The sequence below is a fragment of the Coptis chinensis genome, chromosome 2 (assembly GCF_015680905.1).
Source record: "Coptis chinensis isolate HL-2020 chromosome 2, ASM1568090v1, whole genome shotgun sequence".
NCBI lineage: Eukaryota > Viridiplantae > Streptophyta > Magnoliopsida > Ranunculales > Ranunculaceae > Coptis > Coptis chinensis.
In genome coordinates this window covers 21,780,863-21,842,995 of record NC_141457.1, presented here as the reverse complement: position 1 = coordinate 21,842,995, position 62,133 = coordinate 21,780,863, and the positions used below count along the sequence as shown (strand labels likewise).

General features: G+C 37.6%; 2 protein-coding genes and 1 pseudogene across 3 annotated transcripts; all 3 read right to left on the bottom strand.

Moving 5' to 3' along the window:
• Positions 1–16,282: 16,282 nt before the first annotated feature.
• On the bottom strand, positions 16,283–33,666 carry LOC147515354 (kinesin-like protein KIN-10A; annotated as a pseudogene).
• Positions 33,667–56,277: 22,611 nt separating this feature from the next.
• On the bottom strand, positions 56,278–61,854 carry LOC147515352 (GPN-loop GTPase QQT1-like). 2 transcript variants are annotated; one of them, XM_086587043.1, is made up of 11 exons: positions 61,638–61,854; positions 61,513–61,557; positions 61,307–61,386; positions 60,995–61,069; positions 60,757–60,860; positions 60,461–60,617; positions 60,265–60,352; positions 58,997–59,069; positions 58,794–58,924; positions 58,316–58,399; positions 56,278–58,215 (listed from the first exon to the last, which is right to left on the bottom strand). In XM_086587043.1, the coding sequence occupies exons 1-10, from the start codon at positions 61,727–61,729 to the stop codon at positions 58,339–58,341; spliced, it is 906 nt and encodes a 301-aa protein (XP_086443169.1). In that variant the 5' UTR covers positions 61,730–61,854; the 3' UTR covers positions 56,278–58,215; positions 58,316–58,338. The 2 variants fall into 2 exon arrangements, with proteins under 2 accessions (XP_086443169.1, XP_086443165.1); XM_086587039.1 differs by having other exon boundaries at positions 56,278–58,222; positions 61,638–61,852.
• LOC147515353 (uncharacterized) lies at positions 56,476–57,105 on the bottom strand. The gene has a single exon (XM_086592879.1). The coding sequence runs from the start codon at positions 57,103–57,105 to the stop codon at positions 56,476–56,478; it is 630 nt and encodes a 209-aa protein (XP_086449005.1).
• Positions 61,855–62,133: the final 279 nt, after the last annotated feature.

The window sequence follows — 62,133 nt, the reverse complement described above, 5'->3', positions numbered from 1 at the left end:
ATCAGCACGATAGTCTTTAGCTTTGGATTAAAGGTATGTTATTAAGAGATATTAGTGTACTGTGTATCACTGTCTCAAGTTTCATGTGTATCGGTATATGTCGGTTCCATCTATTTCATAACAGGTTCAATATTGTTGGTTAATTAAATGTTTTTGCTTTACCCTATAAGCTGATCGATGACTTATCTGTGGAAGGTGGAATGGGTCTTATATATGCATCTAAAAGATCCCATTGATCATTTGTAGATCTGATTAATTGTATGATTTTAGTGAATTTGTCTCATACTTTTTGGATGGTTAATGAGATCGTAATTACTAATTAAAGTAGGTGAGTTTTTAGGAAATTCTTGTTGTTGGTGCCGTGGTGCGTTATGATTTGCTTCCTGACATTGAGTGTTCTCGGCCTATTCTCAGTCCATGTGGTGCTTTAGTACTTTTATATCGTTGCTAATACACTATGCATGATAAAAGTTACTTGTGTTAATGTTGAAGCTATTACATCTGAAATAAATCATCTGCAGTTGAATTTATTTAGTTTTTATCATTTTTAAATATGATAATCTATGTAACTGGCATCTCCATAAGTAATCCGTTTCTTCCATATTGTTATGCATGATTGCCTTATGCTCTTTGATTGCTTGCCTCCCACTTATAAGTATCCCTTGTGTTATTAAGTGAGGCACAGTAGATATTGGTTAAAATAATTGGTGGTGGAAGTGGTGTTATAGAGGCAAAACTTATATTAATGATACCAAGTTCATACATCATTGTGCCCACACCTTAATATTTAAGTTTCCATCATTCCTTTAAAAGGTTATGGTCTGTTTGTACTAGTGGAGAAGATGACGACGACATCATCTCTTTTGTTAGCCGGGCCTAATAACTTTTTAAGGTCAAAGCCCATATATTTTATTGATTCAGGGCCTTAAGTTAATAAAACCCAACTCATGACATTAGTTTCGAAATTCGGAATATTGAGACACTCTCAACGAAAACGGCTATAATTTTCTGCTCAAACGTCGGATTTGCGAACCGTTTTTTGCATTAGAAAGCTGACTCGGAGATGTTTCCAACGGTATGTGTCGTGAAGCCTAATTCGTCCTGAGCTAATTCAGTTTTACAGTTCTTTATGGACTAATTTCTCGTTGGATAGAGAACGTGGTAATCCGATTTTTCAATCGGATAGGTATCGATTCCTTACCAAATCTATGCAATTCTTTGTTTTATATTGTGAGATGGATTAAAACATAGAATTACATGCTAAGATTTTTAATTTAAGGAAATTTCTTTTCTTTTCATTTTGTTTTTTTTATGTATACTATTGAACAATGATACAGACCCTAAAGTTTTTCACGATATATTAGGAACCCGGTTCCAAGATCTATTTTTTAAGAACTTGAAGTTCTAAGAATTAAATTGTTAGGAACCCGAAGTTCTAAAAAATCTTTTTTTTTAGGAACTTGAAGTTCTAAGATCTATTATTTTTAGGAACCCGACGCGTTCCAAGATTTAATTTTTAGGAACCGTAAGTTCTAAGGTCGAATTTTTAGGAACCTCGTTTTCAAAATCTATTTTTTTAAGAACCCGAAGTTCCAAAGATTCAATTTTAGGAACCCTGAAGTTCTAAAATCGTCGTCAGTTGACTATATCGACTTGGTCAGTCCAACCCATAAGGATTGGTCCAGTTTTGGCCCATTACACGGTGGTCATTTATGTAGGCCCAATTCGCTTTTATAGCTATTTTGTTTTCAAGAACTTGAAGTTCTAACATAAATAAGGCCTTGAAGTTCAAGATATGAGAATCCAAATAACAATGGGCAAGTTTGATGAGCAACCTTTCATATTGGAATGATTTATTTAGTTAATTATATTTTTATTACCGGTTCATGAAACGTTCTGCTAATATTGTGTTCTCTTCATGGAATGTCTAGGCCTTGATTGTCATTAATATTTTGAATTTTCTTATTATGAATCTCAAGTTTTATTTTTCTTAATATACTTGTGCTAGTATCAATCTTTACAAATTTATTTTGCTTTATATTAAAATGTATGGATATATAAATGGAGAAAAGTATTATGGATATATGTCCGGTAGACTATACCCATAAATGAGAAAGACATTGTGTATCATATCTAACGTTGGGAGCAAGAAGCTCACTTAGACAATCTGTATTACATACTTGTCAATTTAATGAGACATTAATGAGACAGTCTTCCCGTCGTTAGGGGGAGAAAAGCAATGGTTGCTCTAAGGAACGACGTGAAGCAACTTGGATCACGTCCTCTGTCTCATTAAGGATCCAAACAATGAATGTGACTATATGAGATAAGGAGAATGATACACTTGCAAGCGGTTGCAAAGAAAATGCCTAAGCATTTAATGATATGGTAAAAGTAACCATGAATGTGCCAGCCATAATTGATGTTCCATTTGGACGGGGTCCAAACATGGCGGCAAATGAATCTCCTTCGGACGCTAAAAGCGTGGTAGACCTATAGGATCCAAAGAGAGTGCTCCCAGGAGAGGAGAACTGAGGAACCATCTTGTCCAAACAATAGCCAGGTAATGGCTGGAGCTCCATAAACAAATAATGAAAATGTGCAAATATCCAAAATTCACTGAAATGCCTATATATGGTTGCCCCTGAAGAGGCACAGGTACCTGAAAATAAAGAGATCGATCTCAATATTCCATGCATGTTCAGGTGAATTGTGGGATATGAAAGCACTTGTCATAGATGACATATTTAGCTATGGTATAGCTATTGGAACATCAAAGGACAATGATGAAAAATAAATGAGCCACGTGTTTTGTCGACAAAGGAAAGATTGGCCAATCTGGAATTTGCTATTCAAGCATAATTAAACTCTTTCAATAAACGTGGTGTATTTGGACCTATAGTACAAACCCCAAAAGGTGTTAACCCTGTAGGTTACAAATGGGTGTTTGTTCGAAAACGAAACGAGAAAAATGAAATTTCTCGATATAATACACGTCTTGTGGCACAAGGTTTTCTGCAGAAACCTGGGATTGATTATGAAGAATCATACTCATGAATGTAGTGACTGACTACTTGTATGGGGACATAGACAAATATATTTACATGGAAATCCCTGAAGGATTTGGTTTGCCTGAAGCAAAATCAAGGAGTACGTACTCAATTAAACTAAGACATTTATTGTATGGTTTGAAACAATCCGGAAGATTGTGGTACAATCGTCTTAGTGAATATTTGTCTAAGGAAGGGTATGCAAACAATGAAATTTGCCCATGTGTCTTCATAAAGAAATCCTTAAATGGATTTGCAATACTAGCCACTTATGTGAATGACATAAATTTGATTGGAACTCCTAAGAGCTCGAGAGATAACCTGCAATACCTAAAAGAAGGAATTTGAGATGAAAGACCTTGGGAAACAAGACTTTGTCTCGGCTTGCAGATTGAGAGAAGTTCTAGTGGTGTATTAGTCCACTAGACTAATTACACCGAGAATGTTTTGAAATATTTTCATATGGACAAGGCACATCCATTAAGTACCCCAATGGTCGTCCGGTCACTGAATATAGAGAAAGACCCATATTGCCCCAAAGAAGAAAATGAAGAAGTTTTGGGTACTGAAGTACCATACTTGAGTGCAATTGGTGCATTAATGTATCTAGCACAATGCACTAGACCGGACATTTCTTTTTCTGTATATTTGTTAGCCAGGTACAGCTCAGCGCCTACTAAAAGACACTGGAATGATGTCAAACACATATTGAGATATTTTTATGGAATAACTGGTATGAAACTATTTTATTCTTATGGTTCCACTAATGACTATGATCTAGTTGGCTATGCAGTCTTTGGTTATCTATCTGACCCTCAGAAGGGTCACTCCCAAACAGGTATGTATTTCTTAGTGGTAATGTTGTTATTTGTTGGCATTCCACTAAACAAACTTTAGTGGCAACTTCCTCTGACCACTCTGAAATTTTAGCTCTTCATGAAGCTAGTCGTGAATGTGTATGGCTAAGGTTATTAATTGGGCATATTCGTAGTTCTTGTTAATTACCTTCTATAACAGGTGTTCCCAACATTATTTATGAGCATAATGCAGCTTGTATAGCCCAGATTTAAGAAGGATTTATAAAAGGAAACAGGACAAAACACATTGCGCCAAAATTCTTTTACACTCATCACCTTGGAAGAAGAAGATTTAAGGTTGAGCAAGTTTGTTCCAAAGGACAACCTTGTTTGTTCTCTTCACTAAATCACTACCAAAGCATACAATTTCAAAAGCTTGTATATGGGATCGGCATGCTAGAGTTCACCACTCACGCCATATAAAGACTTGTCTTTATCAGGGGGAGTAATATAACAGGGGGAGCATCCTGAAGAATGTGTCCCAGGACATATGCACTGTACTCTTTTTCCTTATCTAGGTTTTATCCCACTGGGTTTTCCTAGTAAAGGTTTTAACGAGGCAATAAGCAAGCAAGTCACAATGATTCCGAAAGTAATGTTGTACTCTTTTTCCTTAGCTTTGGTTTTTTCCCACTGGGTTTTCCTTAGCAAGGTTTTAATGAGGCAACTGTCATTGGATAATTATAGAGCATCCAGAAGAATGCTACAAAAGATGCATCCACCATAATTTCCACAAGAATGGTGGACATCCAAGGGGGAGTGTTATGAAATCCATGGGCTTATGTGGATGCCCACCATTGATATGTGTTATCCTAATCTTGGTATTTATCATGATAACCTTCTATCTTGATGTTTATCCTGATCATCCTCTATCTTACTGTTTATCATGTTAATCCCTTATCTTAGTAAGGAGGTACCTAGTTGTATATAAAGGTAACCACCTCCTCCCATTTAATTTAATCTGAAAAGAAATAAGAATTCTCTCTCTCTCTCTCTTTTATTGATTCAATCTACATGTTAAGTTAGTGTGGTGTTCTCTCCAAAGACTTTATTATTTTTTGCCTTTTTAATAGTTTTCTAGTTTTAACCCCAAAACTTAACCAATTAGTTTTCTCCCCAAAAATTTAGGCCAATTAGTTTTACCTCCATAATTTAGCCCAATTAGTTTTACCCCCTAGTTCTTTTATCTAGAGATTTACTCCCAAGACCACAACACATCCAAATAAACTGAGTTTTACCGTGATATTTTTGGTCAAGATAAATAAAAAGACTCTAATGCCCTTTTCAAAATATAATTACATAAATATTTTGTGATTTTGACAAATACAAAATTGGAATTCAAATCATCTATGACACATATTATGATATTGTGAACTCTATCCGCCCGCCATATACCATCACTAAATCAACTATGTCCCAACAACCCTTGAAAGAACGACTATATCCCGACAACCTTGAAAGAACACTGAAGAAATAAGCACTGTCTTTAGGAATACTTAATAGAGCTATTTTAACTTCCTCCATGGTAGGTTCTACCAAAAGAATGTCATTGTCTTCACTAGAGACACAATTCGGGATACAGTAGTCAAGCAAACCATTTTCTTCATCAACACCACCACTGTCCATCAACAAATTGTCATAGAAAGCAATAACCGCTTCGTGAATAACACTAACATCAGAAGTAAGTGATCCATCTTCTAGCTGGAAATTATTAATAATGGAGACACTTCTTCTCGCTTTAACAGACGCGTGGAAGAAGTTTGTAATAGATGACTTTTGAAGCCAAAAGATTTCCTCCTGCAATAAAACCTTACTATGTTCTCGCTTTAACAATGCTTTTAAGTGATGATTAATGACTTTTAATCAAGATTTTTGGTATTAAACATTCGTTTTCATTTTTGGTTCGTTCGCAGCAGAAGAAAGAAGAGACAATGAGCATTCGAAGCATAATGAAGGCAGTGATTCCACGTGTAAAACTTCTTCGATCTCTCAGACAAACCTATCGACGAATGGCAATTCAAGCGTTCTCTCCACCAGTAGCCTACCTTGGGCTTCCTTTGACTGCATCAAGACTGGGAAGTAGAGATTGTCTGCCTCTTATAGAGAAGATCACTAGTCGCATTTCCAACTGGAAAAATAAGGACTTGGATAGAGAGGATAGAGTTCTATTAGTCCAATCTGTCTTGTCCTCTTTTCAAACGTATTGGGCCAAAACTTTTGTGTTGCCAAAAGCAGTACTGGATAAGGTGGGCAAGATTTGTAACAGTTTTATCTGGTCAGGACCAAAGATGGAAAGGAAGATGCACCACTCGAGTCATGCAACCCTCAGGATGACGAAAGAGCAAGGAGGTCTTGGGCTGATTGATCCAAAGTTTTGGAACAAAGCAGCATATTGTGGTTTAGTGTTCAAACTGGCTCAGAGAACAGACAACCTGTGGGTAAAGTGGTCTTGGGAACAAAATATTAAGCAGAACCATTTCTGGACTATGAAAGTACCAAAGGACTGCTCCTGGGTTTGGCGAGGGATTTTGAAGCATCAGGAACTCTCATGGAAGTTTGTGAGGTATAGCATTGCAACTGGAAATGAAACGAGCTTTTGGCATGATCCTTGGTGCTCGGGACCTCTTTTCTTAAATTCTCAAGCCAGAAGTCTGCTAGCCCAATTTGTACCTCAGGAAGCAAAAGTGGCTGAAGTGATAACGAATAGGTGTTGGTCGAGAACCATTTATGAATTACCAGAATCTGGAGTGAAGAAGTGGATCCTGGATACTGAGATAAATTCTTATCTTGCAGAAGATAGAGTTATTTGGACTCCGACAAGTTCAGGAGAATTCACTATTTCTTCGGCCTATGCTGCTATTAGAAATGTGCGTAGTAAGGTAAAGTGGTTCAAACTTGTGTGGGGAAAGCTCTCCGTACCCAAGCACTCCTTTACTATGTGACAGTTATTCTTTGGAGCACTGCCTACACAAAACCAGCTTATGGCAAAAAAGGTGATCAGCCAATCTCGATGTTGTCTCTGTGATTCCTTTGAGGAAAGTTCGGCACATCTGTTTTTTGACTGCTCCTATTCGAAGATAATGTGGCAAGGTGTAAAAAAAGCTATGGGATTATCAGAACAGGTTCGTGCATCCCATGTTGAATGGTATATGCTTATGTGCATGTGCAGACCAAATACTATGGCGTCTGAAGTAATGAGGGCTCTTATATGTGCGGTTGTTCAAGCCATCTGGAGTGAACGAAATTTGAGGATTAAAAAGAAGCGATTCACACCTGCTGATGTGGTAAGTCTCCGAGCCCTCAATAGAATGAAACTCTATCTGGGTAAGATGCTAGAATCAGTACAGGAGGATGTGGGGTTGCGACTGCTGCTGGAAAAGTTGGGAATAGGAGCAAGGTTCAAGCAAAGGGTGGAACAATGGGTTCGGTGGCAGGCAGCACCACCTGACACCTTTACGCTAAATGCGGATGGATCTATGAAAGATGAGAGCACTGGTTTCGGTAGCGTTTTGAGAGATAGTAACAGTGAGGTGATTCTCGCGTATAGTGGATCTTCTCCTAGAAGATCGGTACTGCATCAGGAGCTGCTAGGGGTAAGAAAAGGGTTGGAAGGTGGCATAGCAGTGTGCATACGAAAACTACAAGTTCAATCAGATTCTATGAGAGTGGTCCGGATTATGAATAACAGTGAAGATCCACCATGGCACTGCCGGAACTTATTCTCCCAAATTAAAAGTTTGGCTACGCAGTTTGAAGAGATTGAGTTTAAGCATGTGTACCGAGAAGGTAACCAAGTGGCAGATTACCTTTCAAAAGTCAGTAGCTCCTTATGTAATGAGTCTATGTTCTATATCCCTCCTATGGATCAAAAACTCGATGAGTTGATTAAAGGGGATAAGGATGGAAAAATGTATTTGCGTCTTTTGGCTTAATAAAGGTTGGGGTATCCTTAATCCCTAGTTACTTCACAAAAAAAAAAAAAAAAAATATATATATATATAATAATAATAATTCTCGTTTCTTATTATCATCCTCTCTGTATATGACTGGATAGAGTATTTGTATCTGTACATCGACATGCTATTGGGCATTGTCTGAAAAATTGAGTTTGATCGTGAATCTCACACTTTAGACAGCGTTAACATGCTCTTTGACTGATCGTTTTAGTGCACAACAACTTCTACTACGCAACACTTACTGAACAGGTGCACCAGCGGCACCTTCGTAGTTTTTTTTTTTTTTGGTAATTCAAAGTCTGGTACCAACACATTCACAGAAAATTTATCAAGCAACACATACGTGCTAGTAGTAATTCACATGTTCTGTCAGTTGTGTACATTTAACATAATTGTTCGATCAAGATTCATGTTCATAGATTACCAAGTTTTAGATTGCTTTCTCAATCTGGGCATGAAATGAGTAGCTTAAATTTGCACAGCTGTACTATTTGCACATGGTTAAAGTTATATGGTATTTTTGTATTTTGCTCCTAGTAATGATAATAGGGATAGTAAGGTTTGCTCCGCGATTAATTGTTTATTTCACTTTGGTCCAAAATTACCATTAAAGTGTGTGAGTGTGAGTTGACCGAATGGCCCAAGTCTATTCCATCTATATTTTTCTAAAATGGCCATAATACCTTGTACAATGTACATGTGACCTACTTTGAGAACCAAACTGCAAATATTGTTATTAAGAGTACAGTAGAACCAATTACTAAAAACTCTATGTGGCATCATCTCATTTATTCAATTCAATGGTGGAGTTTGGACAATTAATATCAATGACTAATACCACTCCACCACCACCCTCCATAGGCAATAACCGCCATTGATATAATCAACTACCAATCAAATATCTATTTCTCACATTTTCACTTTAAGATCATATTTTCAAGTTTGTCGGCAATCTTTGAACATTCAAGTTGTTGGTGATCTTTGAAACTCAATTTTTTTTAGATTTCTGGTTAAGATAAAGTCATTTCTTAGGGAGTTTAAGTTGAAATTTCAAATACTCAATTCTTATTTCTTTAAAATTCAAAGTTAATTTTTGTAGTCCTCTAGTGTTTAAGTTCAATAGGACAATGATTTTGATATTTATTTGTATAGGGTAGAGAGAGATGACGGTGATTGTTGAATAATGATGAATGAGGTGATAATTGAGTGGTGGACGAGAAAGTGGTGGTGGTAAGATAGAAATAAGATACAATAATAATGTAATAAGATTGAAACACAGTTGGTTGAGATACACATGGTGTGAAATGAGTCGTTGATTAAAAGCTGATGATTAAATGATGGCCGATGATTTTAAGGGTAAATGTGGCCAGTATTAAAAAAATAAAAATAAATAGTTGGGCTGACATCAAAGTGCAATAAACGAGCAATTGTGAACCAAACCCTAATGTCACTATTATCACTAGGCGGACCAAAATGTAAAGCACACGTTAACTGATGGCCGATGATTGTAAGGGTAAATGTGGTATTATGAAATTTAAGACAGGCACACAACAATTTTGGACCAAACCCTAATATTACTATTATCATCACTAGGACCAAAATGCAAAACACCCAAGTTATATTAACTACTCCCCCCCCCCCCCCCCTCCTATATTTCTCTTTGTCCCGCTTTTATTGTGTTTCGTGAAGAAATGTCTCGCTTCTATTTTAAGAGGCACGTCACTTTGAGTAATGTTTCACTTGTTTTGCAAAAGAAAAAACACAAAAATAGTCCAGTAGATCGAAACACTCCTCTTTCTTCCTCGCAAACGTTTTTTTGGTGGTAGAGAGCTCCGCAAAGAAGAATATAATCAACAACATCTAGTGTAAGAAACTTGGGGCAAGAATACGAATTTGTCACTCAAACACCGAATGAAAACACACTTGAACCTATTGTTTTTCCACCATTTATCAATCCACAACAACATCCACTACTGATTTGAAGCCCACAAACACATGTATCAAAGATAGTGCTTGAAAACCAAGTAAGTTTTAATTTAATTTAATTTTATTATTAGTTTTTTTAAAGATTTACATGATTATAAATCTTTTGTTTAATTGTCTATAAGCAAACTTTGGTGTTTGAATTCCTAATCATTGTTATACAACCCATTGGAAATGGAAAAAATTATTATCCTGAGGCGAAGTATCTCATGTGTGTTGAATTATAACAATTGGATAAGAATCCTAAAGGTTATATATTTCTACAAAGAACCGGGTGATCACAAACTTTGGACATTGTCCCCTTGTTTGAAGTTGGAACTTCATTGATGCAATACTAAAAAGTTTACGTTAGTAGTAACTTATGGCTAACTGTTTCCGGTTCATTTGAAACCACATCTAAATTTAGCGTACGCATTTTTTTCTTTTAATTTTCCATTGCTTATTTTATAAGTGAAATTGCATCTGTTTACATCCTTCTAAGCCCAACTAGTTTTACTTGGTGAATCTGTTCTTCGGGTAGCTAGAAACCAGTCAAGTAAAATCCCCCTAAAAGCAATAAATATGAAGGGTCATTTTTTGTTTTTTGTGGTTGCAAATTTAAGTTTTTAAAATGAGTTCTTTTCGAACTTGTACTTATTCCAAGAACCAAATACAATGCGATATCATTTAGTTTGACCCTCATATACTATTTTAATTAATGAACCTTTTTTTTTTTTTAATGTAAAGATTAATCATAGGATGTAACTCCTTGGTTGATTCATTGTTCTTGGGAATCAGTATTAAAAGAATTTGGAAAGCTCTTCTGAGTATAAAGGAGCCGGGGTTTATACAAATTTGTTGTGCCATATTGGTAACTCCGTTTGGTGGTATCATAGACGTGCCATATTTGAAAAATAATGACAAGGCACTAACTTATGCCTTGGTTGAGCATTGGTGGGATACTACACATAGCTTCCACTTTCCTTGGGGAGAGGCCAACATCACCCCATTAGATTTCTCCATGCGTACGAGGTTGAGTATAGGGAAAGGAAGACTGTTACAATCTAACTGCAGTTATGAGACTTTTGAAACGACGACAACTATTTCCTGGAAAATAATTTAAAGACGATGATCCGGCTAAGGCGTTGAGGTTGACTCCATCTAATTGGACAGGCACTGGGATACAATGTAGATGGTTTGAAGATAGGTATGTGAATTACATTTTGGAGAAACCTAAAGGGTGGGAGCCAGGGGATGATCACGAGGAGGAGTACATACTTGTTTTTCTATTTTATATGGTTGGTCAAGCTTTCACTATACCAAAACAGGATATTCTTAACGGCGCAAAATCGTTACTAAAAATATTTGTAACGGTTTATTTCCGTAACTGTTTGGGCGTTATTAATATGTTAAGTTATTTACTTACAGTTTTTAACCGTTACAAATTCTTTTTAGTAACGGTTATTTAGCATTACTAAAATTAATTACTAACGGTTTTCTAACCTCAATCGCATTAAAAATAGTAACGGTTTCCTTCAATTTCTAACAGTTTGTACACGTAGCTTAATGAAGATATTAGTAACGATTATGAGAAATTAGTAACGCTTTTTCGTGTAATATGTGTTGCTAATTGAAACATTTACTAACGGTTTTTGCACCCATTTCTAACGTTTTTCCTACTTTATAAGTGTTACTTAATGAAAAGTTTAGTAACGCTTTTTTGCCGTTACAAAACAATTTCATATTTAAAAAAAATTAATTTTCTCGTGCCACCGTTTACCACCTTCACCAATCACCTGAAAAATGTCCCCATTTTTTTTTTTTTGAAATTCCACAAAAATTACCAATAAACAAAAACCTCACAAATACATCCAATCAAGTCATTGCTCCTTTTATATTACTACAAATCACAACCAAAAAAGTCATACACATAAAGAACATGCAATTAAGTAAATTTGATGCACAAGGAAATAAACATTTTAGATTTGTCGGGGAACTCATCCTCTTTTTTCTTGACTATCTAGGCCTCGACACTCCATAAATCTTGAGTCCGAGAATAAGATAAATTAAAATCACGTAAAGACAGGCAAAATGAAAGAAACATCCATACCTGAATTCAGTGAATGCTAATTTCAAGTCTAATTCCAAATATTACCCAACTACCTCAAAAACTTTCCAGCCAAATGATTTTTTTCAAGACAAAACCTATATGACTACATTTTCCAAACAATAATTCTAGAATGGTACAAAATACCCAACCTTCACACTTCATACAATTTCAAGTCCTAGGCTGCTATAGGCCACTGTTGAGGGCTGCTTCAGCGAGCTACCCTAGGCCAGTTCTAAGCTCACGGCCAGTCACCTGCCGGACCATATTTCTAGCTACTTTGCAAACCCATCCCTTGTTCCGGCTCTCAAGTCCCTAAAACTTATGCATAATTGTTTATGTATAGACCAATATGCATGTTGACATACCACTAAACCACGCGACTTTGTTATTAACACATTTACATCAAGCCCTTAATGCGCCAATGCTACTCTTGAATCACCGCTTTATTTTATTTTTTTCTATTAATTATTAAGAATTGTTTTCCCCTACTTGCGGCATCAAAAACTAAGTCAAAAGTTTCTAATAAAAAATAGCAATTCTAGTGAGCTTTGTCCCCTTACATATAATCTAAGGAAAAACCAAAAAACTAATCAAGAGAAGACTTCTTCCATTCTTTTTCATATAAAATACTAGAAAGTTGCACTTTCTCACCTTTTGACCAGCACTGCAGCTTACGCACATTTCCAGCTTTGCATCACTGGTCTGCATGAGCACTACAAAGTAGAGGGAGAAACAACACCAAAGTTCATTACAAGGAAACCAGATTAAGTCTAAAAGAGGTTTTAAGTCTAAAGAGATTTTCAATCGTGCTTTGTAGCTATAGGATCAAGTCCCAAAGACTCTCGAATCAGAATGAATGCTTATATAATCTATATCTTGTCCCCTGTATGTCTGCTACCACAGTTCCCTTATAATCTTGTTTATTTCCTCCATCTTCATTGAGTGAAAACGCATTAACTGCTGAGTACTTCGACTTTTAAAAATGCACTCATGCACATAACACTCCCTCTTCTGACAAAATTGTAATCATTGGACAGTTAGCATCTCTGCCACTTACGACATTATTACACAAAATAAATTTGCTAACAAAGAACCCGATAAGAGGGTCCGGCTTCAGCAGAAAACATTTAGACACAATCACACAAATTTACAACTTGTGTTGAAATCATACTACTCACATTCTTCCACCCTTACGTTAAAAAAAAAAAAAAAAAAAAGAGAATTTGGAGAAGAGAGGAGAGAGGCAAGAGAAGTAAAAAAAGTAGGAGAGGAGAAGTGAAGTGAAGAACATAAGAAGATAGTAGAGAGAGGTTGGTGAAGAAAAAAAAAAAGAAGTAGGAGAGGATTTGGAGGAGAAGAAGTGAAGAAGAGAGGGAGAGAGGCTGGAGAAGAAAAAAAAAAAAAAAGGAGTGTAGGAACGTGCCTTGAGAGTGGAGAGAAGACACGGAGCACCGGGAGTGGAGTGAGATAGTTGAAAGTGAGGAACGATCATCGATAGAGTTCCTTTAGACATTACAACCCAATGAACTGCTCCCATTCCTATTGAGAATGAACCAATATATAGAGCTACTGAGTTCAAAGAAAAGGTTTTCAGTGTACTATTAAGTTGAATTTTGACTTGTGGAAATGAACTTATCTAGACATAGTATAGTTCAATTACCAGTGCTAGTCACGGCAAGTCGCGAGGACTACTTCAAGTGATAACTCATGGCTCTGTTCCACATAATTATGATGCATTATATTAGGGATCTCAAAGGCAAAAAGTTAGAACATAAATAATTTTAGCACCAAAGACCTTCAAATAGAAGGAAAGAGCAGCTATCAAATAGCGAGGGACCACCCTGTTCTAGAAGTCTACAAGTGCAAATCATCGGGCCTTATATTCATCAAAGAGTGATACTTTAAAATTTTGAGCTAGAGGCTATTACTACCACGCACCACAAGAACGGATCGTTTTCCAAATTATATTGACTAAACTTGCACCAATTGCGGTTACTACGACACAGAAATCAATTATTAGACACACATCAACTTTGAAGATAAAGAATGGTATGGGTATGGGTATTACAATGAAGGGATCTACTTATAACAAAGTTTAGGAGGTATATATTTACCTGCAGTAGCAAAAATCCCCTTTCAGATAGAAACATACTCCATTTATTCCTCCAAATTGTAGGCAAACCATCAATGTTCCAACTCCGGATAGAGTGTTCTGCACCTTATATGCTTAAGTCCTATACAATATCCAACTCTTTCACATCCATCAAACAAAAAGTCAGGGTCACAAGGCCACAAACAACTCTTTCACAAAAAGTCATAATAGTAGAGTGTGATTGACCGGGAAAGAGCTTACATGCACCGCACTTTTTTTCATACATATTACATCTAAATCCCCACAAATAACAATTTTACATACCTTACTAATATATATATTAAAAGTGAATAATAAGATCCTAATCTCCACAAGTCATGCTTTAAGCAAATTGATAAAATAGCCGGGGAGCAAATACGGTACATATATTGAGGCAATATCGACATCCATCATGATTATAAAGGATGAAACAATAACTTTCATTTGATTAAAACCTAACCTCGACTCTAAAAAAGCTAGTAATCTCGGTTTTGAATTCTTACCTTGTTTTAGGTTATTTAAGGCTGACTATTATCTGCGGGGTAGCTTCCAAGAACTCTCAAGAATGTAGCAAATTCTGTCAAAGAACTAGCATTTTAATAGCTTTTTACTTGTATCACTCAACTGAACAAAGGGCGAATTGGAAGAAACCATACCTCTAAATGCCTAAAGCATTTTTGAGAATTGGGATCAGCCATTGAGGCTACAACCATTGAGGCTTCAAAGTCCACGTAAAAGAGATAGTCGGAAGTACACGGATAGTCGAATAAAGACTTTGAATCGAGTAGTGTCTCGTGTGCAAAGCATTGTTCTAATAGGGATTCTACACACAATTGGGTGTACAATGTTCTCAGTAGAACATAAAATAGTGCAAAATTTAGAGTCTTGCAGCACAAGACAATGTTTAGAGTCTTGCAGCACAAGACAAGAAAATTTAGAGTCTTGCATAGTACAATGTTCTGTACTATGCCGCCAAAATCCCAGATCGCAACACAAACAGCTGACTATGCAGATCGCAGCACAACAATATTCAAAATCATCCATCCTGCAAATAAAACCGAAATCCTCATTTCTCCATACAAATGAAGAGTCCAGCCAACAGCCAATAGCTGAAAGAAGTACATTGCATACAAGGGTATGGCACATAGCAGTCTGCAGATCGCAGCACAAGTATGACGAGGATAAGTGGATACTAGAAATTGACAACTAGAAATAAATAAATAAAGAAAATAAAAGTGATTATTGTTCAGAAGTACTTACTCCGAGCATGAGAAAGCTGAATCCTTGCTTGATAGTATCCTCGTCAAGGTTAATCTCTATAAGTTTCCTTGAGATCGGCAAAGCGTGCAATCCTTTACCACCTTCAACTTTGTGATGAATTCCCGGGGCATTCTTTCGAGGGCTCCCATTTCACAAAAACTTGAACCGAGGCGTAATCATTTCCTCCTCCAAATATACTATTTTCTTTCATGTCTTCTACTGTTTCAAAGGAGATCCGACCTTTCTTGGCTGGGATTCTACTAAGTTCGCTCATTCGAAAACTTGAGTGGCGCAAAATGGCTCCATTCACGAGCTTGGAGTTTCCCGGTGTTGTTTATCGTTACATCGGACAAAACTTCGATAGTTATGCCCAAACTCTGAATACGACCATGTGCGAAGAGGCGAGTTTTCCTTCGAAAGTATTTTACAACTGATTCCTCATTAGGCAATTGTTGTGGGTGATGATCGAATATCGATGAATTCAGCTTTTTGTCTTACAAGGTGTAGGGATTACGATATGTTGAGCAAGCTCCCCACGGGCCCCCATAAAGTTGGAAAATGTTTTGAATTCTTGTTTTTTTAAATCTTGAGGTTGGATCTTTTGTGCTTTCTAGGTTATCCATTAATCCAAGACCCACCCCACTCTGCTCCAACTTTCCAACACTACAATAGTCAAGCCTTTCAATGCTTCGATTATAAGGCTTCCTTATCTCAGATATATTAGAGGGGTGACAACGGAATCTTTATTGATATTCAAATGGGCACCGGCGATCGGCTATTTTCCTCTTGGAAGTGTGCGAAGATTCTTCCACTACTTCTTTCTTCACTTCTATGTCTTCTCGCGATCGTCTTTGTCTTGTCCTTCCTCGTCTTCCTCAAATCTGATTGCTCAAGTATACCTTCTCTGTAAATTTTGGAGCAATCATATCACCATCTTCTTCTTGACTTCGTATCGGTCAAATGATGAGACGACCCATCAAGATCGCCATAAGTTTTATGTTGTGAAACACCCTTGTCCACTGTTTCACCTCATGAACGACCAAGGGTTCTTGGTCCCCATATCCAAAACCATTGACTTTTCCATCCCTTGATCTGCATCTGCATAGAGTTCCGGCAGTCTTTTTGCAAATCCACTACCCTCTACTTCTCGTGCTTTGTCATGTCGGTTTTATCCCTTGACTGGCATAGCTCGGTTTCAGTTCCTCTAACGCCTCCTCAATAACTCAAGCTCCTTCGCTGCTGCAAGAAGATCTTCTCCTCCATTCGCCTCTTCCCCATTTCAACAAACTCATCCGCCATTTTCTCGACACTCTTGTAACTTCTTCTCTAATTCAAGTTTGAATCTTTTCCCTTTCTTTGACCTTCGGTTGATCTCCTCTTCACTCTCAACCGGTTTCCTCCTTTCCATCAGCTCGAGCTTAGCCCTTAGTCTTTGCTACTTCTTCTTTCTTTCTTCATAAGCTCCTTGTGGGCTTCATTCACGTTCCTTTTCCCCGTGTCTATTCTCCATCTGTAACTTTATAATAAATTGGTCCATGGCAGCAATCCTTGAACCCAAAATCACAGAAGAACCATCCTCTGAACCTATTTTATCCTTGTTTGGTGTATGACCACCACGAACAATGCACTTTGCTTTTGTCCCATATTCAAGAGTGGAAATAGTCTTGTGCATTTCCTTGGGATCTGGGCTGGCACACAATATCATCAATATTTTTGATTTGTCGTCTTCAAAGGAGTCCTACAGACAGAAAATGAAATTAGAGGAATAATTCTTAAATGAAAGCCCTAATTACATCTTGAAGGTATCCAAACACCTACACTGCAGAGAGAAATGGGAGTTACCTGCAGCAGCATAGTTAATTTGCTATCTCTGAATGGAACATGAGAATCTCCATTTGCTATGGACTCAACCACTCTCTTCAGCGCTGATAACTGTAAAATGTATAGTCTACCTATGACATGAACGTAAAATTCACAACGTAAGTAAACTAAACTAACTTTCGTGTCTATTATCAAAGCTTCTACTCTCGATGCAATGAGATAAAGTGGAGTAGGAAGTTCGTTCCACTCTTAGTCCTTCCGTATGCTTGTTTTCTAGTCTCAATACTCTACTTAAAGCCAATGAGAGCTTTACGAAGGGGCAACTAAACTATGGTGCAACTACCCACAAGATGCAACTAGTCGATTATCAGACAACTATGGGAATGCTACGGTGATTCTATGATAAGGAGTTAGAGGGGGATTGATTCCACCTTAACTCAACTTAATCCACTAACGACGAAGTCAAGTAATCGAATTGAACTGCTTCACCGCAGAACAAAGCGGTTCTTCCTAATCCCTAATTACACATGGCATTTCTACCAATTTATAACTAGCATGTGAATAATTAAACCCATTCTCATGGTGAACTAATTATTTCTGGCATGGAATAGAAATTACGACGACTCTACGATAAACGGGATCAAGCCTTCATCAAGGCTTCTCAACCCCCTCTAATGGAGGTTTAGCCTTGAATCATTCCGCAATCATTCCCATTTAGATTAAAACTAAACATAATATAAAGCATTGAAATTTACTAATTTAAACAATAATGAAATCTAAATTAATGACTAAACTGAAATAAGAACAAGAATTGAAATTAGATCTAGAAATGGAAATGACAAAATCGAAATTGATAAAAAATACTACTTTATTGATCTAATCAAATGAAGAACAAGATCCAAAGGTTTAATCTAATAAAGGATTTGAAACTAATTAAATAAAACAATTAAATCTAGATCTAGAAGCTATTTTAATGGCTACTTTCTATTCTAAGCTATCTACCTAACCTAACTGCCATTGACTGCCATTAACACTGAGTCAAGCTTTTGTTTTATACATCCAGATCAAAAATCGTGCATGGGCTTGGAGCCATGTTTTGGGCGAGAATCGGGCCCAAACCCCATTCTTCGATCAAAAAGGCCTCTTCAGCTGCAGTTGGCTTCCACAGACTTTTCGTCCACTTCTGCTCCTCTGATTGGGTCAAGGCTTAGACCATTGCAAAGCTCTTTCCGAGCCGGTCGTTTTGACATAAGGTAGGCCTCAATCCGAGGTCTGAGTCCAAAGATATGGCATTCGAAGTTCTCAGCGACTTTTGCTCCTTTATCTCGCTAAAGTGGCACATTTCGCATAATGGACTTTGAAGCTGAAATGCATAAAACACGTAATCAGTATTAACTCTTACTTATTATTCACATAATTGGTCTAACAATATGATTATTAAGGGGTTAAAACTACAGTTTTGGGCTCTTATCAAACTACCCCCAAACAAAGATTTTTGCTTGTCCTCCAAAAAGATGAGAAATTAGAATAAGTGACCAAAAATGGAGTTCTACCTAATCTCGTTTTGCTTTGAGTGCGATTGCATTGACCATATGCAACAAGGCCTTAAACCACTAGGAATTCCCTAGTGGGCCGAGTTATAACCTCGTGAGAGTTTTCCGATGAAGGTACTCACAAACTTCATCTATACTTCTGACTAAAAAATAAAACTATTGTTTCCTTATTCATGCTCCAAATTATCTATATCGCCTCACTAGCTATGAACAAGAATAACCAAGTCAAAACCTAAGCTAATATATGCATAATAATCTATCATCTACAATAAACATATACACAATGAGTAGTACTATAAAATGTTTAGCGAGGTTTGTTTCGAGAACTTCGGAATAAGCGTCCTTAAGTAGGTTCTCACAATAATAGTCAAGAAACAACACTCTTTTTCCACTCAAGTTTAAGCTACTCCGATTAATACAGTGGGCACACTTTACCTTACAATCTCAATGACACACAGGAAGCGAGTCGATCAAACACATCCGCCACTTACTATCACACTAACTTTATTTCCTAATTGAGCTAGAGGTCTTTATTAGGTGTTACGGGGATTAGGAGATGGTTTAAGAAGGAAGGAAATGGATATTCTAAAGGACAAGTCTGAGATAATAGAGTCTTCATATTATGTAACTAGAGAAAACCTTGTTATTTACTTTTTGCTTCTACACTTTGTTTCCATCCTTAGCCATATTTTTTTTTTTTTTCTTTGGCTTTTTGACTCCCTTTTATTCTATTTTTGGTTTTTTATTTTATTTCTATTATTATTTTTTTTTTCTTTGGATGGAAACTTCTTTTCTTTTTTCTTTTTTCTGAAACTAACTAATTTTTGTTTACATAGGTTTTTCTCTTTCTTTCTTTCTTTCATCATCTATTTTCGGACTTATCTTAATTGGGTAGGTTGATTTATTTATTATATATATATATATATATATATATATATATATATATTTTTTTTTTTTTTTTTTTTTGTTTTGTAAAGGAATTGTGGTTTATGGAAGGCTAATGAATGAAAGGCTCAAAACTAGCGGAAAAAATAATTCATAGGTTTGAATTTACGGCTATATCGATCCAAAAGAGGGCCTAAATTCTCAAAAGCTTAGGATATGGTTTAGTGATCAAGCAAGTGGGCGTGTGATTTCTCTATCTGGATTTTACTTCCCTTGTGTCATTTCTCAATTGTTTCACTCATATAAGGCTTTTAGGCTATATTCTCCACACAGATTTGTAGAATAAGTACTCTAGCCTAGATTTGAGAAACTTCTTGCCAAACAATCATAGATACTCATGTAATATATTTATAGATAGATGCAAAGATTATTACCTACATATTAACCTAAGTTTCTAACAATTATTCTGATGCAAAAGCTATGTGAGACTTCTAGATTGTTAAGAGCCTAGAGAAAGAAACAATACCAATATTCCTAAGTGTATAACATAACTTATTTATTTATATTTATAAATTTTTTGAAATTTTTACTAGAAAACAAATGCATATTATACATATTTATATCCTAGCAGATGTCTTAAATACACGTGTTTCTATGCCCCCCCCCCTAAACAAAAAGCATGCTTTGTCCTCCAAGCATTTAAATAAAGAGGGTAGTAGAAATACCATTGAAACGCGTGAAATTCAGGAACATCTGCAAAACAAAGTTAGAACGTACTAATATAGGAAATAAAAACTGACTCAACTCTATACGAGTTCTACCCATTATGGGGTTAAAAGAATGAAATTGCTTGGGACATAAGCGACACTAAACGAAAACTAAAACTTACCTCCACCCGCTGTTATTCGTCATCTTCGCCATCCTCCACTTCTATAAAGAAGTGAGGTTCCTTCGCGTCCTGCCATGCTATGATAATTTGCCAGGCTTCACGCCATTTATCATCTATGGTTGCTAACCTATTAAGTGCCACTTGGTCCGATGGGGTGTAGGGTGCAACCTGGTGAGGTTGTATCCGCCACCCTTGCCAAGTCATTGCACGTAAAGATCGAATAATACTATTGGTGGAGTGTCGCACCGTGTCTACCCTAATCCAATCCGCGTGAAACGTGTGCAAAAACAGCAAAAGAAACATAGCATAATACGTGAAACTAGAACAGGCATAAGAAGGTACTTATGCCTCATGGTATGGGCTCGTGCTAAACTAGACATCAAAAAGTTAAGGGAAGGTCATAGAACCCCGGGTCCATTGGCTAAAAAGCAAGGAAAACGCGCAAAGTGGCGCCATTCATTCAAAAAAAACGCCATTCCCCTAAAATGTTTAGCATAATCCAAAACATAACAGGTGCCTATGTTCATGGACAAAGGCTACCAAGGGCAACGTTATAGTCCCCTTGGTCCTCAATACGGAAAATGCCTGCCCCATAAGCCTCGTCGCAGACTCATAAGTGTAGACATGCATATTATCGACCCAATAACACCATGGGTCTTGTATCTCAAATGGCATAGCAAGTCCAAGAACAAATGCTAGCAAGAACACGGTAATTTCCATTGGTTCATCGTCAATGTTGATGGAGAACACTTGTTCTCCATCCGTCTCTCAAAGAAAATGCAGTTATTATAAAAATAAGATGCAAGTGCTGGAGAATAAAGTTCAGCCGGTCTTACCATAAGAGGTTCCCAGCCAACGTATGTGATCACCTCGCGAAACCAAGCACCGTAAGTAGTGCTTTGGAACAAATCTTCAAAAGACTGTTCCGGTATCAATGTTGGAGATGTCATCTCAAAATTACGCTTTGGAATAGCTGCGAAAGATCCGGATACTACGCGCGAAAAACTGGAAAATTTCTAGTCCACGGAAGTCGGGCGCAAGCGCTCAACTAGGGCGTCAAGTCGCTTTTGTAATTTGGAATTCCATGAAGTAGAGTCGTCGGTCTTGACTTGGCGCTGCGCTGCTCTTAGTATTTTGGAATTCCAGTGTTTTAGCGCCAGTCGCTGCTTCTATGGCGCCAGCTCGAGAGTAAAATTTTCCGCCGAAAGTGTAGTGTAGAAAGCCAGCCTACTCGTACTGCGCTGGCGCTATCCGAAGGTGATTTGCAAAAATGAAGTCGAAACGTGGGAATCGCGGGTGTGAAGGGTGAGTGATGGAGTTTAGGTGTAGTGTGAGTTGTGAGAACAGTTTGTATCAAGTTTATATAGGTTTAAAGTTGCTAAAAGGATCGGAAAGTTGCCAAAACTAATTACGGCGCGCTTCCGAAATCCTAAAATTTCCAAACTCAAAACGGAAACAACTCATAACCTGGATTCTAATTCAAACCCGATTATCTTTTAGGTTGATTTTACGATAGAATGTACCTATTTAATCTAGATTTCATCCTACAATGATACTTGATCATATTTCTGCCTAAACAACCATATTTTCACCTTGACTCCATAAATTAATTCTAATATGAGGGTTATACAAAAATCATGCTTGAATTGATTAAACCACCCCCAAACAAGTTGGGAAGGTGGGGTCAATATGAAACAACCATGCATAATGAAAATAGGCCCTTTATATTAAATTTTCATTGAGAGTACCACTACAAAATTCAAATTACGGAAATAAAAGTTACATTACAATAAAACAACAAAAATAAATAAAACAACAACCACTATCAATCCTCGGACTCTCTAAACAAATTTCGCCAATTGGTGGCGGGGGCACACTCTCTAGTGGTGGCTCCCGGGCTCCGAAGGTCCAGCAGCAGTCGTCCTTTCGGCGACGACGCCATGCCTCGTAGAATCGTGTCCTCTGGCGAAGTCCGTATGAGGTGGGAAGCGCGCAAGCATATCCACTCTAAACCGGCGCTGGGCTTCCATCTCACCCTCGCTGCTCCATCTCTCATCCTCTCTCAGGGGTGGGATCTCCGAAAGTTGTGATGAATAGTCAGCTGTCGAGTCCGGAGGTCCGTGGCAGATAGTGTTTAGTGAACGATGCCCCTATGAAGCATAGCCATGCGTTCAAGTCGAACTAACACCTCTGGAAGGCATCTGCATCAAAGCAGGTCACGCCCTCCTCATCCTCGGAGGCATCCTCATCCTCCTCCTCTTCATTCTCAGCTCCTCCATCCTCTTCTTCTTCTTCTATCCTCAGCCCTCCTCCAAACTTGTTGGACACACTCCCTATAGATCTGGCGTGTTACGGTGCGGGGTAATGTAGATCCTCTCCTCGAACACCGAGCTGCTTTCATCTTCGGCATGATCTTGGTGATTAACACGGAAGAGGTGCCAAAGACCTTCCGACCCCCTCATCATGCTCGGCAAAACTCGGGGATACAGAAATCGTGCTTACGCTCTGGAGTACCCATAGTATCGCGGGAGGCAGGTCGGACCGATGTCGCCGACCTTGTCCTTCCCTAGGACATTCGACCCGATCCAATCGGGTCAGTAGCCCGGTGGTTGGTCCCGAGGGATGCCCGGCGAACACAATGGGAGTTTGTATTGTAGCTCCCATTGATGACAGTAATGCCCATCAATGGCTCTACCCCGTCAAACTGGGGCTCCTGTAAAGTGGCATCCAGATGGATTCTAGGCGAGATGCCTAGAATCTCAGCCAACAGTCCCGTAGTCAACTCCCTTCTCTTCTTCCTTACCATCACAAAAATCCTACTACCCTCCAACTCCACGGTGTTGTAGAACCCGTCGGACCAAGTCTTCGTGGTAGAAGGCTTCGTCGAAATACCGAAGACTATTCGATCTCTACTAGCCATTTCGTCACCGTAAAACGGTAGCGAAATGGTCGGCAGCGAAAAACTTGCTCCGGTATAATTCGGCGTTGTTGAGCCATCTAGTGTTTGAAATGGAGTGAGGGTTTAAATATGATGTGGTGGTGGTGGTTTGACTTGACCGACTGAAAGAACAGTGGTGGTGGTGGAGTGGTGGTGGCGCAAAGACACAAATTTGTGAATTTTGGTGGTTTTTAGTTATTTAAATCGGTGGGGGTTGTGGTGGTTTGGTTTTAGAGAAGATTTGGGGTTATCATTTGATTTTTGGCGTGGGTTTATGTTATTTTCTTTTTAATTTTTATTTTTCTAGGTTTGGAGCTTGTTAATGGCGGTGGAAGATGAAAAAAAACGATGAACTGTTGCTGAAGAAGGTAAGGGCGCGAGCGCGCTGGTCGTGGGTGCGGGTTGGGCGCGGGTTGGGCCCAAGCCCAAAATCGAAATTTTTGATTTTATCGATTTTTTTCGCGAATTTCAAATCAAAATTGCCGCTTCGTTACCAGTCCGATTTTTGCGAATGAGATATGGAAATGATCAGGAGGGAATTTCCTATCCAATGATCCATAAAACACTCTATTCCGACTTCGGATGACATACGAGATAGTGGAAAACGCCTCGAAGTGCGTGCATGACGTAAGTTATGCGAACGAATGAACTCTAAATTAATAGATTATGTCAATCCGAATCGTAATACAATAAAACGGCCTAAGCAACTGTAATGGGACATAAACATTTTAGTACGGAAACATTTAACACCCCCCCCAAACAAATTTTTTTTTACAACGGCTTAGAAAATTTGTTTTAGCGATGGGTCTTTTAAAGTCGATTCGAGACTTCCTAGATTACTATGTTTATTTTTATTTTTATTTTTTTATTTTTATTTTTATTTTTATTTATTTATTTATATATATATATATATATATATATATATATATATATATATATATATATATATTTTTTAGAAGAAAAACAATAAGCAATAAAGACATAATTCACACCATAGAAAACATGACTCAAAAATCCGAAAAAACATGCAAGAGTGGAAAACGTGAACTATGTGAACCGTGGACTTAGGATCCGTACTTACAGCCACACACTCCATAGGGAGGGCCCGTTACCTTAATGGTGCACTCACCAATATATTAAAGTGAAAGGAAATGCACCAAACACGAAATTGAGTCGCTTTATAGTCGGATACTTTCGAGACTTTATCTAAAACATATGTATGAACATGCAGTTGATCATATATCAACAACCGAAATAGTTGTGGATCATTCCATAAATAAATATCACATAAAACATATCCAAACACAATGAAACACCAATTTTCCCTATGACTCAACCTAGTGAAATGAAAGCGAAGTCGGATTACCCTATTGTGTAACCTATCATGCACCTTATTTTTCATTTTTGAATGAGTGGGTGTTCTAGTAAATAAGTGTGGAAACGTGAATGGTTATGGAGAATATGGTAGATATGGATAAGTTCTAGAAAGACAGCTTGTACACAATGAGGATGTGGTTTTAGCACCGAACTCATTCATTGTGTGTGTAGAGACTGTCTCAATTCTGAAATTTAAGGTGTCAAATAGTTTGTCCTTCTGAAGTATCTGTTTGCTAGGAGGATTTAAAAAATTATGAAGCACAGGAGAAACAAAAGGATCGAGTGCAAACTCGAGGTTCCTTTGAAAGGGTGGAAGGAGGGGAATCGAGGTGGATGTTGTGCAAGTTAGTTCTTGATAGGGTGAATTGTCACCTACTCGAAGAAACTCATCGAATTCCTCATCTAGATTGGTCATATCCACATTACTATGGTAGTCCTCTACATCTTTGAGAAAATCCTCTATCCCTTCCTCATCAATAATACGTGTATCGACTAGTGTAGGGATGAAAATGTTGGAGTCTGACTTTTCAAAGGAAAGAATTTTGGCAATATGATTATCAGGGAACGTGTTGTTGAAATAATCTCGAGCAAAGCTCTCGATCATGCTAACCTCTCCATCCATAGACGAATCGGGTAATCGCGGTCCTTGTTTTTAAAACATTGACTTCAACAACAAGATGGCCAAAAGACATGGACATTGAACCATCACGGCAATTAATGAGCGCATTGGCGTTACCAAGAACGGGCGCCTAAAATAATCGAGACAGAGTCAAGTTAGCGACTCAGATCGAGGACTACAAAAATCAGCCTGATAGTAGAAATCCTGAACTTTTACCAAAGACATTTTCGACTACACCCTTAGGATACTTAATAGACCGATCGACTAATTGCAACGCCATTTTAGTGGGTTGCATCTTGTCTAGACCTATTTGTCTATACAAATAAAATGGGAGTAAGTTAACACTAGCCCCCGTGTCTAATAACGCGTGGTCGATAGGAATCTCCTAAGGTGCATTATCAGATAAAGAGGATCGACCGTGGTCCTTGTACTTAACAATTCCATTATTTTCGGATAAGGTTGGGAATTGTTCATTAAAAGCGTCTTTTGGTATATTTGTCTTTACGCCTAGTAGTACACAATTCCTTAAGAAACTTAGCATGATGTGGTAGCTTTTTAATAGCTTCGAGGAAGGGAAGGTTTATAGTTAGATTCTTGAAAACGCCCCTAATCTCCTCGTAATTTGTATCCCTAGTTAACATGGCTAATTTTTTGGAAAAGGGTGGTTTTGTCTATATTTAGCAATGGTATCACCTGGATGTTTAACCGTGGCTTTTCGCTTCTTAGGTTGTGTTTGTGAACCGGTACCTCTCTACATTGGTAGGCTCTTCAGTTTCTATTTCGGTATCTAGTAAAATAGTAGGTGTAGGGGTTACTCGGGGGTAACTATAGGCATAGTTACCTTGTTATCAACCACTCTGCGAATCCGAGAGGGTGATGGCATTTATCTCACCTACTTTTCAAATTCATTACTAGTATTATCCGTTACCTCAAAGGTGTGTTTGTTGTTTTAGGATTATGTATTAAGCGTGACTTGGCAACACACCTTTGGTTTGGGCTTTATCTTGAGCCAACTGTTGGGTTAAATTATTAACGGATTGTAGAAGCCGTTGGTTAGATTGAGCCATAGTTTGGAAAAGTTTTGGCTCACTTGTATGAAGGTGTCAAAGGCGATCCGGTTGTGTGGGTGTAGTAGTCACGGGTGGTGTGGATTTGAACTATTTCACGTGAATTATTTATAGGTGGATTCTGATAATTATTATTGACCGAACGATACCTCTATTAGCATTATAATTATTATAATTACCTTGACCTTGTGCTTGACCTTGTCGAGGTTGCACTTGGTTGTTATAATTATTAAAATTACCCCGACCATCGCCCTTGTCGTAGTGGAGCTTGGTTAAAGCCGTGTGTTGGCCTAACATATTGATTATTGTACCCTTGAGGTGTGACTTGTTGGTTATTTCTCCAACCGGTTGGGATTTTGTCTCCAAGGGCTTAGGTTCACTATTAATGGAAGAAGCCTGCTTCATAGGCTATAGGGCCGGGAGTCGGGATGCTCGGGACTCCAAATGAAACTACATGGGTTTGAATTTACATTCATGACGAGGGGATAGGCTTTTGTTGTACGTAAAATGGCCTCTACCTTTTAGTGAGTGATTCGATTAGAGTTTTAAGCTCGAATCGTGTTTAATTTCAAACATACCGTGGCCTTAACTTAATAGTAGAACTAGCGGAGCGGGGATATCATCACTACCCCACCCCCATTATTATTTCGCTTTAGTTTGGTCCTCTAAAATTTATAAGCCTCCGGCTCCTTTACTTAAGAAACTACCCCCATTCATAATGTCAAGGACTTCTTTATGGTGATGTTGAAGTCCTTTGAAAAAGGCACGAACTAACGTGTCTTTGCTAGGTTATGGTGTGGACACTCTATAAGCAGATCGGTGAAACGATTCCAAGCCTCCGAAAATGATTCATGAGGATTTTGTCGAAAAGAAATGAATCTTGGAAAGCATCTCATCCGTCTTTAGGGGTGGGTAAAATGTTCCATAAACAAATGAACAAGTTTAGCCCACGAGTCCATGAGAATTAGGCCGCTTTGGGCAGGTTAACCAAGACGCCTTTATCAACTAAGGTGAAAGGGAATACCCTTAATTTAATTTGTTCCGTACCAACCGTAGGATGGTGGAATGTTGTTAAGACTTGTTCAATCCTACGCATGAAAAACGGGTAACAAATTAAAAATATTTGGAGGGATTCTCTGAATCCCCGGTTGGGTCCGCTAGAGAACGATGCAAGATTTGGGGCTATCGCCAAGGCTTTGTAGAAGTCCGAGAGAGGAGTCTCTCTTTCTTCCTCCATTATATCAGGTGGTGTGTGTGAAATAGTAACTAGAGGTGTAGTGTGTGGTATACTAGATAGATTTGTTTGTTGGTGTTGTTGTGTATTTACGTTTGGTGTTTTTGTTCTACCAGACCTTAATCTCATGCAAGACTAAGTCGAGCTTAACTAAACATGCAACACTCCAAACAATTCTCGATATACTAATATAAAACCTCTAACAGAGATCGCGAGGTTTGGAAGAAAGGAATACCGATTAAGGCCCTTGCTTCGCTTATAAATAGCGTCTTTGTTTACGCTTGTTCAAGCGTATATAGCGAGGTTAGAACACTGAAAAAAATATGAAAGATCAAAGTTCGAATCAAACCTGCCGAAATCCGAAAAATTTAACATTGCGATGCCAAGGCCAGATAAAGGCACACTTCAAGGCCTCGAGGTATTTTCAATTTACAGTGTTTTTAGGGCGGGTCGCGCTCCACATGGGGGCGGGTCGGCTCGATGTCCAAGAACATAGGGCGGTCGCTCAAGGAGGATGCTACCAAGGCCGGTAAATTTTTGCTCGAATTTTTCAACTCTAAAATGGACGACCACGGTATGATTCAAACAAGGGTGGGTGGGTGAAATGGGACTTTAAAAATAGTACTAACACTATGAAAACAATACGAAAGTGAACTAAGATGGCAGCGGCGCCATTTGATAACTGTAAAATGAATAGTCTACCTACGACATGAACGTAAAATTCACAACGTAAGTAAACTAAACTAACTTTCGTGTCTATTATCAAAGCTTCTACTCTCGATGCAATGAGATAAAGTGGAGTAGGAAGTTCGTTCCACTCTTAGTCCTTCCGTATGCTTGTTTTCTAGTCTCAATACTCTACTTAAAGCCAATGAGAGCTTTACGAAGGGGCAACTAAACTATGGTGCAACTACCCACAAGATGCAACTAGTCGATTATCAGACAACTATGGGAATGCTACGGTGATTCTATGATAAGGAGTTAGTAGGGGATTGATTCCACCTTAACTCAACTTAATCCACTAACGGCGTGAAGTCGTCAGTAATCGAATTGAATCTACACACGAGAACAAAGCGGTTCTTCCTAATCCCTAATTACACATGGCATTTCTACCAATTTATAACTAGCATGTGAACAATTAAACCCATTCTCATGGTGAACTAATTATTTCTGGCGTGGAATAGAAATTACGACGACTTAATTTCGATATAAACGGGATCAAGCCTTCATCAAGGCTTCTCAACCCCCTCTAATGGAGGTTTAGCCTTGAATCATTCCGCAATCATTCCCATTTAGATTAAAACTAAACATAATATAAAGCATTGAAATTTACTAATTTAAACAATAATGAAATCTAAATTAATGACTAAACTGAAATAAGAACAAGAATTGAAATTAGATCTAGAAATGGAAATGACAAAATCGAAATTGATAAAAAATACTACTTTATTGATCTAATCAAATGAAGAACAAGATCCAAAGGTTTAATCTAATAAAGGATTTGAAACTAATTAAATAAAACAATTAAATCTAGATCTAGAAGCTATTTTAATGGCTACTTTCTATTCTAAGCTATCTACCTAACCTAACTGCCATTGACTGCCATTAACACTGAGTCAAGCTTTTGTTTTATACATCCAGATCCAAAAATCGTGCATGGGCTTGGAGCCATGTTTTGGGCCGAGAATCGGCCCAAAACCCAATCTTCGATCAAAAGGCCTCTTCAGCTGCAGTTGGCTTCCACAGACGTTTCGTCCACTTCTGCTCCTCTGATTGGGTCAAGGCTTAGACCATTGCAAAGCTCTTTCCGAGCCGGTCGTTTTGACATAAGGTAGGCCTCAATCCAAGGTCTGAGTCCAAAGATATGGCATTCGAAGTTCTCATTGACTTTTTCTCCTTTATCTCGCTAAAGTGGCACATTTCGCACATAAATGGACTTTGAAGCCTGAAATGCATAAAAACACGTGTCGGTATTAACTCTTACTTATTATTCACATAATTGGTCTAACAGTATGATTATTAAGGGGTTAAAACTACAGTTTTGGGCTCTTATCAAAGCTTATATTTCCTTGGTTGATCTTTGTCATGCAGAAGTTACATTAGATTAGTGTCATCTTGCCAAACAAAAACATCGAAACTAACATCATCTATGCTGCTCCAGCTACAAGACACAATATTTTTTTACCTGCATTTTTGCCTCAAATCCAACTTGGCCAGCTTGCTCAATATTTTCAGAACCAGCCATGTGTCGACAAGCATCGGTCGACCTCGTCGACCTCTATCAGTAGGGACATCCGAATTATCTGCAATATATCGGATGTCAAGTCAATCTAATAGAAATGTTTTCAAGTAGACGGATGTCAAGTCAATCTAACAGAAATGATTTCAAGTAGAACCAAAAACGGATAGATCAATGTCGAATGACCAACCATGCAGATGGCTTCTTGAGCTCTATCGTTGCAAAGCGTACTTTTACAATCCTCCGCTTCTCCACTTTTTGCCACTTCTCTTGATATTTTACCAGCTTCATTTCCGGAGATAAAAGTTGCATTCTTTGCTTTCTTTCCCATCACTTCAAGTCTTACCTACAAGGAAAATATATAGTATGACACCATACCGAATCTAAGCTCCTATGAACATAGCAAACTTGAATACTAAAGCAAAAAGTTAAGCTCAAACAATAATGTAAAGAAGTCGCGACTTCCGGGAGAAAATAACAAAAAGTTTTCTCAATCATCTTAGCAAAGTCTGATCCAGTTACTAGAAATAATTTAACAAGTATGGGGAATAGAACCACATTCGATGATACAAGAAATAAATTCCACAATTTCGACGATAACTTATCGATCAAGTGAAAAGGTTCATATAAAACTATAACACATCGAACTTTGTCAAAGATAATTGAATTGTTTCAATCCGTTTGAGCATAACCCTTTAATAATCTACCATCTTTTCTCTAAATAGAAGAAAGCTCTCAACACCAACATTACAAAAAAACTTTTTGTTCTTGAAAGTTGTAACAATGATGTGCAAAAAGCTACAAAAGAAGGAAACCATATCTTGATAGAAAAAACAAATTTTACCATGATACTTTGCTTAACTACCACAAAGAATGTAATAGGATCGAACTAATTTCTTGAATGCCGCCTCGAAATTTATTATATATTATTTGGAACTAGGATTAGGGACTCTTACACAAGCCATCACATGTTACGCACCTAACCTTCTATAACTTTTAATCTTCAATCACCAGAGGTTATCATGAGCATTTTAACAAAGTTAGTAGTACTTAATATTACCTAACTACAAAAGCTGATAGCATAGACATTCCATTCCCACAAAATAAAGATCTCAGTCACACCTAGTGATAAACCACTTGTAAAAAGTACTAACTACTAACACTGCTACTTACTAAGGGAGCCCTATTTCAAGATTATTATCTCAATTCACATGTTAACATTTTCTCCTACACAACAAATCATGTTATGCACTTTTCATTCTCTAACTTCCCAACTTGTTGACTATCCTCCCGAATTGTTATGATGAGCACCACTTTCACAAAATATCTCCTACTTTGTGCTTTTAAAATTGTCCATCAATATAATATTAAATGTAATGCTTTTGATGTAATATTCTATTCACGCAACTGGTACTACTATTTTCGTCTATGTTTGCACTTAGTGCATAACTACCTAATCCGTGTGTCTGGCCTAAGTTAACTCTACTATCATTTTCCCACAACTGGTATAACTATTTTTTCAATTGGTTTTCTTATGATCGAATCAACACACAACTACATACTTCATAATTAATAGACCCATTACATTCAAGAACACAACAACAAACTAGCAAAGATCAAGAAAAGTAATTACCTTCGATGCATTGCCTTTAGGCCAGCCAAGACCTAATCCACCCCCACTATTATTCGACAAAAGATCATAAATCTCCTCATTATAAATCTCCAAAACAGACACTTGAACAAACGACCCAAGCCCAATATGCACACCATCCATCTCATTTTCATCACCCAAAATATCTTTCAAAGCTCTATACACAATTCCAGGTTGCTTTACATACCCAAACATGGTATGACTATTTCCTGAACCACCAATATTTATAATCTTCAATACAACCCCAAGTTCCTAAACTTCCACTTCTCCAATTCTTTTCTCAGAGAACAACAATATCATGAACATCTCGCACAAATGATACCCCAACCATGTCTACTTTGAAAGCAAAGAACAAATTCAAGATCCATAAGATCCTTTGACGTGAGGCCTTCAAACCGAATTTCAAGAAATACAAATTATCTCATATAAATGCAGAACGCACCAAGTCAATTTTGGGCTCACCGAAGAATATACAAGCCAACTTCGTGATTTCGTGTATAAATTCATTTAAAAGTTGACTAAATTTGCCATTTTACATGGTCCCAATGGAATTAATAGAGCATTCTCTTGATAACAGCTTAATAGTGAAAATGAAAAGAAGAAAAAAATAATATACAGAAAAGATGAAGGTGCTACACTTACATGGTTGGAAACCGAAAGCATTTATCCAAGAACTGCGAGTCGAAGCCGCATGCAGGCGTCATCTAAGAAATGATATTCAGAAAACGACAATATATGACTCAATAATTCATAAAAGCGAAACTATAGAGATACGAGAAAATAATACTACCCAACTATAGAGATACGACAAAAATCAAGTAATGCTAACGCAATCTATATACCGAAACAAGAAGAGTGTAAGCGACAACCGCCTTAACTAAGCTAGGCACGTGCACCTTTTACATTATTCGACAAAGCATGAAAAACACCAACAAGAGAAACTAAACTAAGTTACAACATATTAAGCAAAGACTAGTACACACCTTTAGTTCGAGAATCCCAACGTTCAATAGAAAAACAGTCCAAGGCTCAACCATCCTCCCTCCTCCTTTATCCGGGCTTGGGGCCGGCAATGCAAACCAATTATATTAATTTGCACAGGCGGAGTTAAAAATGGGTTAGGGCTTTCTTCAACCTACTAAGCAAACTAGCATACATACACTGCAATCAAATTTAATAAATAAATATAGTACGAACATATTAAAATTAATACTCATCCATACCAAAAAAAGACCATAAGTTTGTCAAGTCACTATGACATCCATATTAAACAAAAAACAAACGGCATTCAAAACATAAAGAAGCCAAACCATACTAAAAAATCCCAAGTTCAAAAAGTTTGCATATCCCAAACAACTTATTAAGAAAACTGCATCCTTGACTCGAGCCAAATTAAAGGACCTCCAGCATTAAAGCCATCCAAAAATCTAATTCCATCTTGGGGCCCATCGTAAACAAGAGCATCACCAACCAAGACTTCCTCTATGTAGACCTTTTTTCACCTCAAGAACTTTTCTGCTATTGCAATCTCCAAATTGTCTCTGTCATGACATACCCCTTAGCAACCACTACACCATCCCTATCTAATAAGGATACATTTGGTGAAGAACCAAGCGCCCCGTAAGGAGGATTCAAATTTGCAAACATATTCATCAAGTTTTGTTGAGTCGAGTGACGAATGGAACCGAACCGACTTCAGTTTACGTGTTAGGCCCGACGGTTGTTGAGTAGTTGATGTTCCATTGTTTTTAACACCTTTAAGTACATCCCGACACAATTTATAGTAACAATTGGTCATACATAATGAAATTGTATGCAAGAAAGCACAAGTGCAAACTGCAAACTCACCTTTAACACGCCTATGACATTAGATAAGGAAGACTTCATCTCATTCATTTCCCCTTCAACTTCGAATTGGATGAAGAGCTTGCTTGCTGCAATAATGCCTTGGCAATACCAGACGCTGCAATTGCTTCTTAGACTTGTTGGAGCTGATTCCACGTGTTCTACTCCCTTTGTCAGGCCCAAAGACTTCGCATAACTCATCATTATCAAGTCTACTTCCATTACATTGTGCCCTCACCACCACGCGACTTGCTTTTTCTTCTTTTATTAGAAGCCTCCACTTGTTCCTATATGAGTAATACATGCATAAATTATGAGAATGGTATGCAAGTATGCAACATAGCCTATATACAATACCAACACACAAGTAAGTTCAAGCTTCAATGTTATTAGAACTTACATAATAGGTTTGAGCGCTCGCTAATATAGTTCCATCACGACGCTCATGTCCTTTTTTCCAACTATCTACCTGTCCATGTTTTCTACTAGGATCTTCTTTATCCTACAAAAATAATCCTTAATAGTTGTTAGCATAAGGTGATAAGAAAACGTTAGTACAAGAATAGACACCTACCATTTTATCCAATTTATGGGCATATGTGGCCCGCCCATTAGTATGTCGATATATGTTCTTTTGGCATTCTCAAAGATTCTTTGCGTTTCTAGCTCTCACTTCAAATGATACTCTCATTTTCTTACACAAACGCAGCCCAATGATTTGATCCTTGCCATCCGGGCATGCTGCAATAGCTTCTTCCACGCCCTCGCGCACTTACGCAAAAATCTCTTTCCAAAAGGCATACTTTGATGATCCGAACTTTTGGGGAAAGTCCTTTTCAACTTCTCGCGCTGTTGCGGGGAACATTAGGCTCAAATTCTTCCTACATGAACAAAGTGATGTTTGTTCATTTCATATTAAGTAAATTTCCACACATAGGGCTGGACAACATGTAGATATAGGATTGGAAAAACATACTAATTATCAAGAATAATGGATGCTATCATTGAAATTAAAGTACATGTAAACCATACCATTAATTTGTTCCAGACATTATCCTTGAAGCTTCCATCTATTTTTCTCCAATCTTTGTAATGAATTGGAATACGAGCTCGAACATAAACTCCAACCCGGGTATTCCATTTGGCATGGTTAGGACCCACAAATGACGCCATCCTCATTGAACTCTATAGGTAACTTGGTAATCGTTGGTAAAGCTTCCGGCGCCGAGATGTATGTGAGTCGGAAGTTAAATTATGAGATGGAAGTGGGACTGAACTCAAAGGCTGGGAAGCAGTATGTTGTGATTGACCTGATGACATTATTAAATAGCCTAATATGATAAAAAAAATTGTTATAACAGAGAGGTAAAACTAGGATACCACAAAAAAAAATGACAAAGTTCAAAAGTACTCTTGATAATAAAAAAACATAACTCTCACCTAATTGCACAAACAAACTTCAAAATAGAAAAAAGTAGAAAATGAGAAGTTCGCATGCAACTAAGAATCTTAAAAATATCTAAGAATCTTAAAAATGTGATAATGCAACTATTACAATCAAGTTAGACTTTGCATCAAAGGCTGCAAATCAGGTTGGTCCTCAAGAATAGATTGGAAGTCGGTTGGTGCATCTAGTTCATCAACTCGACTTGTCAATCGCCTAGGTGAATTTATCACTACCCACCAATTAGGATTTCTCAAATCCTTTGAGTAAAATACTTGACTAGCCTCGGAAGCAAGAATCGCCGGCTCATCAATATACTGATCAACACTCTTTAGCCTATTGAGATTAACCATCACCAAATTAGAATCTGGACAAAGTTTACAACTATTGGTCTTGTCCTCCACCTTCACCCAATTGCAGTAAAAGACAACATGCTGGAAGGTCGTATAGTCCAGCTCTATTATCTGTTCGATAACCCCATACCACTTAGTCAATGCATCAATGGGATTTTTGTCCTTCCTACTTGACGTAAATGTAGTGATTGCATTCATGCAAACACCAATCGCCTTTGTGTAGCAACTATTTCATCATGCGACCTAGTAGAGAACACAAAACCATTAACACGATACTTTTATACGCTTTTAGCTTTGAACAATGGTCCTTGGACAAATCACCATAAGTCACAATTTGTGTCTTTTTCAGCCAACAACCGTGAAGTGAAAAAAAAACGACAATTAGAAAGTTAAAAGTACAAATTGTAATATCCTAGTAAACAAAATACATGAATAGAAGAAAACAATACCTTATCATATAACCACACAATGAACTCGGTCAGATTCCACTTCGCCTTTGCTATCCCTTTTCTACTACGCACTTTGCTTGCAAGGCACGATACTCAATCGCAATTTGTTTATGCAGTTTGACATGACTATTTATTACTTACTTTCTAGACTAGTAATTTCAAGTCAAATGTGTCAAAAAAAGAAATCAAACCTATAATGTTCATCAAGCTTTTCGACGTCTAGTCGAAAAAGAACCCATCTACGGATTTGTATCCATTGTTCCTTGCCTAGGGTCACAGTTTTACCCTCAAGTATAGGCCCCTCATCACAATACTCTCCATCTTCATCTAGAAACACCTCACGAGTAGCTTTGTGATTTCCATCCCGTGAATTTGGCATGTACTCCATAGCATACCTAGCAGATTCAGAAACAATATAGGACTCCGCAATAGAGCCTTCAACATAGCGTTTATTGCTCGGAATATTTTTACACTCCTTCATTGCCCTATTAAAATAAACAAATCCAAAATTGTACTTAGTAGTTTCGATAATAATTGCCATTAAATATGAAATAAAGGTAAAATTGTACATACCGTTCAAATGGATACATCCACCTTGGATACACGGATCTACAAATCAGCCCTTCATCAGCCAAATGCACCAAAAGGTGGATGCTGATATAAAAAAAAGCGGTTGGAAAATACTTTTCCAGCACACACACAATGCCTCTGCTACCATGTATTTGGCAACTTGGATTTCCTTTCGGATTAAGACTTTCGAACATAGGAGATTAAAGAATAAGCTAATCTGGTGAATAGCTCTACGAAATCAATGATGTTTTGGAAAAGTGTGTTGAAGCAAAACTAGAAGCAAGTAACACATAATCACGCGTGATAGTCGTGGTGATTTCATTGTAAGCAAACCAGAGGACTCAAAGTGACAACATTTTTTTAAATTCGAATTTAAAAACCTGAAGGAAGCTTCAAGTTCTTCAAAATTGTACAAAACTCAAGTTTCTCATCTTTATTCAAGACAAATGGGGCCATTGGTTTAACAGATCTCCCCGTGATTGGGTCCGCTTTTTGCATCCACCGACCACTATGAATCCCCATTTTCTTCAAATCCTCTTCTCTCATCAGTATCCTTTGTTTTCTCTTTCTTGTCAAGAATCGCATTTATTATGTGTTCTGCGACATTCTTCTCATCGTGCATCATATCAATAACATGTCGAATCTTATGTTTCGGCCAATATTCCAGTTCAAAGAGAATAGACCTCTTATACCATGCTTCAGTAACTTCATAATCTTCATCATCTTCATCATCTCCAATAGCAACCACATCTACATCATCTATACTCCGTTTGGCACCTTTTAATACTTTACCAGGTACATAATGGACACGACTTAGCATTTTCTCAATTACTTCTCCCTTTAACCTTGGTGGAGGGAGGTTTAACTCTTTTGTCTTAAGTCCTAAATACTTGCCCTGCCTAAATGGGTGATCAGATTTAAGAAACATCCGGTAATTTGTATAAACGATCTTCCTTGCATTCCCAAGATGCATAGACGGAGTTTCATCACCACAAATAGGACAAGCTTTGTAACCATGTGTTACATACCGATAAGTTAGTTACCATAATGTAGGTAAATCATGAATCCCCACATTAACATAGCCATCAAAATAAAGTGCTCTCTTTTGTACATGTCATAAGCTGCCACCCCTTCTTTCCATAACTGTTGTAACTCATCAACTAGTGGTTGAAGAAATACATCAATGTTTTGACTCGTGCCTTCGCCCCGGGTATTAATAATGACATCATATGGAACTCAGATTTCATGCACAAAGACGGAGGGAGATTATAAGGAACTATGTAAACAAAGCCAACAATCGTAAATCCGGTGGATTGAACTCCACGGGATTGAATCCATCAGTTGCAATCCCAAGCCAAACATTACGCCCTTCCTTAGCAAAGTCCGCCAATCATCTTTACATGTCTTCCACTGAAGTGAATCGATTGGGTGTCGATATAATTCCAAGAAGGTGTCGCTTCTATCGTGCCATGTCATTTCACACGCTATCCATGCTATTGTGTACAACCTCTTGAGTCTTGGAATCAAAGGAAAATGTCTCAATACTTTTCTCGCTTCTTTTGTTTCTTTTCTTCCCCGCTTTCCCCACCTTCACTTTGTATCTAGGTGTTTCACATTGAGGACATACCGTTAAGTCACTTCCAATCTTCCAATATAACATACAGCTTGTTTTCGCATGCATTTATACACTTGGCTTTCATTCCCAAATCTTTTAACATTGCCTTCATTACAGGATACTTTAAAGGCAACGTGTTTCCTTCGCAACCATTTTCTTAACATGGACAAGAGCGCGGTCACACTGTTTCCTGACCAATTATATTGCTTCTTCAAGTTTTGTAGGTCCACCACTGCCAAGAGAGTTGTTATAGGAGCCTCACATGAAGGGGTATAATTTTTCTTCCGCTTTTGTTTATATTCATTATACCTTTTACCCAAATCTGGTTCAAGAACATATGGTGGTTCCAAATCTCCACCCTCACTTTCATCGCTTCCATTCAAATCACCTGCTAGCCCTTCATGTATGCCATAAGCAACGTCAACAAGATTCCCCATTCCGAGTCCTTCAAATTTCATCGTTTTCTTCTCGCATCTCGGGCCTACCATTCGATCCTTATATGGGTTCTCACCATGTAAAACCCATATACGGTATGTTGATTCTATACCATGCAAAATCAAATGTTTTCACTATATCAAACGGAAACCTTTTCCTATTTCGCACTTATTACAAGGGCAAGGACACGTGGTCGATGTAGGGTCCTTGTCACTAGCAAATTGAATAAAATCCGACACCCCTTGCTTGTATACAATCCCAAATCTGTCAATTTCATTCATCCAATCCTTTGGAATTGGTTGAGACATACCGCAAAATAACTCCTTACACTACACCGCTTAGAATAAAATAAAATCTACGCAAAAATAGTTTAGAGGCAAAAGGATGAAAGTGACTTCGAAGCTTGCAATATGACATATACGTATTAACAACTATTTACTTAACTTCATTATACCAAATCAGGGAGTTCCTTTAATATGCAAGTCTAGTATAGGTAATAGCAGAGTATCATTTTTTCCGTAGAAATATCGGCAAAGTATCAAACCACTAAGGTAAGTATACTCAATATTTTAATCCAAATACCATAACAAATTTGACAAGGAAACACTAAAGAAAAAATACAAACACTGAAGTTCACTCATGACAATGACGACAAGATATTTGTCCAAATAATGACATATAAGAAAAAGATCTCTCAAAGTCAGTTTTAACACCATCGATTAGTTTACTTACCACAATCATTTTACTTGAAAAAACCATAGGATAAAACAACGATAATAACATGTAAACAGATAATAACCACAAAGATGCATTTCCACAAACAATCCAGAGACTCAAAAGAAGAGTTCAAACAAAGATATAGTATTCATATATTGAATAGTACTAATAGAGCATACCCATTACATGCCCGATTAAACCAACAAACCTAAAACAGAGAACTAACAACTCCCAAAAACAATTGTTTTTATGCCCGATTGTTATGTAATTTTATGCTTTTGGTTACAAAATTATTTTATGGAGTTTCTAATGGGCTTTGAATTTTATATTGTATATTTCCAATCGCTTTTGGATGTGTTTTAAGGGTTACATTTTTATGGCAAGTATGATGTGGTCTTTGGGCTCATGGCATGTTAGGGATTTCTTACGCTTTAATATGATAGTTCTGTTTTTTTTATACGTAAACAAGTTTGAACAATCTTATATAGTTAAAAATAGATAAGTGTCCTTTTCATTGCACATCATGATATGGTTCCTATTTCGAAATAGAGATTAACATTCCTTTGCATAATTGTATCTAATCATTCTTTCATGGGTTAATTAGACTAAACCCCCCATTTTATATACATGTTTAGACTAAACCCCCCATTTTATGATTCCTTAGACATAAACCACCATTCTATTTTCTCCCCATCACACCAACGTCAATCTAGGACTTACGTTGAATACAGAGTACGCCACTTTCGGGTGGCGTGTTATCCGAGATCAATTTGACAACTGATTTTTAGGAAGAGTTTTAATGCTGATTGAATGGCTGTTTTCAAATAGGAAATCTGGTCCAATACAACTTTTAGAAAACATACAAAAAGGAAAACCTGAAGAAGAGAGATAGAGGCATAATAATCAAGAAAGCAAACATAGCGATCAATGGAATTAATGTAGAGGTATACAAGGAATGCCAGAAGAATCATGTTGCTGGATTAGGTAAGCAGGCGACAGATGGATGTTACGAGTACATTCGCGATGATTCAAAACCTAATGGAATGTACTATGAAGCTTGTGCTTTTCACCGAAACTTCCACCATAAAGTTTTGGTACAGGAAAAACATCAAAGTTATCAGGTAAATGTGAAACCAAGTAGTAGCAGCAATGTTAAACTAGAATCCCAAGATGTCGTCATTGACCTTACTGAAAACTTATAGATCCTATGAAAAACCCTAACCCTAACCCTAAAGGATTTATGATAAAAGAAGTAAAAAGTGAAGCTAGTACGGATAATAAGTGTGATGACGGAGATCTTTCTGCACAAAGGGAAGCGTATGGACTAGGGAGTGACGGCGAAAAGCCAGATGGAAAGGCAGCAGAGGATTCGAACACGACTAGGGAGCCTGTTAGTACCTTTTTTGCAAATGAGAAAAAGCCTGCTGATAACATAGAGAACGACTCAAACAAGCGTAAGGAGCCTGCTAGTACCTTCTTTGCAAATGACAAAAAGTCTGCTGAGAATGAATCAAACAAGCCTAAGAGGCCTGCTAGTGTCTTCTCCTCTTTACCCAGCAAAAAGCCTGCTGGAATGACAGGGAGAGATCCTAACAAACCTAAGACGCCTACTAGTGCTCATTTCATTTTTTCTTGGAAGAGTTCAGGAAAATATTTATTGAAAACAATCCTCACAACAAATTAATTGCATCCATGGTAAAGGCGAGTGGAGTTAAATGGAAGTCAATGTCAGATGCTGAGAAAGCTGTGTATGTAGCCAAGTCAGATAAGAAGAAAACTGAATACAACAATTCAAACACTTGTAGGCTTACTACCAGAAACTGGCTGAACAAAACTATGCTCAAGATGAAGAGGACTCTGTAGTAAGCGACGAGGACAATGAAGAAAGTTGTTAATTAGATTTTGGACTTGGTGGCTTACTAAATCAAGCTTAGTTGTAGTTTACTCTTCTTTCGTTTGATAACATGCAGAATTTACAGCAAACACAAATGAAAATAAAAAATCGTACCTTTTGCAGCAACTCAAATCGAACTTGGACTGAATCGAGCAAATCCCTCACTAATCCAACTGAAGAAAGAGAGAGAGAGAGAAGTTAATTACCAAACCCTACATAATTGAAAGGAAGAGGAAGGGGAAGGCATACTTACAAGCGGCGGCAGCAAACAACTTAAGAACGAAACAGATTTGAGAGAGATTGAAAGAAATTTGAGAGATATAAAGATAGTTTGTTTCCATAGTTAAGAGTTGTGATACGGGGGAAACTCAAAGAGAGCGCAAGTTTTTAGAAGTTTCCCTCTATTTCCCAAATTTCTAATTTTTTTTTGTGTGTTTTTTTAATTTCACGGTTTTGGCAGCGCATAATTTCTAATATTATCTTCGCATAATTTATAATATTATCTTAACCTTTACGGTTTCCTATCAAAACAAAAAATTTAAAATGCGTTACAAATTAATTCTCAAATCTGAAAAAATAATGTAACACTTTATATATAATTGTAACGTCAAATAAACGTTAGAAATGAAGTTAGGCTTAAAAAACGTTAGGAATAAAAAAAAAATGTGCGTTACTAATATCCTGTTTTGGTGTAGTGTTTTCTCAAAACAGGGGCAAGTTCCATTCGCCTCTCCCTTGTTACGAATCTTTTGGATAGGTTGGTCATGAAAGATATTGACTTTGGTGGTGCCATTTATGCATATTTGTTTAGAGGCATGGATGAGGCTGTGCGTACTAAATCTAGCAAGGGGAAAATATCATGATTTAGTATTATCTTGCAGGTAATTAAGTCTTAAATTTTTATTATATTTTGTAATGTAGTCAAATTAAAATATTAATCATGTAGACTGTGTATTATTAAATTTGTAAAATTGACTAACGAATGCTAACTATTATTTTAATTTTACTATAGTATTGGTGGTTTGAGTACGCGCGTACACTGAAATAGAAATTATGCACACTTAAAATAACTAAGAAAAATTACAAAGAATGTGGCAATAATAGAAAATAAGAAACTACAATAAAATGATAAATAATTTAAGCAAAAAAATAAACTCACTACGCTAAAATGATATACATACTAAATTAGTAAAATAGAAACATAACTTCATCGAAAATATCCATCATCAAAAATAAAATTATTAACAAAATACAATCTCCTTAGATGGTTCTTACAGTATAATCAATCGCAGTGAACATAGTTTCTCCCCGGCCATTACACTACCACCACGATTTGAAGTCTCTTCTCCCTCCTCAACAATTTCTTAAAATAGTGGTATATATATCATAGGACCAACTACATTTTCCACTTTTGGATGAAACATATCATTAACCAAATTTTCCATTTCTTCATCTTCGGAAGAACTACTAGATGAAGAAGATAAATTGTTCCAAAAAATAGATTGGTTGAAAGCAATTTTATCTTCTCTTGACATTGTTGAAATCATACCGGTAGCAGTTGGAAACAAGTGGGTTGAAATCATTTTTTTGCACATGAATTGTCACTCTCCATATAATGCAATTCTGGCAAAGATTGGATCCATCAGATGTAGGCAATTATATCCACTTTCCACTAGGCAGTAAAGTTTCAATATGATAATAATTCAATTTGATTTAATTGAGGACAGTAATGAAGAGATGCTAAACAGTAGATTTATGATGAAAAAAATAGTAAATAGAATACTCTCAATATCATAGAAATAATGAGGAGTAGTCGTGTTCGATCCACTTTAGTCGTACATTACTTGAATGCAAATCTAGATTAGTTAAATGTTTTACTAGTAAGAGTAATATGGTAACAAAACAGTAGATTTGAGATACTAAACAGTGTTTTATATGATGAGAAAAGATATTAGAGAGGGAAAATTCCACCACGCGATTCGATTGACTGTTAGTTAGTTATCGAATCGCTTATTTGATCCCTAGTGAATACCAAATCGTCTCGGATCAAGATTTCACTAGCATAAGAGTTCAGCTCCCCCACAAATATCTTTGATGGTGGCTCTAAACTCTAGTTCACCGTTATGAACTCTATCTCTAGAAACTCACAACGATGAACTTGAAGTCCTAGTTACGAGATAATAAATATCCTAACTACCAATCATCCTCACGTGGCTTCATAAACCCCCTCTAATGGAGGTTTAGCCTTATGTCATCAGATTTTCTATACTAAAACAATGAAACAAAGACATTAAAGTAGAAGATAATTAAATAACTAAGCTTTTATTGAAGGTTTCTAATGGTGGCTACAAAACTAAACTAATTAACTAAACCTAAACTAAACTAAAGAGAGAGAGAGAAAGAGAAACCTAATTACAACTAAACTAAAGAGGGAGTAACCTAGTTTTGTTTAGCCTTAACCTTCTTTATATAGGAAAGGGTTAGGGTTATATTTTCGTGCATTGGCCAAAAAGGGGGACTTTGGGCCTCTAATGTGAGCCCAAAGTCTATTAGGTTAAGTCTAAAGAGACCACATCTATTGGAAATTACTTCAGTGCCCTTTTCGTCCCCTTTTATAATTCTAATTGGGGCAAGGCTAGATCCATTGGAAATCTTATTCCGAGACGGTCGCTTTGACATAAAGTAGATCCAATTATGAGGCCCGAGTCCAAAGATATGCCCTTTTGAAGTTCTGATGACTTTTTGTCCTTTTTCTACCCGAATTGACTTTGACTTTTTAGTTTTGACTGGGATTGAAAATGCTTTTTCTTCTTTATTCTTGGGCTTTAAACATAGAACTCTTCTAGCAATCATCTTGACTCATTTTCCATACAAAATGGCGTCTTTAAGCACATAAACAGCTTCAAGACCTGAAATACACAAAAACTCGTAAACAATACTAACTCTTATTTATTATAAACATAATTAGCCTAAATATAACACTATTGAGGGGTTTAAACTACACTTTTGGATTTTTATCACCATGCAGTTAAGGAATCTGTAAAATCTGGAGTGATCAGATGGAATCTCACAATTGTCATGACAAAGCACTAGATGACTACAAACCTTCAGCGGTTCAGGCCAATAGTGTCATTCAGGACACTCCACAAAAATAGCAATTATAGTATGGATCCACAACTATTTCAGATGAGAAATAAAATGACATTTCTACCGTTGATAAACTTGAGGAAGTTCAGATTGGAATGAGTCAGGAACATACCACTTTCATTTCAACTAAGCATTTTGAAGTTGAGAAAAATGACATGACAGAATTGTTAGAGAAAAACAACACATCTTTTGCATAGAGCATAGATGACATGACTAGAATTAGTCCAGACATAACATGTCACCATCTTGATATGGATCCTACAACAAAACCTGTCAGGCAAAAACCAAGGTGCATGGCACCTGATAAAAGGCTAAAAGTCAATGAAGAGGTTAGTCATTTACTGAAGGCTAAGTTTATTCGACCCGTAGAATATCCTAAATGGTTATCAAACATTGTTGTGGTTACCAAGAAGAATGACAAATTAAGAATGTGCGTGGATTTCATTAAACTTAATGAATCCTGCCCACTCAATCCTTACCCTTTGCCTAAGATAAATGATTTAGTTGCTGCCACTTCAGGAACCAGAGGATTTCCTTCATGGATGCTTCCTCTAGGTTTTACCAGATACTCTTGTATGGTATGGACCAAGAACATACAACCTTTATTACAGATATAGACATTTATTATTTTATAGTCATGCCTTTTGGCCTTAAAAACGCCTCTACCACTTTTCTAAAATTAGGCAACACAATCTTTCAAAGCCTAATAGGTGATATTGTGGAAATATATATTGATGACATGGTAAATAAATCCTTTTTAGCAATTGATCATCTCAGTGATCTTCAGAAAACCTTCGATAGGGTAATCAAATTCAATCCAGCAAAATGTTCTTTTGGAGTTTCCTCTGGGAAATGTTTGGGTTATCTTATGACCTATAGAGGCATTGAAGCTAACCCTGATCAGATAAGGGCCATACTAGACATGCCGACTCCAAGAAACAAAAAGGAAATTCAAAGACTTAATGGATGGTTAGCAGCCTTAATGAGATTTATTTATAAATTCTCAGATAAGTGTTGTCTATTTTTAACTACAGTACAATTAAATCAAACTCAACTTGGACTTCTGAGTGCCAAAGAGCTTTTGATAGCCTTAAAGATTATCTTTCCTCACCGCCAGTACTGGTGAGTCCTAAAATTGGTCAGCCAGTAGGAGTATATCTTACTACAATTGTTATTGCAGTAAGATCAGTGCTCTTCATTAGAGTTCCTGAAGAGAATCCCATTTTCTTTATAAGTAAGACTTTAACAGGTCCGGAATCTCGATACAGTAATATTGAGAAAATAGCATTAGCTTTAGTACATGCTGTTAGACGATTGAAACCTTATTTTCAGGGTAGGACCATCCAGGTTCATACAGAGTACCCACTTCGAAAAGTTGTTGCTAATGCTCTAGGCACAAGCAGACTTGCTCTTTGGCAGTCCTATCTAGGTGCATATGAGATCATATATGAACCACATCGTGTAGAAAAAGGACATGCTATGGCATCCTTAATTGTAGACTTTCCAGTTGATAATTTTTTTTTCACTATCATTTCAGACCAGACAAACAAAACTCCAGCTACTGCTCAAGCTGAAGAAACATCTCTCAGGGGCGATAAACTCCCCTCGAAGCAAATTTCCTAGAAAATCTACACTGGTGGTTCTCGGAATTAGTCTAGAGCAGGATTTGGATGTGTACTTATATCTCCTGACGGATTACAGATAGAAAAATATGTTAGACTTGGATTTAAAGCGTCTAACAATGAAGCGGAGTATGAAGCAACAATTTTTGGAATGAAGACAGCTATTGATTTGGGGGCGAATGATATTGCCATTTTCACATACTCCAAATTAATTACCAATCAGTTTGGAGGTATATCAAGATAATGATGAAAGAATGGTCGCATACCTAGATGTTATTCATTCTTTGGCAAGAAGATTCAGATTTGTATCTATTACAAAGAAATCAAGAAATGATGTGAGGCATACATATGCTTTGGCATATCTTTCAGCAACAACAGATTGAAAGGAACCTTGGAAAATACACGTTGAATATCAGGAGAAACCCAACATCGAATTCAACACTCTTAACAATCGAGAAGTGTATGTTGCTGGATGTTTAGCACTGCAAGTATTGTACTCTACTCAAACCACTTATGCAATCAGGGCAAAAAAAGGATGCGCGAGGAAGATGAAACTACTTGGGGTGACCACAACACTGACAGTGAAGTGTCCAGTCTAGACAATGAATGAAATAGATGAAATGATTGATCTTGACCAACAACATTCATTGTTGAATGTAGATAATATTCCAAGTATCAATGATTATCATGCTCTTTACATATAGTAACTGCAACACCAGACTCTTCTTGAAGACAAGAAACTGGCTGATTATATACTCTGGACAACATTCAAGTTTTACATTCTTCCACTGGCAGGACAAGTCCGGTTATATAGGAAGCATAATTTATCTCTGTTGCTTCATTGTCTTACATCTGAACAATGTCAACCTACTCTGGAAGAGTTGCATAAGGGCATCTACGGCAATCATATTGGAGGGCGTAGTTTGGCGCATAGAGTACTTACTCAGGGCTATTGGTGGCTTGGAATGCAGAAACAGGCTAAGTTATATAGTCAAACTTATGTACAATGTCAAATACATGCCAACTCAAACCATCTACCAGCCAATGAATTGTTTCCAGTTATGAGTTCTTTGCCATTTGCTAAATGGGGTCTATATATTGTTGGACCTTTGCCCAAAGCACCAAGAAATTTCTGATACCTCCTTGCGACAACTGATTATTTCACAAAGTGGGTTGAGGCGATTCCACTCGTGCAGACTTCATCCTCGATCCAAAGTCAAGCAGTTCATTTGGAAAGATATTATATGTCGATATAGAATACCAGCAGTAATTGTATCTGACAATGGAAAGTAGTTTGATTATGATAAAATTCGCCAATTCTGTGACTCCTTCAAAATTCAACACAATTTTTCTGCTCCTTACCATCCGCAGATGAATGGACAAGCTGAAGCAACCAACAAGTCTCTCCTTGACAATTTGAAAAGGAGACTTAAAGAAGCAAAAGACAGGAATTACAAGCTATTTTGTGGGCATATCACACCATACCCAAAACTTATACAGGAATGACTCTTTTCTCTCTGGCATATGGAATAGAAGCAATGCCAACTGAACTCATGGCTCCCACCAGTTGAACTGAAAATGTCACTTCTGATGACAATGAAGAATTTTTGTCTTCCCAGAAACAATTCATTGATGAGCAGAGAGAAGAGGCACTCCTGCATTTGGAGAAATATCAATAGAGTGTCAAAAAGAGTTATGACAAATAAGTTCGTCAGCGAACATTCAAGCCAGGAGATTGACTCAGTACATATACTTTGGAGAAAATTAGATGACCCGTCAGGGGCCAAGCTGTCAGAAGTTTGGGAAGGTCCTTTTATTTGTTGTTGAGAAAAGAATACCTAAGGCCTATTATGTACTGAAAACTCTTTCAGGCCGGAGATCTTATTCCAAAGCCTTAGAATGCAACAAGGCTTCGTAAGTTTTATCATTAGTGTCGTAGATTCCATTGACACTACTTTAATTTCCACCATTAATAAAATTCTTTCATCTGCATAATATCTTTTTTATTATTATTCATAGTTTAAGATAGATGTCATGTCATAAGCCAAGTGCAGACACTTGCAAAATAGTTTTGTTTTTGGACAAAAACTAATCTAAGTGTTTGTTAAGGCGCACTTAAAAAGCCAAGTGCAGTCACTTGCAAAATAGTTTTGTTTCCGGACAAAAACTAATTAATCTAAGTGTTTACTAATGGGCACTTAACAAACCAAGTGCGGTCACTTGGAAAATAGTTTTGTTTTCGGACAAAAACTAATCTAAGTGTTTGCTAACGCGCACTTAAAAAGCCAAGTGCAATCACTTGCAAAATAGTTTTGTTTCCGGACAAAAACTAATCTAAATGTTTGCTACCACGCACTTAAAAAGACAAGTGCAGTCATTTGCAAAATAATTTTGTTTTCGGACAAAAACTAATCTATGTGTTTGGTAACACATTAAAGCCAATCAAATCCAGTCACTTACAAAATAGTTTTGTTTCCAGACTGTTTCGACCCCCACATACGTGGCAAACGTCCATTAGTAGGGGTCTCCATTTTATTCGTTTAATCAACAGGGCTAAAGCCCAATTTGCAATACCATGGATCAATGTATAGGCCCATTAACTCATGTGTCTAAGACTGAACCTTAGCCACATGGCTTGCCACTAATGTACATTAATTTATGTCCAGATTCGTTTCTTATCAAAGGGATAATTATCAGTTGAGAGTTATAGTCTATCACAATTACTCAAGCTACAAGGACTCTCTACTCTACCTATATAAAGACCATATTATTTTTCATAAGGAACTACGTGGAAACTTGATCCCTAGATAATAGATCTTTGGTACGTAGGCAGCCATTATTTGGTTCAGTTTAATCTCCCCCAACATCAAATTCCTCTGTTTCTTAGTGTGTTCTTTATCATTGCTCTCGTTGTGTTGAAGCAGTTTACTGCCGAAACATAATTGGCGCCGTCTGTGGGGAATTTAGAATTCATTATCACGTGAAACAATCAAGATGGTAAGCACAAGAAGCAGACCAAATAGTCGACATATTCCTCCTGCTAATAGGACTCGCAACCCTCGAAATTCAAATCGGCCAATGCAAGAACTGTTGAACAATCAAGTTGCTCCTAGTGGTAGGATCAATTCTCAACATCCAACTGTAGCAGTGCAACCGCCACCGCCACCGCCACCGTAAAAGGCAGTACAACCGCCAGCACCAACCCTAACAGTCTTGCAACAAGAAAACCGACAAGTCAGTAATCCTCCATGCGGTCCACCGTCAGTCCATGTCAATCCTTTAGTTGACATGGATATGGACGTGGACATTACTCTCACACCAACTAACGGAAAAGGTGATAGTAACAGCCAATTCACCCCTAATATGGTTGAGCATGAGTTATGACGAGTCAAAAATTTAAATAGAAACTTGAGAAGGAAGCTGGCAAAGAGGCAAAGGCCGGTGGACGATGCTGCAAATTCAACAACATCAGCGACCACGGCGGGACGCAGCCATTCCAAATTAGTATGAGACCGTCTTGAAGATCCACTTCATCGTCCTCAACAACGTGTTATTTCTCAAACACAATCAACCAACCGCACACTCTAAGAGTAATGACCCTATATTACCCGTACTTATGGGGAGAATCGGATTGGCGGGGATAACTACTACCCTAGACATGTCCGATCTCAAATGGAAGATTTACCTCACGAGAAGCAATTTCAGGGAAGACCGCCATCCGAGATATGTCCGACATGACCGGAAGGCGGGCATCCCGCATAAAAGCAACAAAACATGGAGAAGTGGTATAATTATACTGACCACCCGGCCAAGGGTGACTACCGACCTAGACAGGTTGGTTACATGGATAGACAAAGACAATCACCGGTCGGAGCTGATCGTGCGTACCGCCAAAGATCTCTAACTCCAATAAGAGATAATGGAAGGTATCCTTCTCCACATGGGCACGACCGGGAGTCCAAATTGTTCGAGCCAATACTTTAACTCTAACGTAACAAATTAAAATGAAAGAGTTGATTGCAAAAGAACTTAATGATAGAGAGTCAAGGGATGTAAGAATGAAAAAGTTGACAGTCAATGATGACATACTTGATAAGTTTTCGCTCGACATTCAAGAAGCTTACCACCATCCCGACTTCAAACAACCCGATTTTGAACTTTATGATGAGTCAGAAGAAGATCCTGGCTTGCATGTTCTATCGTTCAAAAATAAGTTGGTGTTATGGGGTGGAGATGATCCGCTCATGTGTAAGCTCTTTCCATCAACTCTAAAGGAAGAAGCATTACGCTGGTTTAGTGCGTTGCCTTCAAGATCAATTCACCAATACAATGAACTAGAAAATCAGTTTGTTAATCGTTTCCGCCACAATTGCAAGACGCCAAAAGATGTCGACTCACTTTTGAACATCAAGCAACAACGTGACGAAAAGTTACGTACTTTTGTTACTAGGTTCCGGAAGGCAGCAGCACCGCCGCCACCGCTACCGCAAACGGCGGTACAAATGCCTCCGAAATAAGGTATCACTGAAGAAAGTATAAGGAAAACCTTCATCCCAGACTGGACCGACCTGACAGGGAAGGCCGACCTCGCAGATTTGGGGAAAATCACCATCCTAGACAGGTTCGACCAGGCAGGGAAAGAAGGCGTCACGGAAGAAAGTATAAGGAAAACCTTCATCCTAGACTTGACCGACCTGATAGGGAAGGCCAATCTCGCAGATTTGAGAAAAATTGTCATCCCAGACAAGTCCGACCAGACAAGGAAAGAAGGTGTCACAGAAGCAACTAGAGGGAAGACCACAATCCCAGGCAAACTACCGACCTAGATAGGTTGGTTACACGCAAAGAAAAAGACAATCTCCAGTCGGACCCGAAAGTATATACCGCCTAAAATCTCTAACTCTTGTAAGAGGTAATGGCAGGTGTCATCTTCCACATAGGCGGCCGGGCGCCCGTCATGCTTTTAAATCTTCTGGGTGAAATGGATTTCACTCTTCAATACAATTTTTTCCGATCTGTTCAGAAAAATAATGGAGGCTTATATCGATGATATAGTCGTTAAATCGAAGGATATGGGTGATCATCTTTCTGATCTTTAACTTCTTTTTTATAGGCTTAACAAGTATAACATGTGACTCAATCCTGCCAAATGTTCTTTTGGGCCTCTCTTCTGGAAAATTTCTGGGATACCTCATGACTCGTAGAGGTATTGAGGCTAACCCTGATCAGATACGCGCCGTTATTGATATGCCATCACCCAAAAATAAGAAGGAAATTCAACGACTTACTGGTCTGCTTGCCGCTCTTCATAGATTTATTTGTAAATATTTCGATCGTTGTCATCCCTTATTCTAGACTTTCAAGAGGGCGGCAACTTAGAACATTGATTGTGAGATGACATTGCAACAACTGAAGAAATACTTGGTTAGTCCTCCTATATTGACAAGTCCTTCAACGGGTCAACCTAGTGGCATATGCTTGGCAGCTACAACTCAAGCTGTTAGTGCTGTTCTTTTCATTGATGATGGTAGACCCGTCTTTTTTATCAGAATCAAGTAGATTAGCCGAATGGAAAATTTATCTTAATGCATATAACATTGTCTTTGAAAGTCGTACTACTGAAAAAGGACATGCTCTGGCTTCTTTGATAGCTGATTTTCCGATTGATGATTCTCCTATTGACGATTTCTTCGCCCGGGGAAGAATCTATGGAAGACATTCTCACGCCAATAACTTCGGGCTTATTAAAGACCAACATGAAAACGCAATTCCTAATCCCATTGACCTATGGATTGTTTACTCGGATGGCTCCCATAGTAAATCACTGGTCCGAATTGGACGATTTTTGTTAAACCCGGCGGAGAAAAGATTGGGAAATCTGTGCGACTTGGCTTCGCCGCTTCAAATAACGAAGCCGAGTATGAGGCTGCTATTTCTGCCTTGAGAACAGCTTTGACACTGGGGGCGCGAAAGCTCCAGTTATACACGGATTCTCGCCTTGTTGCCAATCATTTTGGTAGGTCTTTTGAAGCAAGAGATGAGCGTATGGTAGCTTATCTTAGTTTGATACATAGTCTTGCTCGACAATTTGATAGCATCTCTATCACTCAAAGACTCCGAAATGACTTACGTCATGCAGATTCATTGGCTTATCTCTCCGCCGCCGTTAGAAGCGAAGGGCTTGACACATCACTTTTACAGTCATCTTTTCGTCAGTCTAAGTTTGAACGTTTTTACGCTTGCTTAGTTCATTACTATCATTACGAAAAAAAATTTGACGAAGTTATCACATTTAGCTTCGCCAGCTTAAGTTTGAACGCTTTTACGCTCGCTTAGTTCATTACTATCATTACGAAAAAATCTGACGAAGTTACCATATTTAGCTTTGTCAGTCTAAGTTTGAACGCTTTTTACGCTCGCTTAGTCATTACTATCACTACAACAAAATCTGACAAAGTTACTACATTTAACTTCGCCAGTCTAAGTTTGAACGCTTTTACGCTCGCTTAGTTCGTTACTATCACTATAACAAAATTTGACAAAGTTACTACGTTTAGCTTTATCAGTCTAAGTTTGAATGCTTTTACGCTCGCTTAGTCCGTTACTATCACTACGGCAATATCCGACTAAGTCATCGCGTTTCGTTTTGTCAGTCGAAGTTCGAACGTTTTTACACTCACTTAGTCTAATTTTGCCGAGTTAAGTTAGCATTGGGGGCATTTTTCTCTACATGGGAGCGTCTCGTTCTATTTCATTTCAATTGCATAAATCTACAACATTGTCAGTTTTCCGCAGGTATGTTATCTGACACAACAACAATATTCAATAACAAACTCATCTTTATTTTTATTTTTCATCAAAAGAAGTTTTAGCTCTATGGTATTACATTCACACAATTACCTAATCAATTGTCTTTGTCGATTGTCTTATGGTTGTTCGATTAAATCTTCATTTTCTTCTACGAAATCTGCATTCGCTTCGCTTAGCGCTTTCGGTTAACTATTTTACGCAGTCATTCTTTTTTCCAAGGCATTGTGCCGCTCTTTCTCAACGAAACTTCTGTCAGCTTCTTTAATTCTTCTACGACATTAATTGACGTCTTTCTGTGCTAAACTTTTCTCCGTCGACTTTTTGTGAATGTCTTTTGCTCGTAATTCCGCCGTTTCTACCTGCGACGACAAAATTAAACTTTTCGTCAGTCTTTTAGACTTAACCAAAATTTAAGATAACTGATAAAAATTACTAACATACCTATTTCATGCTGTCGAAAATCATTGACACCGCTTTATCATATTTTCCGAAATTATCCATGTTTTGGTCACACTTACATTATTTATTGCGTTTATCCACGGTGAACGACAGTTTTTCTGCGAAACAGAAATAGTATGCCTCACCCATAAATATCACCCAAACAAACCCTAAACGGATTTGGTGCTCTTACCAGTGTCCACCTTGTATATAGAAAATTTACCCCTTCCATAATCGTTGTCAACACAAAACGAGTTTTCTCCTTCTCGAGCTCGTCGTTTATCGTCTTCTCTGTAAACAACAACAAACTTTCTTCTAGCATTGGATCTACCCTCACGAACGGATATTTAACCTTCTCGAGTTCGGCACTTGTCTTTTTTCCCCTCTTTACCGTGTGAACTACTTTCTTCTAGCATTGGGTCTGCCATATCTTTTACTATGTGCCCCTATGCTTGAAACCGTTTAACCGTGACCTACATAACATTAAGTCTGTGAATAGGTCATGTACGCATATCTTAATAGAAGGTGAAAATAATTAGGATAACAATTAATCAGGGAGGAACACCAAGATTACGATCTTTATCTGATAATAATCTATCAATCCTAGCCCGGACCCAATCCAGATATAAAAGACTGTTATATGTTGCCCCACCATTTAAATTTTCAGTATTAGTAAAGATACTGTTTCCAAGTTTGTTACCCCACTTGACACACTCTCAAAGATTGTTTGATTGCACTTCCCAGATATATTAGAACCTATCGAATAAGACGGAACAAAAACCACCACGGAGGAGCGAGAAAAGAAAGCACCTTGTATCTGTTTGTATTAATATGTACTCAACGTGTTCACGTTGTTATTATTATTATTATTATTTTTTGAACGACTCGCCCATAGTTTGAGAAGTAGCATCTAAGAAGGAGAGAGAAGAGGAGAACATTGCGAATCAGTCTAACCAATTTATACTAACCTTTTCGTTCCAATTCCTCATGGCATGCTGCCTTGCCACGCCATATCACTCACCCTTGTATTTTTCTCTACTTAGTTTTTTTTCCGTATACTGTTTGGCATATGGAGTTTAGCCAGCACTTATATAATATTTCGTAGATACGTTTTGCTGGTTGGATTCTTATCTAACCCGGATTCTTATCTAATTTGGGGTGGCATACAGTTTTAGTCGCTCAAGTCTTCACCTTGGAATCCAATTTGTATTTCACTTCTTTTTCATCCTATTCTTACTAAATTGCCCTTATATTTAATTTCAACGGTCTAATCCTAATATCAGTATTCCGCTAGCATGCATCGTCGAAATCAACTTTTGTATTGTTACGTAATGCGTTCGGTACAGTTTCCGACACTCAATTTCTTTCGAAATTTTTTCTGTGCATTTTTCAGCCATTTTTTAACTACAATGCGTCCCGTATATGTTAGTTTGACATTATTTCGCTCCCAATAATTCACGAATTTTTCCCGATTATCCATTTTCCTATAGTTAACGTTCACACGACACTTTGTTATACATTTCGCTTACTATTTTCGTATTCCATTTTTTCCATGCTTTTTCTTCTCTTCTTTGCCATGTGACCTTTGTTCGCATGACAAAGAGGGGGCGGTGTTTCGACCCCCACATACGTAGCAAACGTCCATTAGTAGGGGTCTCCATTTTATTCGTTTAATCAACAGGGCTAAAGCCCAATTTGCAATACCATGGATCAATGTATAGGCCCATTAACTCATGTGGCTAAACACTTTAGCCACATGGCTTGCCACTAATGTACGTTAATTTATGTCCAGATTCGTTTCTTATCAAAGGGATAATTATCAGTTGAGAGTTATAGTCTATCACAATTACTCAAGCTACAAGGACTCTCTACTCTACCTATATAAAGACCACATTATTTTTCATAAGGAACTACGTGGAAACTTGATTCCTAGATAATAAATCTTGGGTACGTAGGCAGCCATTATTTGGTTCAGTTTAATCTCTCCCAACATCAAATTCCTCTATTTCTTAGTGTGTTCTTTACCATTGTTCTCGTTGTGTTGAAGCAGTTTACTGCCGAAACACAGACAAAAACTAATCTAAATGTTTACTACTGCGCACTTAAAAAGCCAAGTGCAGTCACTTGCAAAATAATTTTATTTCCGGACAAAAACTAATTTATGTGTTTGGTAACGCACACTGAGCCAAGTGCAGTCATTTGCATTGATTCAATTTTGTTTTAGACTATAAATAGTAAGGTGTTAACAAGCGCACACTTGTTAAGCCAATTACTATCACTTGCACAAATCCAAACTCATTATGGTAGTCGAATGAAGATTTCATCATCATTTTACCATTTAATGATATGATAATCATTTCACTTATTTCTTTGTCACATTGGCTTCACCCATGTGACAAAGAGGGGGCGATGTTTGGGTCCCACTTTCAGTGTGTTCCCAAACTTGGACTCCGGCCCAACACTTTTCCAGATCTCGCCTAACATCTTTTTGGATCCAACCCAACATCTTTCTAGACTCCGGCCCAACATTCTGGATTCAACCCCACTCCGGATCCGGTCCAACACCTTTCCGGACTCCGGCCCAACACTCTAGATCCAGTCGTACATGATTCCGAGTCCAGCCCAATACCCTTCTAGACTCCGACCCAACATTCTGGAGCCAGTCCACGGACTTGGTCCATATCCAAATATTTACAGGTGCATCTGGCAAATATTTAATTAAGCATGCATGTTCTGGTCTGACAGATAAGTAGGAAAGAATACCTCAGTCAGGAGATAAGCATAAACCAAAATTTTTGAGGTTTGGGGGTTAGAGTGGAATCTAGATCTATCTCATAAGAGAGTCTGGTCACTTTCAGAACTACACAAACAATATTGCTGAGACTTGATCCTTGTTTCCATCTTCTCCACCAATCCATCCACTTTTCACAACCCTAACTGTGTGTTTGGGAATTTCTAGTCCAAACAGGACCCTAAGCCATGGGTACAAAAGTATGTGTTTTAGGCACGTCAACTGTGAACTAGTGTGCAGGAGTGAGGGTTTTGCTGGTGGCTCTTGCCAAGGATTCAGGCGTCGCTGCTTCTGTGTCACGCCTTGTTGATCCTCTATACATGAGCTATGCTTATGAATTAGCTTTCATCTCGAAACTAGAACGAATACTATGTAATAATGAATGTAATAATAATAAACACTCCTATCTATCTTCCTAAGCTATGTGTTTCACAGCCTCACAGGTTCATGAGTTTCGTCTCATCTCATCTCATTTACTTTCCCGGTGTATACATGAGTTACAACTTTCAAGAAAAAGGGAGAAAACGGATTGCCTGAGAATTGCAAAATCAGGAGAAGGCCTTCAGGAATTTAGTATTCTTGGTCCTAGCCGAAATCACAAAACAGATAACAAAATCTTTCATAAGTTCACAACTTGTATGTATCGCCTGAGTCATTATAAAAGAAACACAAAACGGCACCAGGCCTGATGAACTTCTTAAGCTAATTCTCAAGATTTGACATTGATTGCTCTACTCTTCAATTCTTCATGGTCTTGTAACTCTTCTGATATATTGTTTTTCCTTGATTGATCTTGTCAACTTCATGTCCCCATGTTTGAATGTAGGCAAGAAATACCACCAAATAGAGGTACAAACTACAGCAAACGATCTTCCATACATGATCAAGCACAATATGATCACCAATACGACGACCATAAGCCAATTATAATTACCAGCAGTCTGTAACATACTATTATTTTTCTTTACATTCATTATACTTCCTTTGGAGTTTAATTTCCTAGCTTGTTCAATAGCCTCCTTGTCTTTGCCATCATCATTACCAACATGGTTGGGTTTATCCTGTTTTTCATGATCTCTCAACTTGACCACAATGGGTATCCAATCTTTGGCATTAGAGTAACCAAATCGCACCATCAATGAGTCTTCTTGATCAGAACCCATATTCTGATAAATCTTCTGTTTCATCTCCTCTAGATCTGCCAAAACTGATGAAAATTTCTCAAGCCCACGGGTTGAAAATGGATTCTTAGCATTCTTGTTGGTAGTCTTACAGTTGCACACCCTTCTGGATCTCTTTGGTGGTGAAGAATGTGGTGTTGAGATTTCATCAACTTGATCAAAATTACTACTCCCACATACAAACATATCAAACATTTTGACACTCGGTTAGTTGTTCAAAACGAAAAACTGTTTCAGTTTGGTTCCTTCCTTCGTATTGGAACTTCGGAAGCAAATGACATATTATAGAAGTCAAAAGTCAACAAATTTTGGCTATGGATTATAGAATCACGGGGATTGATTTTAAAAAATTAGTCTTCTAGAAGCTCCTACAAGTGTGATTGTTTGAACTATTTTAGTTTGATTGGTACTTGGTAGACAAGAAAGAGATTTAAGCCATTGGATTTGATTGATATCCATATGTGTGGTGCTCACGTATTGAGATGGACTTCGCGAACAACTCACGATGCATCCAGCATTAAATTAAGTTGTTGGTCGTATTATATTGCCATACCGGATTTGAATATCAAAATGAAGACAATAACATTACGCACCATTCTTAATAAATGCATTGCCAGACTAGATCAGGTTCACATGCAAATTTGGCAAATTTGGATAGCCATTCTTAATAAATTTCATCTGGTCACAAGGCCTGGTCACACAAGGAAGATGCAATTCAAGTGAAAGCTTTGCTGCCATTTATATTTTATTTTATGAAGTAAGATGACAACTATGACGGGTAGCAAATGCAAGCACACAGATCCCTCGGAAGTCAGAATTAGCTTTTGTGGGAGCATAGAGTAGAAGCACTACTTGCACATGCACTTGAGCAAATGACAAATATATCGACTTTCTTAATAAAAATGGATTACACATAATCAATTATTCCAGTTTAACTTACACATGCACAGCAGACGCATTTCTAAAATTTTAGCACCGATGACTGGACTAAGAATTAGAGGTGGGTGGTCATCTGTCAGCAATAGTCAGTGTCAATCACAAGTCGTCAGCACCTTTTTGGTTAAGTGGGTTCAAGTATACAGACTAACAGAAAGTTCCTACATCTGAGAATTCGTAGTTACCAGTTTTGAGCCGAACTAACACAATTTACAGAAGCTTACGTTTATAGCATTAGGCTTCAGGCTTCTTCCAGTACATTGCAAGAAGACAAACACAGCTATATCCAGCACGATAGGGCGTCATGCAATGATGAGTATTTAACTTTTACAAAGTTAAGTGATCCCCCAAAACAGCACATTCCTTTGCCTGTCACCTTTTACACAACATAAAAGGTCAGTATGTCTTGTGAGGTGTGATAGTTAGACAAGTGATTACTTTATACAGGAATAGTTTCCAAAGTGCTCACCGTAAATACTCCTGTGCTACCCGTTAGTCCTTCTGGTCAAAATTTTGATCATCCTCCATGTACTTCTCCTGCACTGCTGCTACTGTGGAGCTGCTTTGTCAAGAAAAAACAATCCAATCTTGTCCTATAATATCAGTTAAAGAGTGAAAAGGGACTGTATACCCTTTCTACATACTTTTAACTTCTATACGGTTAGGGTTAACGGCCATTCATGTGTATCAATTTTGGCATATCATATGGAACTATAAACTTTATTACACGATCTCCCTAGTGCAACATAACAAATGGCGGTTCCAATGAGACTATCCTGAAAAAGGTTAGCTGTCAGACGGAACCAGTATCTAATTGTTAGGCCATTTCACCATTTGCATTTAAAAGTAAATCGGGAACAAGACAACAATTTGAGTTTATGGTAAGGGGATATAATAGTATAACACTATGACTAAGCATCTCATTGGGGAAAGAAAAGAAAGGATATCTGTTGTAGTCCCAATCAAGAGGAGCGGCTGCAATTTTGCTGAACTCAACTGCACTCCCTTCTATGCTGGCAAATATATATCCATTGCTCTTGTCAATCAGCTTCACAAGATTCCCCACACTCTCCTTATCCTGAAAACAGCCCATGAAAGGATTGAAGAAATATTACATAAAAGCGCAGGAAACGGATGGAAAAGGGCATACTTGAATATCCAAGGTAGTGAAGTTGACCAAACTAAAGTCTTCTACAACTTCACAGAGCTCCTTCGTTAGCTTCCTGCAATCAGAGTTTCAGAACAACTATACTTCAAATGGACAAACAGAAAAGGTAGTATTATTACTTGCAGTCAGTTATGTTACATCTAGTCACACACGGATTTTAGTTATTGTAAGATACACACCAAATACGGTTTACCACACCATGAAGAATTTTTTTTCTTAAAAAAGGAAAGGAACATAGAATCCGGTAAAATTTTTAAAAAGAATGGAGAGTATCTAACTTGTTCAAACTCTTTAGAATATTTCTGAGAATATCTTGAGTACATGTTAGTACTTAGTATACTTTGGGTTCTGTGAAGGACCTGTGATAAACCCAGGGATCTCAATCTTCCTTCTTCTTTTCTTGAATAAACAAAACTTCAATTGGTAGTTAGTAGTTAGAGTAAAAGGCAAAGAAGAGAGCAAAAGATGGGGGGGGGGGGGGGGAGGGAGGATTTATGACATCCAATATGTGTTGGCAACCTAGCCAACTCATCCTTTACCATCCCACCTTAAGAGAAAATGCTCCTTTACAATGGTATTATGGGCAGCTAATAAGCCATTATGTCTCCCGTTACCATTCTACAGTGCTTTAATAAATCATGAAATAAAAAAGGTATATAAACCCCGAGTAACCTAATATGCCTCAAGGCCTCAAGTGTCAAGTAGGCTGTTAGCAACACATAAGGCAAAGACAAGACATAAGCATCAAGTATGCTATACCAAACTTTTATAGTAGGGAAGGATTAAATCAACAAAAAGGCATGAAGAAATACAATTTTAATGAAAAGGGAAAGGGATGTGGTCCCATCAATTATACATTATGCAAAGAAATGACTCGAATAAGGTTTTATGATATACTGAATAACGGAATCAAACCTATCCATTTGGCAACATCCATTCCATCATGGTCTAGATATTGAGATTTAAGTTTAGGAGAGAAATTAAACCTTATCTAGGTTTTCTTTTTTTTTTGGATAGTTTCAACTTTATTCTCTAATCCCTTAAATTCCCCATTTCCCTGTGAAGGTGGGAATCGAACCCAAACTCCCAAGTCTCGACCAGTAGACCACGGCACACCTTCACAGTAGACCTTAACTAGATTTATCTACAAATAACATATAATTTCCTGCATTTCACAACTGTATAATTATCACAGAAAGCAACGATTTGTTCCATATAAAGTGAATATTAACTCATTAACTAAGCATCACCTATATTTAGCAGAGCGAGGATCTTGATCAAGGTGGTGTTGGAGGTAAGATAAATCTTGGACATCGGTATAGTAGTCGAGGTTAAAAGCTGAAACATAACAAACAATAGAATTAACAGAGAGATGCAGTACTTAAAAGAATGAACGGCGCTTAATTTGCCACTAATATTTGACTAATTAGAAGTGCTTTACCACACCTAGCTTCCCAAAACTCTCAATGAGATCGATCTTAGACAAGACATTTATGTGAGGGAGTTCAAGATGTAACATGATTGATAATGAGAGAAGCAATGCGCTAACATATTTCCCAGGGTCACTACACAGATGTGAATCAACCAAGAGTATTGCAGTCAGCTGCATAAAAAAACAGGAACCCAATGAAGCTATTAATAACACTGACAATGCGAAGATATAATGTCAGGTCACATAATTCGTCACAGAAACTCAATTGAAAAAAAAAAGTAAAACCTACTTAAAGTGCACAAAAACGTACCCTAAGATCTAATTTCTTTATGAGTTCCATGATAACATTTTTGGCATTTGAATGGAGGAAAAACAGTTCAACTTGGCCAGGAAAATCGAAGAGAAGATAATGATCTGCCAAAATTAGAATACAATTAGAAATGCAGTCAGGTTGTCAGATAAACATAATTCAGATATTTATCGATAATTAAATTTTGTAGACGAAAACAAAATATATTAGAATAACATCAATGATATTATATACTAACCTTTGATAAGAGGTTCCAGTTTGGACTCTAACCAGTCGATATTCTTCTCCAAGTAATCCATACAATATACAAGACCTAGTTGGACACAAAAAAAAAAAACATTAAGGCATTTCCTCTTATGCATGACAAAACAGAAGCAATAAAATTCAAAATCATGGTCGAATAGAAAGGTATACGGAAAAAAGTGTTCTACTAGAGGTGTAGATTTGGTGCATTTATAGCATCAGTAAAGATGGATTTTTGTTGGTACACTGTCCTTGCCTGATGAAACCTCAGATTAGAACTAAGATTTAACCAGAGAGCATGACTTACCTCCATTAGGCCCAAGAGAATGTTCGGACATGGCATCACTGAGCTTTATAAGGTCCTCAATATTGGCCGCACACTCATACCTATCTAATGTCAAGGAAAATTCAACAAAGCACTAACCAAAATGAGAAAAGCCAATGTTTTTATTTTCCTTCTGATGGCTGCATTATAAGACAAGCTAAACAGAGCACATTATCTGGAGTGGATACGGTAATGCATCATTTGCAGGATCCAAATTGATAACAGCTACCTTCCTGCATGAAAAAGGCATTGAATATTTCCAAGTTTCATATGAAATAAGGAAAAGTGAAAAACAGCATAGCAGCCAAGATACCTTCCTATGAGGTTGAGGAACTGGGACATGCCATTACAGTAAGTCGTCTTCCCGGACCCAGGCGGGCCAATTACCAGTTGACCGAAAACCATTTAAATTTTCTGTTGATGTCCACCAAGCAAACCAAGTTCTGAAAAATTGGTTTGGTATTCACTGCTGTGCACGCAGTTTCTACCAATACTTTTTGGAGAGGATGAATAACTAGTATCTATTATTGGCTTTCAGAGAGTTTATTTACAGTAAACAAAGTGGACACTCGCATATTTGGACCCCCAAACCCCTTGGCCCAAAAACCAAACTCTCTCTTTTAAGCAATACCATTAATTTTCTTTCAAAATATAGGGGAGGATTCCATGTCATGTAATACAATTTGGTGGAGGCTATCCACTAAAACTAGCTTGTAGGCCTGTGCATACGCAGTGAATATTTTGAAAACATTTAGATTTTTTTTTAGAAAATTGGGACTACCGTTTTAGTTGCTAACCCGTTTTAATTC

Coding starts and splice junctions, on each gene's coding strand:
- LOC147515352 (XM_086587043.1), bottom strand. CDS start 61,729: ATGGTTTTCGGTCAACTGGTAATTGGCCCGCCTGGGTCCGGGAAGACG. Junction 61,387..61,512: donor CCTGCAAATGATGCATTACC/GTATCCACTCCA, acceptor GACATTAGATAG/GTATGAGTGTGCGGCCAATA. Junction 60,353..60,460: donor TGAGAGTTTTGGGAAGCTAG/GTGTGGTAAAGC, acceptor GTTATGTTTCAG/CTTTTAACCTCGACTACTAT.
- LOC147515353 (XM_086592879.1), bottom strand. CDS start 57,105: ATGTTTGATATGTTTGTATGTGGGAGTAGTAATTTTGATCAAGTTGAT.